The 72089-nt window shown below is 35.9% G+C and overlaps 5 protein-coding genes across 6 annotated transcripts; 2 read left to right on the plus strand and 3 right to left on the minus strand.

Moving 5' to 3' along the window:
* The first annotated feature begins 20487 nt into the window (after window positions 1-20487).
* On the plus strand, window positions 20488-23497 carry LOC113233273 (deoxynucleotidyltransferase terminal-interacting protein 2). The gene is made up of 4 exons (XM_026468331.1): window positions 20488-20667; window positions 21125-21492; window positions 22381-22545; window positions 23246-23497. The coding sequence occupies exons 1-4, from the start codon at window positions 20580-20582 to the stop codon at window positions 23495-23497; spliced, it is 873 nt and encodes a 290-aa protein (XP_026324116.1). The 5' UTR covers window positions 20488-20579.
* Window positions 23498-23556: 59 nt separating this feature from the next.
* LOC113233141 (estradiol 17-beta-dehydrogenase 8) lies at window positions 23557-30195 on the minus strand. The gene is made up of 7 exons (XM_026468148.1): window positions 29793-30195; window positions 29562-29696; window positions 29114-29307; window positions 28455-28560; window positions 28119-28203; window positions 26851-26966; window positions 23557-23856 (listed from the first exon to the last, which is right to left on the minus strand). The coding sequence occupies exons 1-7, from the start codon at window positions 29833-29835 to the stop codon at window positions 23771-23773; spliced, it is 765 nt and encodes a 254-aa protein (XP_026323933.1). The 5' UTR covers window positions 29836-30195; the 3' UTR covers window positions 23557-23770.
* A 479-nt stretch (window positions 30196-30674) lies between these two features.
* On the plus strand, window positions 30675-31462 carry LOC113232970 (mitochondrial cardiolipin hydrolase-like). Its single transcript, XM_026467892.1, has one exon. It carries the CDS (start codon window positions 30740-30742, stop codon window positions 31379-31381), a length of 642 nt encoding a protein of 213 aa, XP_026323677.1. The 5' UTR covers window positions 30675-30739; the 3' UTR covers window positions 31382-31462.
* Window positions 31463-36642: 5180 nt separating this feature from the next.
* On the minus strand, window positions 36643-42445 carry LOC113232969 (homeobox protein orthopedia-like). Its single transcript, XM_026467891.1, has 3 exons — window positions 42313-42445; window positions 39264-39766; window positions 36643-37114 (listed from the first exon to the last, which is right to left on the minus strand). The coding sequence occupies exons 1-3, from the start codon at window positions 42326-42328 to the stop codon at window positions 36653-36655; spliced, it is 981 nt and encodes a 326-aa protein (XP_026323676.1). The 5' UTR covers window positions 42329-42445; the 3' UTR covers window positions 36643-36652.
* A 17360-nt stretch (window positions 42446-59805) lies between these two features.
* LOC113232930 (zinc metalloproteinase nas-4-like) lies at window positions 59806-70926 on the minus strand. 2 transcript variants are annotated; one of them, XM_026467837.1, is made up of 7 exons: window positions 70786-70926; window positions 69608-69817; window positions 65498-65607; window positions 63182-63392; window positions 62647-62783; window positions 60501-60613; window positions 59806-59945 (listed from the first exon to the last, which is right to left on the minus strand). In XM_026467837.1, exons 1-6 carry the CDS (start codon window positions 70901-70903, stop codon window positions 60518-60520), a joined length of 882 nt encoding a protein of 293 aa, XP_026323622.1. In that variant the 5' UTR covers window positions 70904-70926; the 3' UTR covers window positions 59806-59945; window positions 60501-60517. The 2 variants fall into 2 exon arrangements, with proteins under 2 accessions (XP_026323622.1, XP_026323621.1); XM_026467836.1 differs by lacking the exon at window positions 59806-59945 and having other exon boundaries at window positions 60313-60613.
* Between the last annotated feature and the right edge of the window lie 1163 nt (window positions 70927-72089).

Here is a 72089-nt window from a genome sequence, read left to right on the forward strand (position 1 = left end):
TCTTCACGTTTTCTTCAAACAATGTCGCAAACGATCAAATAAACCATCAAACAAGTTTGACGAGCTTGCCTGTAGTTCACACTCGGTCATTACTTTCTACAGTCGTATGTACCGTACTATAGTTAATACAATGCGTCATATCTCTTTGTAATTTGTGGAATGAGTAAAAATAATACATATAGCGTTTCTGACATTAACTGGCACTATAGATTAAGAAAAGAAGAAATATTCGTTGGTATAGAGAATGGTTGAAATTAAGAGACAGGACGAGACGAACATGACGTCCGCCTGATGGTAAGCTACACGCCTGTCTATGACAGTTTCAGTACCACTCAGTGCATTAAATCGCAAAGATCTGAATGGCACTGCCACTGCGCCCGTCACTATGAGACATAAGTTGACAAGTCCCGTGTGCCTGTAATTTCACCAGCACCCTTCAAAACCGGAACACAGTAATGCTGATATTACTGCTTGGCGGCAGAAATAGGTAAGGTGAACTACTTACCTGGACGAACTCTTTCAAAGGGAGCTCTACTAAAATTATTAAAACGAATAGTTAAATTTTGGTTTTTTTTTTGTGAATTTTGATTAGTTAATTTTGTTTACGAAAATATTATTAGGTTGAATCTAGTTTTTCGCAATTTCCTGGTCTCAAACTAAGGAATTCATTATACTATGAGTACCAGAGCAACGGAATTCACTCCGAGGCACTATCTAGAACACCAAATTGATCAAACCGATAATCGAACCCGCGAGCTCCTCATCCAACGCAAAACGTTGAGCCACCGGATAGTATGAATAATACACGGAAGCTGTCATTTGGCGTTTCGGAGTAAAGTATCCGCAACTACTTGTGTCAAATCACGATCTGCGACTCGTCGTTATTTCCGGGTCCGATACGAAGCTAAAACGATGATCGTTGCTTCATATTTCGTATGACGTGTTGAGGTTATAATGGTCCGATACACGTGTCAAAATGTCGAACACCCATATAAATCACGCGTTTCATTCCGCAATTGTTCCTCAATCGGGCTCATAACGCGTTTCATAGTAAGAAATTATTAAAACGAAGGACGTACGCAGCTACGTGTATCGGATTTTACTTTGGGAGTAGACGCTCTGATTTTATTTCCATGTATTGATGAGACTTCCCGTCCTTTACAAATCACCGTCTATATATAGTTCGTAATAAAGAGGAAGCGGAAACATACACATAATTTAATGTGCCTAACGTATATAACGTATTCATTTTTATATTTATTACAACAGATTCGAACTTTTTCTATAAATACAAAATGAGCTTTTTCAAAGTGGATATGAATAGACATTGTCTAGGTAAACTTACTCTATTTCGAGAATAGATCATAGTCGACTACATCACTATTATGTGAAATAGTCTACAAATGATTGCTTACAAATAATGGGTTACCTATCAGTAGTCCGAAAAGACATTTTCCAGAAATAACGTTTGCTCGAATTTTCGTAACCTCGAAAGTCATATTGAGAGGAAAATGTTTCTTCTTTTAAACCTAGCTTAAGTTAACCTAACCGAACCTAATCGTGTCTTTGCGACAAACATCCAACATATCCTGAAAGAACAAATGTTCCGTTATAATTCGATTTTCGGTGTAATGAAAATTCTAACAAACGTTATTTCGGAAAAAAAAATCGAGTTTGTGATCTTACCCAAATAATGAAAAAGAACATAAATTGCTTCTCTAATTTTGTCCAATTTCCGCCACTTTTCAACTTGAAATCCATACATGGATTGTAGTGGTAGCACGCAGAGAGAGACTTGCAAAGAAAATGGTAAAAATACATTGGTACAATATACAGGTGTTATGGTGGCAAATCTTTCCTTGACGTAGTGTGTCGGTGGATAGTTGGTAACGTATTACGTAAAGTGTGAATTACGTATTTAAATTAAAGTGCGGCGCGTGGCTAAAGTATATAGCCGCGTGCACAGAATTGTACCGAAGAATGTATGATCTCATACACATACTAGATATTAATATAAAATTGATTAATCCGAATTTTAGTAATTTGTTTATATATATGAAACTATTTATTACAGATCTAACTAGTCATGAGTCAGGCCGACATGTTGGTTTGCTTAAAAAAAATTTAGATCCGAAAAAAAATTGTTTCCTTACCAATGTGTCACCATCGCAAAAACCTAAGAACTCAAAACTTACGTTTATTTTATGATATTAAGCGACGACGGGACGAACAAGTGGTGCGCCTGGTAGTAAACGTCTCGCCTACCCATAGCAGCTGCAGCTTTAAATCGCAAAGATCTGAGGGGCATTGCCACTGCGCCCGTCACCCTGAGACATAACGCTGCTTTTTAAGAATAGTGACCCAATCCATGATAATTCCTTTCTTGATTTATTACTCAAATTTGTTCAGAAAATGCGAAATATAATTGTGAATAGCTCGAATAGCTTGAAAAGTTCAATGGTTAAAATATTGTCGTGACGACGTTGGGATAGTCTACGGTATGTAAGTTTTGCGCGGCAGAGACGTCGCAGTGTTTTTTTAAACAATGTTCTTGATGAAGTAGCGGCTTTTGAGATAGACAACTATTCTAGAAAGCCATCGACAAGTCGACAAGTCCCAAATGCCTGTAACTTCACTAGCACCCTTACCCCTCAAAACCGGAACGGTGACTTTCACGATGTTGTAGAGTTCGTAGACCATAACCTGCGACCATTCTACGCAATATCTGCAAGCTCAATATTATAATAAACACATCGTTTTCTTAATTTTTTCACAATATCTTTTGTACATTTTTCCGCACTACAGGTGTACACGCAAATAAGAAGTTTGTATCAAAATAGCAGAAATTCTCTACGGATTGACGACACTAATGTGTTGCTTTTACCTGGCAGAGCAGTGGGACTAACACGTTATGGATCGAGCATTTTCTTGCATTACTACAAGTTTCAAGAGGGTATGAGATTCGAGGGTTTCTCGTAAATCGGTCATTATCGAATTAATGTTCACTACCTAATTTCCGTGGCAATTTATATTGTTTAAATATTCACGTATATTATCGTGTAATTACTAAATAATAATTCACGATATAGTACTCGAATATTAAATAATATTGCACGATAGAAAATCGAATACATAAATAATAAAAATTGCCACGGAAATGAACACTAGTCGAAAATAACCAAAGTACTACCCACAAAATTATTTTTAGAACTGCTCTGGACAATTTTACAGCATAATGCTACTTGAGACCCGTTACGTAGTAGTGTGTCTTCATTCATACCTAGAGTTTAAAATCAATGGTTAAAATTTAAAACAACTAACTAGATATAAAAGAATTTTAAAACGATTATTTTAGTTCGAGACATTTCTTTCATAATTTTTATTGGCACAAGTAAATTGAATTTACTCCACCAAAAAACCTGGAGTCATGGTAAGGGTAACTTTTAGTGAGAACAAAGTAAACTTTAGTGTACTCTTCCACTAAGTCGTAAAGAGACTTGTCAACCTTGCATCATATACTTGTCGTCGTTTCCTTTAGTATATCATAATATTATCGCCATACCTAGTTAAGCGTAACAAAGATTTAAAAGCGGAGTGGGCCAAGTTCCCATTTAAACCATTTATTTACCACACACCATAATACGAAACAAAACACATGACAACAGTGCGTGGAAGGAACAGAATTAATATCTTAACTTAATCTTTGTATAATAAAAATAAAATCATAATAATAATAATAAAAATAGTGGAGTAGTTTCATAAAAAGTCTCAATAGTACATGTGATAACAATGTTCATAATGAACCACGTAAGGGGCACATACACCAGTGTCCCAATTCTAATGCTAATTTTCTTAAAACTGAGATTATATTGCAATTATGATAATATAGTCCCGGATACATAATTCGAGTCACCTCGCATTGTTGTCGAAAAGAGCTAGAATACAAAAATAGTGTTATCATTGAAGAAAAACTTTTCCCCCGGTTTTGCAAATCCAAATCCAACAAGGACTTTTAGTATACTAGTTTCAAAATTGCATAATAGTTTCTAATCAATCAAACATTGTTTAAGCTTAGTGCACTTAATACTGAAAATGCGTGGTGGCTCGAATTATGTGTCCGGAAGTGTATTTGTTATTCTGGTAAAATCTAGTTGCAATGGCAGTTGAGTCTCAACAGACAGTGAGTGGAATGGCAGTGATGGCATACATTCATTCAATCATTATCGATCGATGTTATCTTACTAAAACTATTTTTTTATTATTTATACTTGGAATATTGCTCAATAGCATGGAATCCTTTCTATCAAATTTATTCCAATAGGATTGGAAGTGTACGGAAAAGTTACCCTTTCTCATTATGTGGACCAACCATCCAGATATACGATCGTAACTCTGTCCAACCGCATAGTTATGTTACATTTATGCTTCTTACATAAAATTATATTTTCGACAACTTTTGTAAAAACTTAACTTTACAATTCCTAGGCAAAACGGGTATCCCATTAATTGTTCCATTTAAACATAAATTTTTCTAATTTAGGTTTAAGTGGTCCTATAAACAGAGTCATAAAAAAATACAACAATGTGTTTAAAGTCATGAATCTCGACATATTTAATTACTCGCTAGCTATCTTTAATAATAAAATTAATAAATATTTTATTCAAAATTCTGACTGATTTCTTTCGTATTTATATTATCATTCTAATGTAGGGATTATGTCAGCAATTTAGTCTTGATATTAAATATATTTTTAATGTGAAATAATTAAAAGAATTAATTTACTTGCCATTGAAGAGCAGAATACGAAAAAATTGTAATGGTAGTCGAAGAGTAGCTCGATGGGTAGCCACTAATAAGCCAAGTACTCTTCACTTTTTAGCAGAATACCAAACGTTCAAAATCCAGTCCTAGTTCAAGCTATCAAAATATCGTTGAGGTTACGTAGTCGTTCGATCGAAGTCCTATCCAAAATGGGTATTCACGTATCACTTGAACGAACGTTGATATGAGTAGAATCGAAACATAACGACTAATGAACGACATCTGGGATTGTGAAATTTGACATTTAGTCGTCGAAAAGCTATTGAAAGAACTGTCAAAATTTTTGCAGAATTCGCATTGACTTACAAATAAATGGACGACGGGTCTAATACAAAAACCACGAAAAAAAATGTCCCAAGTCAACCTATTTAAACGTAGTGACATGTAAAGGAATATGAAAAAGCTAAAACGTTGAATTTACATTGTAATGTCATCGCAGTACTGTCTAATTTTGCTTGCTTCGCTGTCAGTCGAACAAAAGAAGACTAAAGCGTGAATGACGCTCTGTGTACGATTTTAACGCCCTATAAGTTCGGACACTTTTTAGCGCGGACCCGACGTCCATATAATTGTAAGTCAATGAGAATTCGTATGACTTGTAGTTTAGAGTCGATGTAAGTTCGATTCATATACCAGAGTACGGTATAACGACATTTGGATCGAATGACTTTAAAATCGGACTCGTTGACGTTCACTGTCACACGTAAATAAGGAAAAGCAGTTCAATGACTAAATCGCTACGATATCGTAACGGTTTGATTACGTGAATCCATCGAGTATATAACCGGAAATAGAGACGAAATAAGGGCCATATATTCCAATCCAACCATCCAATCCAATATCAACTCTCGTTTGTACTGAAATATAGACAGGCCAACTACTGACCTGTGTGTACGTCTCCGTATATTCCAAAAAATATTCTGTATTTATTGTAATAAAGATAATATCTCTAACAATGCCGTGCTGTTCTATTCAGTGGTGTGAGAAAAACAGCAAAACATCTAATTACAAAATAAACGGAATCACATTTCATCGGTAATGTAATTTTGCAATTTTCGTCCATTATAGCAAAGCTCAAGTTAACTGGTCGATTTGAAGTGAAACAGTTGACGACACCCATTGACGACATCCGTCAATTGTTTCGAACTCGGGCTAGCCAATCGGAGCGCAGTTGTCACAGTTATGGCAGAACAGTTTTCAAACAAATTAAATGACATTTTGTCTCTATTTCTGGTTATATACTCGATGCTTGAATCACTCCCCAGTTGAGTTACGTGACACTCTATTGACCCACAACTGAGATGAATATATTAAAATATTAATATTTTAGTAGCAGTAGAGCTCCTTCTGAAAGAGTTTTGAAAGAGCAGTAATGTAAGCATTGCTGTGATCCGGTTTTGAAGTGTAAAGGGTGCTTGGTGAGACATGAGACTTGTCAACTTGTATCTCTGGGTGACGGGCGCAGTGGCAGTGTCCCTAAGATCTTTGCGGTTTAAAGCTCTTTGTGGCACTGCAACTGTTATGGACAGGAGTGTTAGTTAAGAGTCTATACTACCTCAAATGGCTTTGGTTGAATCCGCATAACAGTGAAAGTGTTGTGTAAAAAAAGCCAGTGTCCATTCCGCTCGGCCCAAGCAAAATGAACCGTATTATACCGAATAAATTCTTAAAAGAGGCGCACGACTTGTTCGTCTTGTTACATAACATTATTTAAAAAAAATTGATGGGACCCAGAACGTTTAATCGAAATCAAAAGACGATTGAAGTAATTCTTTTTTCAAATTAAATGTTCTGGTATAGGTACGTGACAAGTGGTTCATAAACGAACATTGTTATCGTAATTCAACCTTTTTAGCATTCATATAAATGTCCATTATGTATATAACAAAGAACCTCATTAGAGTTGACCAACTTAATGCTTGGAAGTTTTTGCATGTCGTGCTTTGTTTACCGTTCGTAGTGGCTCCCTGTAGCTCACTAATGCTACGAGTTAGTGACATAGTATATGAGATTAACAGTATACTATCTTAGGCGAAATTAATTATAGAAATGTTTATTTTACTAAATATTCATGATTGTTTTTACTACCATAGTAATTATATATTTTTTGTGAAAATTCTCCACTAGTTTGTTGTTATTATTGATGGAAAGATCGAAAAAAGACAGATAGCTCGGCAGGCTTATTACCGATCTTTTGCGATCAGTAATTGCACAATGGTTGCACAAATAATGCTGTTGAAACATAAATTCGTGTCCGATTTCGATCAGTCGACAACAGGGCCTCTAGCGAGCAATTAATGAACTAAAACTGCATATGAAACGCTTTGAAACAAAGCGATCCCGTAATACTAAGATCGAATAAATATTTCTGTGTGTTTGTTTGATCTCTGTATCAATTATAATTATAGAAATGTTAGGTACGTAACTAAGTTCTGTCTATATTTCCATGGTAAGTAGGTTAGGTATCTACAATTTTTTTAAATATTTATCTTGACCTAAGTAGGTATTGTACTTACATCCAATTAAAAAAGTGCATAGACCCATCCAGCGAATAAGAAACATCTTATTTCTCAGAACATACTCTTAAAAGTCTAGACTACCTCTTATGGCTTTGGTTGATTCCGCATTACTGTGAGTATTGGATAAATCACTTTGGAAAAAAGTATATAAGTATACGGTGTGAAAACACGAGTCCTAAAAATTTTCACGATAAAACAACAAACACAAACTTACTTCGAAATTTTACAAGAAAACCGCTGTATGCAATAAGTACTTTACATATACCAAAGGTATTTTTTATATCAACTGAACTATATACCTAGAACACGATATATATATATATACTCTACGATACATATTTTTCAAATGGCTTTAACTTCGTTTGTAAAAAAAAATAATTCTGAAATAAAGCCAGTGTCCCTGCCACTCGACCTAAGCGAAATTAACCAAATTAAAATTTAAATTCGAGCTGAAATAGTACATTCATGCACATTTGTAGTTTATATTATTATACATTTGTACACAGTTTCTATGATTAATGTCACTTTACGTACACCTGTCTTTTCACGTGTACAAAAAAAAGTACAAAGTAGTTTTAATTAGGTGTACCTAAGTTTCAAAAGCCAAAAACACCCCGTAATATTCATTATCAACCCGCATCTAATAGTTATTAAATCATAGATCAGTTTTATTCATGAACGTGTTTCACGATGCTTATCATAGTTAACTGCATATTGTTTCACTGCTGGCCACAGGCTTCCTCTCGCAACGAGAGAGAGAAGCTACCAGTTCATACGCGGGCATAATGAAAATTAGGCACTTCATTCACATCAGTAAATTGCTTGGCAGATGAATGCAGGTTTAAAAAAAGTAACAGCTCATAGTAAATTTAAATTAGATTTCGGCTCACTTCGCAAAGGGTTCAGAGCCTGGAAATGTTGATCTCGAAAGTACCGGGACTTCCCGGTTCTGTTATTGTAAAGAGAGAACCGGGAATCCAAAATTGTTTCCCGGTTATTTCAGTACTTTTGGAAATCAGCGTCCTTAGTGTAATTTCGGTTTTAATTATGGGCCAAAGGTCTTAAAACTAGAGGAAGTTTAAGTATAATTTTCTATTATTTTGATTGCAAAACTTTTTTTTTATTTTTATTTTACTTTCTTTCCAAGAATAAATAAGCTGAAAATTTAAGTTGACTGAAATCAGTCAACGTAATACAAATGTATTACGTTATTTTCTCCAAAAAAGGTCCAATACTCACCGTTTTTACTTTTGAAACCTATCACTTTCTTAACTCGTCGTATACTACTGCTTACTACTTCACTCATTATTCACAATTGAACAACAAATACCGGACCTAGTACCGGAAGTACCGAAAGAGCCGGGAAATCCCGATTCCGTTGAAGACTTGTACCTAAATTCCCGGTTCTTCAAAATCCCTAGTTTCGTATATAAAGTCCAAAAAACTCAAAAGGTGCAAGCCCGGATTCGAACTCACACACTCAGCTTGAGAGGCGGTAGATCAAACCAGACGTGTGTCGATCGTGTTCGATCAAATCAAAATGATTCGAACAGCACCTGTGACCCGATAACCCGCTTACTAGCCTCTAAATAACCCGATCATTTTAGAATTTCATGGGTCATGCGCGCAATATTCGATTTTGTCGTTATAATTTTAGAGATTATTCAACAATTCATAATATTATTGAGCTCAATCTCAAGCTGAGACACATCCTTTTGCCCTCTGACATGTTTGGCGTACCACTTATTAGTTGTTTATGTTTTGGCTTAACATGTTAATTATAGGAAATGAAACTATTTTTCCGGATTTAAATCGCGTATATTTGTTTTTTCAAACAAACCGACGTTTCGGGCCCTTTACAGGTCTCATGGTCACGGTTGACTGAGGTGGTACAGTCTTCAACCAGTTATGTCTAATATTGATGCAAACCACCCTATTTTTACAATAGTTATTAATTAAATACCTTATTTTTAATTTTACAAAGAAAACATTCCAATTTACGCTATATTAAGTTTTACAAATTATTTTATTGAATGAATTTTTATTAAGTTCAATTTATTATTAATTATTAATAGAAAGTTCGAGACGCCGGTTTGTATGAAAAAACAAATATACGCGATTAAAATCCGGAAAAATAGTTTCATTTCCTATGTGTAACAATCGCGAAAACCTAATAACTCGATATGTTAATTATGTCAAAGTGTCATTGTGGCAATATGTAAAGGATATTTGTATTTGTGTATTTGTATTGTTGTCTCGTTCACTCTCACGTGAAGTCCCCACTCACGACACGGTTCGCCTTCTTACTCTTCGTTTGGATCGAACATTTGTTCGATAGAGCATTCGTTCGATAGAACCTTCGTTCGATAGAACCTTCGTTCGATCGAACCAAAAAGTCAAGCAATCAAACAACGATTCAACGGGTTAACGGATCAATGAATCTATCAATCATTCATCCAAATTGCTCCGTGGCGTAGTGTCCATTACATGGTAGTTTTGTAACTTTAATCTGTTTTTCGGTACGTTGTGTTTATTTAAGAGTGCACTAGCTAATATTACAACATTAATGAATAATACAAAGATCGAACACTCAGAAAAATTCCTTCGATCCGCTACGACTAAAAAGTCGTTGAAAAAATCAAATACGACGCAAGCACATACAAAAATTCGTGAGGTCCGCTGGTTCGTTCCGTGGTTTAGTTGGTATAGCGTCTGACACGGTAAGCTAGAAGACGACGGTACGAGTCCGGCCGGATCCAAGGATTTTTTTCTGAGTGAACGATCTTTGTATTAATAATTATAACAAACTAGTGGAATAATTTCACAAAAAATACTTTAATATCAATTCAATAAAAATTTAAAACATTACTATAGTTATGTTTAACTGCCTCTGTGGCCGAACGGTTACCATGCCGGACTGCCACGCAGAGGTCCCAGGTTCGATTCCCGGGCCGGGAGAAATATTTGTATGGCCTACATTTATTTCTCTCGTGAGTTTGGGTGTAATTTGTGGTTGTCTATGTGTGTCCATGGCACCCGCGACACAGGGTTTCCCTAGTGCGGGGCTATGTTGAGTGTGTGCGTTATTATTATTATTATTATTATTATTATTATGTATTTGAAATTTCGTAGCTACGTATAATAAAAATGAAATTGGGAATACTGTTATTCAATATAGTATGAAACAACAAAGCGCAGCCGGTGGTTGTTCACAAGTAGGTCAATGCCGTGGCCTCGCCTACTGAATATGGTCAAGGGCTACGCAGCGCTTCCGATGCCGATGCTTTCTCTCTCACTCTACTGTACAATGTCAATTTCCGAAACATATTATAAATATCACGTATATAGAACGAGATAACATAAAATACATTGACCTATTGGTAAAATGTATAGTCATTTATAGAATACTTTTTCAATGATTGTAACTTTTTCATTGAAAAATAAAACCGTCCTCAAAACTTTGACTATTGGCTTTTCCATGGCGTCCCCTCATCAGATTCTGACATGTTGATGGCAATGTGACTGTTACGGACTCCTTTGTACATTTCATATTTTCTTTTCTGGTTGTCATACGGTGATTTGTTGATTAAACGTATTGTGTCAAGTGAAAAGTCGACTTTTGTTTGCGGAAAATAATTAGTAATTTGTGATAGCCGGAACGATATTCTCACAGGACATTGGCGAAATCGCCATTTTTTTTTGTATAATTTTTATAATAATATTAAACTACCATACATAGTTATGTTTACTTCACATTGGCAAAATCATTGATTATTTCGATGGAGCCATAACGTATAAAAGAAGAGGAAGATAGCCGAAACGAACCCAGAACAGCACCAGAGTCAAGCTCGAAAGTATACCCTTTCAAACAAAGGAAGAATTTTCAAAATCGGTGCACAATTAATGAGAAATTGGTGAATACACGGACATACCCAGAAAATTTGAGGATTTCCTTCGATTTTCATGGGATCCCCTCATCAGATTGTGACTTGGTAACTATGTACATTGATAGCTATGGCATCACCATGAGAGTGCACCCTTTCAAACAAAAAAATAATTTTCAAAATCGGTCCACAAATAACGGAGATATCTGAAAACATATATAAAACGTACATACAGCCTCCTCCTTTTTTTTGAAGTCGGTTTGTGTAACGTAGACGACACATTTGCTTGACAGAGGGAGACAAAAAATTAGTATAAAAAATATTTCAGGATATTCTATCATGTATACTCTCCCTCCTTGTCATAACTAACATAATCGATATTTTGGCGCAGTGGCAGTGCCCCTCAGATATTTTGCGATTTAAAGCTCTAAGTGGCACTGCAACTGTTATGAACAGGCATGTAGGTTACTATCAGGCGCACGACTCGTTTGTTCCGTCACTTGATATTATAAAAAAAAATGTTGCAGGTCTTTGTTTTTGGTTTTTAACGACTTTATATGTTGCAAAATCAGCGCAACTGGCCTTTTTTCGTAGCTAACAATTAAAATTTAAGTGCCAGTATCTCGAAAGTTACCAATATGAAAATGTGTTAATTATGACAAGAAGGACAGTATATATTCAGATTATAACTAAACTGCCTTGAAAAAGATGACAACAATTTATTGTTTACAGAAAAGTGAATAGATTAGTGAAAGAAGAGTCATATTAAATGTAAAGCTACCAACGCCTTTATAGGCAACATAGTGGCAGATTACCACAGTGGTAAAGGGATAAAACGTTAAGGGTGTGACCCATTTAGACCTAATCGTCAGTCAATTCAGTCGGTGTTTAAAATGTCTAAATTTTATCTAACTACTCGTTACGATACAAGGAATATTCTCATTAAATCTCTATTAACACACAAAGAGGATTTCTTGTTTTTTTTAATATCCATCATGTATCTAAAAAAATAAAATGACGTCAACGGAACTAACCAATCAGGAAGAAGACCTAGAAAGCTACTGAATATAATATCTGTTATATGCCACCATTATTCAATAAATTGAATTAAATTATTCACGAGAATACGCGCCAAATCTATATTTAGAGAAGAAATTATTTTGTATACAGTGAAATTGGTCGTCCTTTGGGACAAGCTAAGACATTCATTTTATAACATTTTTCGCGGGAAATCGCAATAATTATGTCTTTATGGTGGCCATTTCGGAACTTCGAAAGTATTTTGAATACAGAAATTCAATAATCTCAGTAAAAAATACCTACAAAAAAACCGTCCTCACTAGTGCGTGGAATTACTCTATTTGCCAAGTTTTATTGAAATCGGTAACCGGAAAGTGCAGGAAACCGGATTCATCCCCTAGTTTGCCACCCTTAGAGGTGAAATATTTTCTTCAAATACAAATGGGACCACTTCTGAGGTATCCTCTTTATTAAAGAATCATCAAAATTGGTTCACAAAAGATGACCGGAGTTATCGCGTAACATACATACAAAAAAAATATACAGTCGAATTGAGAAACTCCTGTTTTTGTAGTCGGTTAAAAAAGGAAGAAATTATTAATGATAGAGCTTAATAGATCCGGTGCCGTAATAACAATAACAACAAAAAACATTAAAGAAGTCAATCGATAGCACTTGATTGGTGTGACGTAGCTAAATATATAATATAATCTATTGAATAAAGAAATGTATGAACAATGAAAATTTCACATTTGTAATCATTTGTTGTGTTCTATGGAAATTATTATTTAAACTTCACAAAGTTTATTCATCGCACACCACTGCTTACTTTAGCATGTTAGTTGTTTATTTACTCACAAAAGTTGTATTGTTCACACATCACATGGAGATATTTTGTAGATAATTTATTATTTGACCTGTTTCATGTACGTTCTGATGTTATATCAGGTTATTGCGCTTTGTTTATAGCTCTTTGTGCTAACTTTCTGTTGGTCTATAATATTTACACTTTTAATACTTTTAGGGACGTTGATATTAATAGAATTTAGTAGCACCTACCCGTATGATAAATTGTAAATGTATGGTTTATATAACTGCCTCGGTGGCCGAACGGTTACTGCCACGCAGAGGTCCTAGGTTCGATTCCCGGGCCGGGAGAAATGTTTGTATGGCCTACATTTATTTCTCTCGTGAGTTTGAGTGTAATTTGTGGTTGTCTATATGTGTGTCCATGGCACCCGCGACACAGGGTTTCCCTAGTGCGGGCTATGTTGAGTGTGTGCGTTATTTATTTTATGTAGAGAATATTTTTAAAGACATTCTGGGGGTCGTATTCCAGAACTGTACTCAATGCTCAAGTCAGGATTTGAGCAGACTTGGGTATGATTTCAAGCACTGGAAAAAGTCTGCTCAAATCCTGACTTGAGCATTGAGCACAGTTCTGGAATACGACCCTAAGTCTATTTACGTTAGCTTGACTGGTTCCCATCACAGATTATTGGTTGAACCGTCTACAAGTGTTTGTTTTTCTTCGTAAAATTTAGACGAGTCCGAGTTGTTTTAGTGTAAAGATAATCACCACTAGTTCTAAAAACAGATACGGACTAAATATAATATGTAAATGCCCAGGTGAATGGAAATTGGATTAAATTTTACTTACCACTCCTTCTGCTGCTTCAATGATATGTTAATTTCAGGTACCTATGCGTATGCTGATGACAGCACAGTTGTAGATAGATACTTGACCAATGCAAGGGTCAGTGGAGAGGAAATCTGCCGTCCGCTATCTAAAACGCTAAGTGACAAAATATTTTTTTGTGATATAAATAAACCATAACCCAGGTTTGATTATTTAAACTGTTTAATAATATTTCAACTATGCATCGTTCGGTTAAGCTCCGACAAGTCGAACACATTAACTAATTTTAACTGTCTTTTAAAGAGAATTTATTGCTCTATCTTTTTCTATTTAAAATGGATATTTGAGTATTTGTCACTTGGACGCAGTGGACGGCTGAAATCCAATCCTGTCGAGAGTCGATGGTTAGCAGTTTAGGTTTGATACTCAAGACAGTCTCCGATTGGGGCGAAGCCAATCTTTAGAGGATAGAAACAATCTTGTCAAATTTAATGCTACCAAAACGCAGGCGTGTCTATTCTCCATAAAACGGAGTCTCTTTGAGCTGACTCCGACTTTTCGTAATATATCCATACCGATAGCCGACTGTCTCCAGCTACTTGGAATGGACCTGTCGTCCAATCTGATCTTCGGCAGATACATTGAATCCATAGTCAAAAATGCAGCCAGGAAGCTTGGCATCCTTTCCAGTGTGAGACGTTACTTCACACCGGGTCAGTTACTTCATCCGTATCAAGCACAAGTCCGGTCGTGTATAGAATAATGCTGCCACCTTTGGGATGGCTCTGCTACATACCAAATGGCCACCTTGGATTCTAGGTGACTCGGAATTAATAGAGGCGAAGCTAACCTGAAACTAAGCAGAACCTTGAACACCGCCGCTGCTTATCAGTATTTTACAGGATATATCATGGAGAGTGTGCGATGGAATTCCAAGGAAGGAAGGCGGAAATGTGTAATTACACGATATAATTCCGCCTTCCCCTTTCCATCATCGGAGGACTAGGCGTAGGCTTCGATTCCACCCCTATGTTGTAGATATTCCAAAGATTCTCACGAAGCGTTACTCTTCCACATTTATATGGTGAACGGCTATGGAGTGGAATTCCCTGTCTGCAGACTTATTCCCTGAACGTTATAACTTGGACCATTTCAAGGCGAAAGTGAATAGGCATTATTTAGGTGTGCAAGCTCCATCGTCGACCTCATCGTCACTTTCCATCAGGTGAGATGGAGGTCAAATGCACACTTACATTTTAATAAAGTAAAAAATAAATTCCTATTAATTACTTAGGTAGATACTCATTTTATGACTTATTGAATTTTGTTGTGCAAGTAAGGTATATTCCATATATAGGGTATATCTACGGTAATCTGTATAATTCAGGGATTCTATACAATACCTAGGAACTGTAACCTGAGGCGTAGCTTAGGTGGCGTAGCGAGAGGTACTTTATAAATATAAACTGGGATAATCTTCCAAACTTGATATTTGTTGTACTTTTTTACATGTTCACTTACGTAGGCTATTTCTAGATCTGCCAAGATGGTCTTTTTCTATCCTATTTTTTTAAACACATTCTAAATACAAAACTATATTCACTCAGCCAGTAGTTCTACTCATAGAGTAGAGCCTAGACTACAGTACCTATTGCATAGAATGCTGGCCGTGGCTTAGGCAAAGTATTAAACGAAAAACAAAAAATCTAATTAATCATTTACGTATTCATATCCGAGCTGTGGGTTTAGGCTCAACTCACACTGGCGCAGAGTCGAAGCGTCGCGTCGCGTCCTGTTTTTCAACTAGGTACAACGCTTGGCGACGACACTCGCATTAGTGCGCCCGAATCACAGTGTGGTCGGCGTCTGACGCCTCACTGACACGCGAAGCTGCTCGACTGCATCCAAGCGTCGACGCCCGTTTCCATATTTGCATAACGCAAATTTGTACCTTAGTAATGGAAAAATAGAGATATATTTGATTTTTTTTTTTAAACACTCAACATAGCCCCGCACTAGGGAAACCCTGTGTTGCGGGTGCCATGGACACACATATAGACAAGCACAATTTACACCCAAACTCACAAGAGAAACAAATGTAGGTCATACAAATATTTCTCCCGGCCCGGGAATCGAACCTGGGACCTCTGGGTGGCAGCCCGGCATGGTAACCGTTCGGCCACAGAGGCAGTTATATAGGCCACAGATGAATATACTATACGCGAAAAACATGACGCGTCGCGACGCTTCGACTTCGCGCCAGTGTGAGTTGAGCCCTAGGTTAGGTTAATACTTATAGCGTATAGGACTGGATGCGTCATCGATAGGCAGTACCCTCTGTCAAGGTACTAGTAAATAAAAATCCATCGCACAATAAACACTACTTTCGAATCGATGTTTTTTCATTTCCATTATTATATATGTCGTCTTGCGCTGAGCCATACAAAATTGCAAAAAGTAATTCGCTACATCCAGTTTAGCCTAGGGTGGAATTGTGGAATTACATTTCAAGTACGTGATTAACCAGTAGGTACGTAATACATATCGACACCATCACGTCAATAACTTTCCGTCTCTAGCATATTCATGAGAATCATTTTTTATAGGCCTATTGTGTGTACGAACATGAATGAATGAATGAATGTGTGTTTTATGTATGTACTTGTAAAAATAAGCTAATGTTGTCGATTTTTGTCTGTGTGAGACCATAATGACACAACTCATTAATGCATTTGAGTGCACCTGTTTGCTTGTAATAATTACCACCCGCCCCTCTAAAAGCGGCAGAAAGTTTTGTTCGAGAAATAACGCTAATAGCGCCTTACTCCCCGCCCGTCTAAAGGTGGCAGAGAGTTTTGTTCGAGAAATAACGCCAATAGCGCCTCTCGTCCTATACGCTCTAAGGGTTAATATATGAAAAAGCTGCGAATTGGTTTGCGTTTCCGAGTTGGGTCGATAATTATTATGAAAGAAGCTAAAAATATTTAAGGCTGTACTTTAGAGAAACAAGAAAAAACTAATGTACCTAAAAGTTTAATGGGTGCTTGGTTCCATGGAGTTAAAATTTTTATAGTTCTAAAAAGAGAAGTTATTCAGTGACGAAAACAAATTTACAATGAAACGAATACACTTTTGGTAGATGTTGCCAACAATGTTATATTTAAACTCTATGTTAAGTTTTTGCAATGCGCGTCAATAAAATGGTTCTAGAAATTGGAGTTTTTTATCAAAGTTCTTTTTGAAAATTGTGATCTAATAGCATTTATTCACTTTGCGTGTCAATGCTCTAAAACAAAATTTTATTTCATTTAAACATTAAACCGAATCGCAATAATGGGCATGCCCTAATTAGACAAACATGAGTGAAAGCTTGTGCTTTTTTATAGTGACACTATACTCCTTAAAAATTAGCTTGATTAGAATGACAGGTTGGCAAAATTAAGTAGACATATACTGCATACTACAAACTAAAATAATAAATTAAAATTATCACTTTTTTAAACTACATGAAGCAATAACTATTTTACGTAATTATTTTCGTTTACACCGATCAACATACGATAATTGAAATCTACAAGACATTAACACATCACTATCACTAATGGAGTTACTACACTAAAACAGCCCATTCACTACCTGCATGGCAGTCCGCCGCGCAAGAAGGAGACTGATCATGCACTATCCTGCGTATGGCCCACGTAAAGACTCTCGCAGGACTCATTGCACGATGGCTTGCACGCTGCGACTACATTCATAATCCAGCATTATGCGGCGAACGGCAAGGCGGACTGCAAAGCATGATAATGAATAAATATTTTCGTAACTTAATCCAGACAAATTACGTCCAACAAAAAGTTGTATTGGAACACAATGAAAAATATATAGTCATTCAATCCATCCAGCCAAAACATTGTTTGGTGGTAATTTTGAAAATTATATGCTTAATGCTTAAATTGTACTCTTACAACTACGGAAATTTAACTGCATATTAAGAAATTACTGGCACCACGTTATTTCATCATTATTTATGAGGAGGAGCCTATTCATATATTTTATGAGTTGATTATTATTAATTGTTGTTATTAGTATAATATTATAACACCAATTTAACTACATAATAACATAATATAATAGATATATTTAAATTTTAAAGTCCCATTGTTTCATCAATTTTGAAGTAATTAATTATTAATCAAGCTAAATTTTATTCTAAGTTTTGGCAGTATAGCTCAGACACCTTAGCCTGTTCGGAAGAACGTCATTTTTTACGCTACTCAACATTGACTTACAATTATATGGACGTCGGGTCCGCGCTAAAAAGTGTCCGAACTTATAGGGCGTTAAAATCGTATACAGAGCGTCATTCACGCTCTAGTCTTCGTTTGTTCGACTGACAGCGAAGCAAGCAAAATTAGACAGTACTGCGATGACATTACAATTTAAATTCAACGTTTTAGCTTTTTCATATTCCTTGAAATGTCACTACGTTTAAATAGGTTGACTTGGGACATTTTTTTCGTGGTTTTTGTATTAGACCCGTCGTCCATTTATTTGAAGTCAATGCTACTCAAGCTAATTTTAAACGAAATATAGTTTTAATTTTAGGAAGAATTTGGAAATAATAAATGGCAATTATTTTAATGTCATCTGTGATCTGTCATACCAGTGTGGCCAACGTAGGCGATTTACCGCCATTTAGGCTACTCAGGACGAAAATCAGCGACGAAAAATTCAGAAAGGCGACTGGTCGCCTTTTAGGCTACTTTCGGTTTACAATGTTAAGAATAAAAAATGAGCGTATATTAACGAAAAGATAAGCTCCCCACGAAAATATAAAAAGACTGTGACATTAAGAAAGAAAAATTGTTTATGGTTGGTCAGTTTCGGTGGGAATTTCCCGCGAAATCTATTAGATTAAGTTTTATTATTCGTTTCAAAACAAAGTTTCTTGCATCTCTTCTTTAGCAATCAAGTTATATTTAGTTAAAATTTTTTGGGTTATATTTGTGCCCGTTAGATTTTAGGTTTAGATTGTATTCAGGTTATATTGTTTGTTACTTATTGAGATGATAGAGTGTGAGGTTCGTCGAGATGAATTAACCTTTCGCCACTGTAGTTACGTTTTGGAGAAGGATTCACTGAAGTTAAATACTTTTTCCAATTAAGATAAAAACTGTATTTTTATAAAGAACTTCTGTAGAAGTGGTTAGAGTTACCGGGTCTTGGCAATCGAATGATCTGAAGTCGCAGCTCCAGTCCTTATATACTAAGGGGTCGAACGGTGGAATAGTGCGCTAGTTACTTTGTAACACAGTTCTCCATTTTTCGATAACAAGTCGTAAAAATGTTATAAATTGTAACCTTAATGAGTCGTGGTGTGACTTTACGGCCTGTGCAATTCTAAGTAATGTCATGGACGTGATTTTTGCAACATTCCAAATCTGTTATGCTTCATGTTAACTATTTCACCATTTTTCGAATCTCGGATTTTAGGGTACCGTCATCATATAACTATCTATCTGAACGTTGCTTGTTGTGCTAATAATTTTACTGGTTTGACTTTAATAAAGGAAAATATAGAGCGCACAGCAGTTTTCTTCAATACTTTATGTATAGGTTCATCACCTAAAACAGATAAAAATAAATTAATAAATGATAACATATACTAGTATAACAATGCCATATGTATTAACGAGGAATACATTTGTTTTACAAAAGAAGGATGTCGACACCTCAACATGTCAACATGTGTATTTAGTAGCCCAGTGATTCATTATCAAAGCATCAAAAAAGCTAGTTGACTACAGCCTGTAGAAGCTGGGGTTAGAAAGTTGATATAGGTTATGTTTATAACATTCTCCTGTATTTCGCTTCAGAGATATGTTAGTAGTAAAAGAAACAACAAGTTTTACAGTTTATTCCCAAAAATAATAAAGAACTTCCCGAATATTTCCAAATCTACCAAACTATATCCATAAGCGGCTCTTCGTTGTTATTGGGGCAACTTTCGCCATCCTTCTTTCAGCCTAATCTATCTTCAGGTTTAAATTGAGACGCACATGACCTCAACAAATTAATAGCATTAAATTTTTTCCTTCGAATATTTTTTCCCACAGTTTTCTTCTTTTCGGTTCTTTGGAGAATAAATAATGCATTCCCATATTTTTGCAATCAACTGCTGCACAGAGGGTCATTATTAGAGAATTATTTCTTAAAGAAGTTTACAAAAACACTGACAAATTCTAGCTAAAACTGTCAAGACCGAACGCTCTTCAGTGGTGACACCTGGAGGGAGCAATAGGCAGTTATTTATCCCGTTATGTCAATTTATTTACTTTTATTTTCATTCTACTTATGTTTCATTATTCATTTTAATAAATTATTGATTTAAACTACAATTTAATAAATTTATTCCTGTTTATATTTAGTATTTAGGCTACTTAGGCTACCACAGCCCAAATTCTGCTACATTATTAGGCTGCTAAGGTTGTGAAAAATGGCAACATTGGACCCAGCGTTGTTGGTGACACTGCGTCACAATCAATTGTCAAGTGTTCAAACTTTATTGTGGTTGTGTGTTGTTTCTGTTGTTTCAGAGAACCTCGTGTCGTGCGTTATGTTATTTGTTTTTGAGTAACGTGTTGATTGCTATCATAGTTTGTTTAACTTTTCAATTAAGGAAAATTTATAACAACATGGATTTTATCATAGACACAGCGGGAGACGATGAGCTACAGGACAAAACAGAGTTGCTCAGTGGAGACGAGAAACCTTACTCCGTAGGTAAGTTCTAAATTCTTTACCATTATACTAAAGTATATCGGATCGGAGCGTTATAGGAAACTAACTACCGCTCATAGAGTATTATTACTACCGCTTCATCTTGTTATTATGTTATTGCTTCGGGAACTAAAAATAAGCTATATACGATAGGTTAGGTTTAACCCAAATTACAGTATTTAAATATGCAATAAGTAGATATTGTACCTACTCATCTAATCAGTATCCGTTGAAAACCAAAATTGTATAGCAACAGAAAGATACATAATGTCTTTATTCTCAAAAAAATAAAATAAAATTTTAGGTTATGCAGACAGTCCAATGTTACCTCAAAGTTTTTCTTCAGCAACAATAAATTTCATTTTGATGTTGTGCCATAGCCAATTTAGTTAGTATCATCTTTATTGAAGTCACAATATTCATAGAAAATTACTTTTCTTTTTTAAATAATTATTAACAGATAAAGAATATAGAACAGAAACTATATTGAAATTATTCGACAAAAAGAAAGAGGAACTTGACAAACAAGAGATAGCAGAAGAAGAAGTACAAAACAAACTCAAAAACTTGAAAATTGATAACTTGTTTGATGAATTCTTCCACGAGATGAGATGGACTAGCTGTTCTGTAATGATAAAACAGGAAAAGAAAAACAGGCTATTTCATTTTGATCAATTGGATGTTGAAACCGGAAAACTTAAGTCAAAACTTGGAGCTGTTAACATAGAAAAGGAAATGAAGACTTCTGTTTTGCAGCCAGGAATAGAAAAGGAGCATTGCTTGCCCAGTTATAGTGTTAGCAAGAGAAAGCTAAAAGCACAAAGAAGGGTAAGACACTAATTCCACAAATGAAAAAATATGTACAAAGTTTTGTTTGAAATAATGTCAATGAAAGGAGTTGCCACACTTATCAATGCGGTATTGGCTGCCAATCGGAAAAAGTTTGTATAAGAGTAGTCATTCTGCATCAGCAATCAGACTGGAAGCTCATTTGGCTTTTTCGCTTTCAATGCAGCAACATAGTTTGTTTTTTTTACTGCATCAATAACTGTGGTGACTCCCGCATTGACAAGATCTACTAATAGTAATAAGTTCGAATTTGGATGATCCAAATTTTTTACTAAATTCTACTTGTGCCATGGCGGCATACGATACAAATTGAATGAATAGCTGGTTAGTAGATCATATCGTGATTGGGAAACTAATTTGTACTGGTTTGAATGTGAGTTGCTATCTTACACTATTTCATAATTTCTTAACTTGCATCAAGACATGCCTGAACATTGAACTGAAGAAAATTTGATATCAGCATGTAAGGTGACGACTACAACAACTTTAAGGACAAATTTAATCATTATAAAGCTAGCTAAAGAGTTCCTAATGTACTTGTATACATGCCCAATGATTTATAAAACAAAATAATACAAAAATTCTTCATGTTTCAAATAACATTATTTTCAAAACAAGGCAGTATTTTTCAATTGTGTTTGCAGACGCAGATGGCAATTATTGTCATTTCACTGTTGATGAGCATATAACACTTAATTCACAAAAAAATTAAATACTGATTACTAAACAAATGAACCAAAGAATATTGTTTACATTCAAGCTCATTAATGTTGAGTTCAAAGTAGCAGATACAATATTATGGTAGTGTTCATAATCCTCTATAGTCTATATAATAAGGATAATTAAATTCCCTTGTGTTGATTATAGAAAGAAAGAGAGATGACCAAAGGACCAGGTTGGTTCAACATGCCAGCACCAGAAGTAAATGAGGAGCTGAAGAATGACCTTCAGATTCTGAAGATGAGGTCTGTCCTGGACCCGAAGCGGTTTTACAAAAAGAATGATATGGAAGTCTTGCCTAAATACTTCCAGGTATTTCACTATTTTAATAAAATTTTCTTATATAAAATACTCCTACTTTTTGATTAAAATTTAAGTTATAGAATCGTTATTAAAGAAATATTTTAGTATCCTTGAATAAATCAGAAAATTTTCAAAAACATTCCGTTTTTATGATACTAAGTGATGGGACGAACAAGTCGTGTCTGGTAGTCAGAGGAGACATGCCTGTCCATTGCAGTTGCAGTGCCACTAAGAGCTTTAAATCGCAACGATCTGAGGGGCACTGCCACTGCGCCCGTCACCCTGACATAAGTTGACAAGCCCCATATGCCTGTAATTTTACCAAAAAATCCGCAGAACAATACAATTAAGATTCTATTTTGAACCAATTCCAAAAAAGGAGGTTCTGAAATTTGACTGTTTTTTTATATATGTTATGCGATAACTCCAATTTGTGAACCAGTTTTGATGATTCTCCTTTTGTTGGTAAGAGGGTACCTCAGTAGTAGTCCCATTTCAATTTGAAGAAAATATTCAGCTGCTAAGGGTGGCAAACTAGGGGATGAATGACTCTTCAGGTTGGTTTTTTGAGATTATGTAAAGATGTCTCCGACTGGGGTGTTATTAATTGATGTATTGGTGTTGATAATCCTGTAATATCATCAAGAAGTATACAAAGCTAGATGAAATATTATGTCACACCTTTCTAATTGAAATTATGTTGTTTTAGGTTGGTCGCATCATGGACTCTGCACTAGACCATGTAAATGAGCGTCTAACCAAGAAGGAACGTAAGAGAACTATAGTTGATGAACTTCTTGCTGATGCAGAGTTCCAAAAGTACAATAAAAAGAAGTATAAAGCAATAATAGATGAGAAAAGAAAGTCAGAATATAGGACTTTTATGAGAGATAAACGACAAAAGAACAAAGCAGAACTCAAAAAAAATAAGTTGAAAAGTAAAAAACAAGTGCAAAGTTAGTTAATAAACCATTTTTACAATATTTTAGAGTTTTAAAATGAAACCAACTCCTTAGAAAACATTCATAAATATTTTTTATTCAATGTGGGTACAATGATTTCGAGATACAATATGTGATATCAAAAATAGACTTTGTACATGGACAAGAGAAAGATTCCTGTCCCTTATAACCCTGGGGCCAATTTGAAAACCTTGTTCAAATATATTTGACAGACAGCACATACGCTACAATCTTTTTTTATTAAATCGTTGCTGTGTAGCTGTGCAAAGGTTTTATAAACCTCCAGCAATATCTATTACAGCACCATTTACATAAGAACTCTTCTCTGATGCCAGGTACGTAATAAGTTCGCCAACCTCTGAAAAAGGAATAGATAATTACTGTACAATCATTATCCATCATCAACAATCGTTTGTTGGTAATCCTAATAAGCTGCGTACACCGTTAGACGGCGGCACAGTACGATATGGAGTCTTCTTTTTAGCAGTAACTTGGGGGGAGAAAGTAAAACAATCAGAATTCAAAATTACGTTATGTTAAATTAATATCAGATGAGTAAGTTATTTTCACGATTTTGGTGATTACAATATGAATTATTCGCTTATGGTCAGTTTCATTTTTCTCAATGTAAAACATGCATTAAATTATGAATATGAACGAATAAATCAAGACGTCTGCTAATCGCTATACAAGGACGCGTAGCCAGATATTTAGTGTGTGCCTTATTCCAGCGAGACCATAGTCGAGTTTTGGAAATTTGCATAGCCAGAAAAAGTCGCTATTTAGTCGGTTCTAGTCGCAAAAAACTCGATTTAGTCGGTCCGCCGTTCAAATGTTATAAGGGTGTTTTACTGTCCACGCTGAAATAAGCTTATTCCAGCGGCACCATTCCTCAATCTCGAGAACCACAACACCTAGCTCAGATCAGATTACACTAAAAAAGTCGTGATTTAGTCGGTTAGTTTAGTAGTTATTAAGGTGTTTTACTATCCACGCTCAAATAAGCTTATTCTGGCGGCACCATATTTGAATCTCGAGAACCACAGCTCCTAGCTTAGATCTGATTGCATTCACAAAAAGTCGTGAATTAGTCGGTTCTAGTCGCGAAATTTTAGAATTAGGCGCTTCTTTGTTTAGAAGATATTGGATATTCAATTATTTTCATTGAGAGGTACATTTACGTAGAAAAATCGTACACATAATGAAAAATGTATACCGACTAAATAGCGACTTTTTTCTGGCTAGTCAAATTTCGAAAATTCGACCATGGTCACGCTGGAATATGGGACACTAACTTAGTACCTATTGGTACACCAGTGTCGCGACAAGTACCAAATAGCATTTTTGTAACTAATTGGTTTTACTTTGACGATCTGCAATTTATCAAAGCTACTCTACTACTAGTTTCTACTCAACTAGATGGCACGTATTGCATAATATTTTTAAGGATTCTGCCAACTATTCTTTTATTTTGTTTAGGATTAGCGCCATCTACCCATGTTAATTTATAAATTAGTTTGTAACACACAATACCATCTATTAATAAGCATATTTGTTAAACTTCACAAAATAATTTTAGCTCGTGATCAATGTTTGAATAATATTACAAACAGACCACTAAAGAAGGATGGCGACATCCCGTGTATTTTGTGGCCCAGTCTTTTTAAAGACCTAGACCTATCAATACTTGTGACTCATTATCAAAGAATCAAAAAAGCTAATAGAGCTTGGAGAAGCTGGTGTTATCAAGTTGATATAGGTTATGTTTATAATATTGTCCTGTATTTTGCTTCAGATGTATGTTCGTAGTAGTAGAAAACAACAAGTTGTCAGTTTGTTCCCAAAAATAATAAAGTACTTCCCGAATATTCCCAAATCTGCCAAATTCTGTAACATTTAATATAACTTATGATGTTCTGCAGCAATGAAAATGAATAAAAATTAAATCTGCCCATAAGGATCGTATTCCAGAACTCTACTCAATGCTCAAGTCAGGACTTGATTACGAGTACGATTGAATACGACCCTAACATTGGCAAGAGGTCTCTTAGCTTACCGTGGCACACGCTATACCAACTAAACAACGGAACGAACCAGCGGACCTCACGAATTTTTCTATGTACTCGCGTCGTGTCTTTGTATTTGGTTTTTCAACGACTTTTTAGTCGTAGCGCCATCTATGAGAAACCTATGAAAGATTTATCACCCAGTTAGGACCTTTACAGCTACCGGTCCTGGCGAGATGTGGCTATTCGCTGTATTTTAAATTTTCATTGAATTGATATTCAATTTTTTTTTTGTGAAATAACTCCACTACTTTGTTATAATTATTAATACAAAGATCGAACACTCAGAAAAAATTCCTGCGATCCGGCCGGATTCGAACTGACGTCTTCTAGCTTACTGTGCCAGACCCTACACCAACTAAACAACGGAACGAACCAGCGGACCTCACGAATTTTTCTATGTACTTGCGTCGTGTCTTTCTATTTGGTTTTTCAACGACTTTTTAGTCGTAGCGCCATCTATGAGAAATCCGGTTCGGTTCGAATCCGGCCGGATCGAAGGATTTTTTTCTGAGTGTTCTATTTCTTAGTTCTAGTATCTTTGCATTAATAATTATAACAAACTAGTGGAGTAATTTCACCAAAAAAAAAACAATTGAATATCTATTCAATAAAAATTTAAACAAAGAGTCTTGTCAAAACGTTCATTTGCAACTTTCATTGTCTCTCATTTAAATGTTGTCTAAATATTTTTGTCATGTTGTATTTTATTTTTTGCTTTATGTTTGCTTTATGTGATTATTTCATTAAGTAATTCATAGCTTTAATGTTTGTGTGTGTACTATGAAATAACCAATACTTCAGTTAGGTAAACATTCAATCATGCTTAAAATGAAACGTACGTACAAGAACGTTACCTAATCTATGGCCGAACTGAATCTCAATTGCTTTATGTTCTTGCATTTATTCTAAAATACATTGTTTTACGATTTCTTTATTCTCAACTTCTAAAAATATACAAAAATATATTCATAACTAGGCACAGACTAAAACGCCAAATTATTAGTAATAGTTATTCGCTTTCGCCATCCTTCTTTCATATTGAGCAGGAATTATTATAATTGATATCCAAGGCCATTTACATAACAGAAACTACTTCCAGGTTATTGATCAGCGCTATCTGGATATAAAACGTGATTTTGACCTTTTTCAAAGTTAAGATTCGTAGTATATAGATTAGCAGCCCTCTTGACTTATTGGTTACGAAGCATGCTTATTTTTATATATTTAGTGTAATTATAATGGATTTGTCAATAGTATAATTAATTTGATTAGTAATTGCTCACCAACGGGATCAGCCTGTCTTCCTAAAGGAATTCGTGCCAAGAACTCCTTCATGACTTTCTCTGGAACACTCTTAATGATTGGCGTATCAATGAACCCTGGCAGTATCGCATTAACCCTGAAAATGCCTGAACATTTTAGTAATTAAGTACATTCCTAGTATGAAAAGATCTTCTGTCCTAAATTAGTAAATATTAAACTAAAGTTAGTGTCGTAGCACTATCACAGCGACGACAATAAGCTAACTAAATGACGGATTCCATAACAGCACAGCGCACACTCTATCTCATAGCTGACTGTTATTAATTTTATTCATAAAATAACTATTTATTCGTATTATTTATTAACTTATAATGAGGCGTGTTACGTTTACCATTTGTTTTAAGTCTTGTGTTTTAATCATAATTTTTTATTATATTTATTGTCGTTATATGTATAGTGTGCGCACTGTACCGTATTTTTTTATGGAATAAGTGATATTCTATTGTATTCTAAGATGTGGTAAGTACAAAAATAAAGTGTAAATATTCACACATTTTCGAATATAATATAAAAATAAGCTATTTCAAAAACAACATCTCGTCTTCTGTTTAAAAATATGTAATCAAGACACCATTTTAAAAAAAAGGTGATTATGCTTTTATTTTAGAGAAAAGAAACAAACTACATTCAGTGTTAAGTATACACCGCGTTTTTTATTATTTATATTCGAAAATAGGTGAGCATTTACTTCTCATTGCGCCCGACTTCGATTCCCTCCCTTGCAAATTAGAAAAAAAAATTACGTTACTTTATCAATATACTAGTCAAAGTCAAAAGATTACAATAAAACCTTTATACTTCATTTAAAAAACATGTCAATAAAAACTGATTCTTCTTCATTGGGGATGTCCACGCTCTTCTCTGCAGTCGGCGTACAAAAAAAAGGTGAGGAGGAGTGGCATTAAATACTATTGTTCAAGCATAGTAAGAGAATGCTTAACTGTATATTGAGCGAAAAAACTATCATTTTTACTCAAAAAAAACATCAATACTTTATTCTTAGAAAAAGTTTTCAAAATGTTCATAATTGAATATTAACCCACATAAGAAAACAGTCTAAATTTAACTACCAAACTTTATTTAATTAAACTACCAAAAAGTTGCTCAGCCAACTACCAAAATGATATGGTTGAAAAGCACACCACTCGAAGTTGAAAACAAATAAATTTGACTTGTGTTCTTTAGTCTGCTGAACCTAGATTTAGAACTTATGAAAATGAAAGTCTACCTTATATTAGATTTGCCCAACTCCAAAGCTGCTACTCTACTCATACCAACAACACCGGCTTTGCTCCCAACATAATTCACTTGGCCTGTAATAATGAGAAACAAAACATTTTAGAATTTTATTACATAATCATAATCAATAGTAAAGAATATATCTGATTCGTAACGAAGGTTAAATTCATGTCTTTTATCTAAATCTATATAAAAAATATTCAGTACATAAAGCACACAAAATATCTGCTCCTATCTTATCGGCTTATATGATGCCAAATTATTATATTATAAGAAAATAAACACTGCAAACTGTACAAAATATGTAGGTACTAAACTGATTTACCCATATTTCCATATTTGCCAACAATGCTGGAAATGTTTATAATAGAGCCAGGCAAAGATGCTGCTGTTAGTGCCTTGGCAAAAGTTTGCATTACCAAGAATGTGCCCTGTAAAAGAAAAAAGACAAATGATAATTGTTTGAGATATTTAAATATCAATAAAAAGAACCTTTAAAGATGGAGAAGAATAGCAAAAAACTGCAGCGAGTTTAACCTGTGCCAAAGGATAACTTGAAATCATTGACTTACAAATAAATGGACGACGGGTGTAATACAAAAACCACGAAAAAAATGTCCCAAGTCAACCTATTTAAACATAGTGACACGTCAAGGAATATGAAAAAGCTAAAACGTGGAATTTAAATTGTAATGTCATCGCAGTACTGTCTAATTTTGCTTGCTTCGCTGTCAGTCGAGCAAACCAAGACTAGAGCATGAATGACGCTCTGTATATGATTTTAACGCCCTATAAGTTCGGACACTTTTTAGCGTGGACCCGACGTCCATATAATTGTAGGTCAATGCTTGAAATAGAAAAAATTGCAGCAGCAGCAGAGTTAAAATCAGGACTTAAATACTTTACTTCATTTGCATTTAAGAACCATAATATGTACATATGACTGCTAGCCATAGCCTTTTCTAGTGAGTTCTATTATCTTACTTTTAAATTAACTGCTACAACTTTGTCAAAGTCTTCTTCAGACATCTTGAGCAACCAGTTGTCCCTCACAATGCCAGCAGAGTTGACGATTATTGTTGGAGGAGCCTTGTAGTGCTCCATTGCTGTATCTAAGGCTTTTTGCACTGATGCAGATTGCGATACTTCCAGTTCTATTGCACTGTGGTCACCAACAGCTGAAAATAATTAATGAGTTATTAATAAACAAGTAAACATTTAATAATTACCTCTTTGTGATTGATGTGTTGTTGAATGTCAAATAAGGCCGATTTTATTATTTATTTTATTTTAATTTAAAACAAATGTGAGTCCTTAACAAAAAATAGTATATTTAAAAAATTTGGTTTGAATTCAGAGCAAAATGTGGATATTTATCATTATAAACATTGACTTACAAATAAAAAGTCAATGATTATAAATAAAAGTTTACCATTAGCACCACTAGCCAATGGAATGGTCTTAATAGTTTCCATAGCAGAATCATAGTTCAAATCAGCGGCAATGACTGTGGCGCCTTCTCTAGACAGCACCTGACATGCGGCGCGGCCTATACCGGAGCCGGCACCTACAAAAACAAGTGAGCAACACATGTTCGGAATTGAAATCATAAATAAAAACAAAAGAATAACTACTTGAAAAGGTAAACAAAACAAGAGGTTACCTGTGACAAGAGCTAGCCTGCCAGCGACGATTCCTGTTACCATTTTCGGTTCTTTAAGAGTGAATTTGAAATGCGAAAACTTGTTAGCTTCTCCTTCACCTTTGAAGTTTGATCTTAATCTCTTATCGGAGTCTTATCAATAACTCTGCAGCTTCTCAATACACAGCTACTTGTTGCATGAAGCCATGACGTCACCGGAATGCTCATCTCCATTGCATGCTGGCCCGATAGAGGCCTTGTGCAGCTTGCGAATAGCGCTATATAGCCTTATATAGTGCTGATTACGCATTTAATGTGATACGATAGTGCTCTACACAGAACTATATTGTGAAAGACTTATTGGTTTTAAAGCAACTGATGTTTAACATCACTAAACAACAACTCAGCAATCCTATGACATCACGGCACGAAATTTCACGAAAACGTGACAAACCGTGTTTAGTTTTATTATATTTTATTGTAGTATTTATTATTCACCAAACATTTGTATTGTTTCGTTCAAAAATAGCTTATTCTACAATAAGTTTATTTAACCTATAACCAATTCTCGGTTCGTAAAATAATTTACATTTACGTTATCCTTTTTAAAATATAGGAAATTATTACGTGATGTGACCGACAACTTCAACCCCCTCCAGTCCCCCAGTTTATAGTTAATGGTAAAATAGAAAAGTAAAGAGCTTTTATAAAACCGCTCGCTCGACCCATTTTGCTTTATTTTTTTTTGCCCGTTGAACTTGTTTTATCTACGGACCTGTCAAATAAATGTCAAAATCGTCTGCGTGCTGCTATTTGGTTAACACAACCGCGAATTTCACCGGTTTTGTTTGCAATTATTACAAGTAATATTTTATTAATATCTGATTTACGGCCAAAGCTCCGTACATAGAAGACATAGTCCTAGAATTACGCAAAGGGATAACCTTAACAATTCTTTTGCCGGTATTATGAGCGTTAAAAGTTACGCAAAACTTTTGCTTATAAGTGCATCTTTTGCAATATTTACGCATTGGGCGTACGAGGTTTTGACAAGGAAAAAGAAGAAAGACAAACCTATAGAGGTTCACGAAGTAATTATGTTTTCAAGCGACTCCACAGTGCTGAAAAAGAGTAAATATTCTCGATGCGTGATTACAGAAAGTATGGAACGACTTTTGTTCCATTTGAACTCACCGCGGTACTCCTTGGACATCTGCATGTATGTTCTGACTAATATGGATATGGCGAATGCTATCCTGAAATTAAACTATAAAGGTGTGAAGGTAAGGATCATAATTGATGCTGATATGGCGTTTTCAGCCGGCTCTAATGTGAGAAAATTGGAAAAGCAAGGAATTCCTGTAAGATGGATGAAGAGCACCAATTTAATGCACCATAAGTTCTGTATACTTGATGCATCTGTTGATGGTGACAAAGTTACTGAAGTGACACCCCTAGTGATAATGGGGTCATTGAACTGGACTAATCAAGCATTAAATGGTAATTGGGAAGATGTGACAGTTACCTCCCAAGAGAAGCTGGTAAGACAATTCAAGGCAGAGTTTGAGCGACTGTGGGTGTTGTTTAGGCCTATTGTTAACATGTCTTAATATTTACGATTGTTTAATAATTATAGTAAATAAATCTTTAACTGGTCATATGTCATGTAAAGTTGGTTTAATATAAACTGGCATTTTTCCACTTGAGACCATCATTAGTGAAAAGAAATAAATTTTAGGCAGTTGTTTTCAAAACTTCGCAGTGTTTATTTTTATATTAGCATATATTTTATAACTTTATATTAAGTAATGTAACATTTAATTTATGCAGCTTGTAAAATAAGCTTGAAATTTTAAATGATTCTACAAATATTGAAAAGTATTCAAATATTTAGGTTATTACATCATAGTATAAAACAAAATAACACTGACGCGACTATAAAACGCAATAGTTTTTTTAAAGGTAGTTCATTACCCCTGTTGTTTAATTTTAATTGGAAAAATGCCAGATAATGTTGAACTAATTATACAATCATTAGAAACACACAGTAGCGTCTTAAAGCCACACAGTGTCTCTAATAGTCCATAAATCCTATATACCATAAAACAGTTTTAAAAAATCTGACCAACATTGTTACAGATGTGTATGTCAATAGAACATATTGTAACAGGTTAATTAAGTGATTTTGTAAAATACCAGCTTATTTCTATGTAAATAAGTCTAGAAAACTCATACCAACAAATTGGAAATGAAACTATTTTTTCTAAATCTCAATTGTGTATATTTATTTGTTTTTTTCAAACATATCAAGCTTTTGGGGTCTTTATTCATGTCAGCTGTGACCATGGGACCAATATACTGCCCAAATCGTTAATTTGTTTGAAAAAACAAATTTACGCAATTTCAATTTAAAAAAAGTTACGTTTCCAATATGTTGTATTTGTGAAAACCTACGAAATGATTATAACAACAAACTTGTCACAAAAATACTAATAGTTTTGGGTTTAATAACTCAATTAAGAAACTATTTGTTGTTACCTTAGAATGAAAACCTTGCATACGCATTTTACACAGTTTGTTTTTTGTTGAAGAAAAACTTATAAACTTCTTACTGAAATATATTATTAAAGTAATATAGTATCTCAAAGAGGTATAATTAACTAATTAAAATGCCACACATTTTTACCTTTGTCCTGAAAAATTACATAGAAATCACATATGAGATTTTCACTTAGGATGACATTGTATCGTGTGATATAACTGTAATGGAGTTAATCCCTGACTGTGAAGACAAGGTCAGAATACAATATTTCTTATATGTTTCAGAAACCTATCTTCACTATAGAATTGAAACATACAAAAGAAAAAAAATGTATAAATTAAATATTGTGTAAAACATCAGGTTTTGGCCAAGGATTTGACTTCACACACTGGCCTTAAGAATTGCTTTTAACCGTGTTTAACCAGGACCATGTTTTATCAAAACTATACAGTTAATATAAAAGATAATAAAGCTGATCTATTCTCGCTATGTTGCTAAATCTTAAATGGTACAAATAGTGCCACCATCTCCATTCAAAATCAGTTTTTCAATCTTTATGTTATAAGTTATTGTTTTACTGTCTAATTTAAAGTAAAATCACTATATACGTACCTTGCAGAGGCCTGTATTTAATAAGCAGGTCCTAAGTCTGATACTAAGGGTCGTATTCTAGAACTCTACTCAATGCTCAAGTCAGGATTTGAGTATGGTTTAAAGCACTCGAAATCATACTCAAGTCCCTGCCATTAGGGTCGTATTTCCAGTGCTTATGTTTCCAGTGCAATCCTGACTTGAGCATTGAGTAGAGTTATAGAATACGACCCTAAATCCATAACGGCTGTATTTTGCTAATATCTTGAGAAGCATAGATGCGACATATTGCACTCAAGCAATATGTCGCATACGAAATCAAAAACTATCGTAACTCAAAATTGTGGAATTGAGAAAACACGTTTTGAAAATGTAATAAATTTATTCTCGTTTATAAATGAGTATTATTTATAAATAAAAATAATTATATTATGCGCAATAAGATTTTTTGTTTCAGTATTTTTTAATTTTCGAATTATATTTTCTCAATACCACAATTTTGAGTTACGACAATATTTGGTTTCATGTGCGATTGTATCCAATGTATACAGTTTAGGGCCAGTTCACATGACAACTGTTAGACGCGCGTTTTGTTTGCTTTGCTCGCCTACTTAGGAATTAAATTGGTGTATTAGGGCGCTCCCTCACCGCGAACATTCGCCTGTAATGTAACATTCAAGATTCGTTTTCGAGCATTACATTACAAATACCTCCTTCAGAAAGAATCTGAAAGGCACTCCAGACACTCAAACGCACTCAAAGGTACTCAAAGGGACTCAAAGGCACTCAAGGGCACTCAAGGGCACTTAGGCACCTAAATTAAGTAAAGACTTGAAAACATTTCCACTATATCTGGTGGAGTCGCAACCTTACAATCTGAACAGATTGTTACATTACAGGCGAATGTTTCCGGTGAAGGTTCCCGAATGTTACAAGTGTTGCGCAACGAATGCTCGGTTCACCTTCCTCACTGCTGTAATGCTCACTTTTGAACTGTTACATTACAAGAGCATGTTCGCGGTGAAGTGGCGCCCTTACAGTAGTAAGCGCGCATTGGCAACACGCGCGTCTAATGTGTGCCATAGCAGGTAAGAACTTAATATCCATCCTTCACTTGAGTGAGATAGACTTATAAATACAGGCTTTAGAAAACCATTAAGATAATATGAAAATTTATGTTGGTCGTCACATGTGATAATAACAAATTAATATATGAAAGAGTTAATATGATTAGTTTTGTACTGTACGTATTAGGTTGGCCGCAAAGTCCGTACAACATCAAAGTAGAAATGAAAACATTTATAAGTAATAAATATGAATCTAATTTTATTAGACGACCTCGGTGACATAACGGTTTACATTGCGGATGTCCCGAGTTGGAGAATTAACTTCTGTAAAAAATTTTTTTTTTACTTTATTCTGGGTGTTCTGGGAAGTGTCTCAGAATTCCGTTGCTAATAGTACAGGGAATTCGCAAGTTTGACACCAGGCAATCGGGTTGTCTGACACACAATTGTTATTATATTATTAAATTATGTACAATATTTGTTGATAGAGTTACAAGAATCGGAGAGAATGTGGGTTATATTTTTCTGTATCTAATGGAGCGATAAATGTTTTTCACGTAACTGCACTTATGCCATTCTTCCATGACGGGTGCGATGTATTTATGGGCCCTGTTAATATTTTGCTGTCTTTCGGCAAATTTTTAGAATTGCCTTTTCATTGAAATTCATTATAAAAAGTCGTTATCATCCAAAGAATTTTGTAAAGACCGAAATAAGAATACGGTGAATGCGGTAACACACCCTGTGTCGTTAACACACGTTGCACTGGAAGATGTATGTAAATGCAAGTAAGAGATGCAATTTGCATCTCTTTATCTCCTTGCATCGTCCATGCAAGGAGATAAAGAGATGCAAATTGCAATGCAAATGATTGGAGTACTATTAAATAATGTGAATGAAACGACCGTGTCCGAACGAGACAATAATACTCATTTATTGCAAAATATACATCGGTCAGTGTGGTGCTGCTGCAAGCGCAAAACTAATACATATGATTTCCTGCGGGTTTACTTGTGCATATTAAATTAACAAAATTTAAATCATAAAAAATGTACGGTTTCACCCTAACTGGGGGTGTCCCAAACTGCAGTAGTTTTTGACGGCGTAAAGATGTCTTTATTTTTGTCTATATTTTAATTATCATACATATATATGATTTGACATTATCATGACGAAATAAAGACATCTTTACGATTCACCAATTCTGCAGGGCTAGCACGAACAATCGCGAATTGCACGAAAGCGACATAAAGCACGAGATCTCTATGCGAGAATAGCAGTATCTCGCGCTAGTCGCGCCCTGTCCGTACTGGGCGTGTTTCATTAATCATGGACTAAATTGCGCTTAAATTAAATACGCCCTAAAATATAATTTTTAAAATGACCCTTGCTTTAAAGTTAGCTAGTTGCAAAAATAGCGCGGACTCTAGCCAACCCATTACAAGCAGTATAGTGGTATGTAGTTTCTTTAAAATGTGATTTTATTGTATAGTAGTTAAGTTTAAAGATCTTTATATGTTGTAGTTGTAAGCTTAATATTTTCAATTTACTATTGTTCCCTTTTTTTACTACAGTGTACTAATTACAGTGCTAAAGCACATAATTCAACGTATTTTCATTTCTTTGATAGGGTATAAGGCATTAACCCATTAGGCAAGATCGAAATAATGAAGAAAGAACAGAAGTTCGTATTTTGAGATCTAAACTAACACAGAAATATGAATGGTTAAGTCAGTGGTGGCGTGATGCCGCGTCCTTTTTTAGCAAAACGGTAATTTGGCGCCGTTAAGTGGATTCATAATGCACAAATTATAATATAATATATATTGTCGCTATTGCGCTACGCGTTGCGCGATATGATCTTGAGTTGACCAATCAGGAGCTACGACCTTAGCTCCTGATTGGTCAACCCAAGTTCGTATCTCGCACCACGATAAATTGCGGCAATATATTGGCAGAAATTGTTGCATTGTGAATCCACCTTTAAAGTGTGACGTCACAATCAGGTGTTGTCGTGGAAAACTGATTTACTGTGAAAAACAAATTTCGTAACACATCGTATTTTTATTGATTTCCCATTTACCTTTAATTTAAGGCTAACAATAAATGTTTAATTTTTCTCAGCACGCAAGCACGTCAAGCATGACACTTTCTACTTTGGACCGTTCTTATCGTAAGCGACATAGAGTTGGATTTAAAGTCTTAAGTGTCAAGCTTGACGTGATCTTGACCCTGGACAGCCAAGAGCACAGCAAATTTGACACTTTGAACTATTATGGACCGTTCTTGATTTGAATTTTAATCTTTAGTTTCAAGCTGGACGTACTCTTGACCCGTACTTGTTAAATGGCTTATTGCCTTCCGTCCGATTTACTACGCCTGTTTCAAAGTGTTAATATTTTGACTAAATACATTATTTCATGTTTTTTATTACATTTTTTTTACATTTCTGCTAAAACAACCATTGGTTCTCACTGAAATTTTTAAAACCATACATTTAAAAGCCGTTTTGTGGCTTCTAGCGTGTAATCTATATGTCTATCTGCATCATTCGACGAACTTTCCACACATTTTCGCCGTTTCGAACAAAATGTAAGAAATGGAATAAAAACAACTGAGACTTATAACCTACCTATTATAATATTTTATCGTCTCAGTAGTATCTTGAGTATCGTACAATCTCATAAAGTAATATTGTTAAGGCTAAAGTCGTGTGGTCTCAGTCTCAGGTTCAGGTTGTAGGAACTGTGTGCTGGTTGCAAAGAACCACTGTAACTTCCGATGATAGCGCAAGATCCATAGTTATCACCGGTGCCTCCATAGTTCATACTTTGACTCATAAGTGTATTGGAGTTTTGGACATATTGTCGGTTACTGACGTTCTGCATCATTAAAGAGTAATCATTCTGGTACAATCCTGGATTTGTAATGGGAATACCAAGGTTAAAATTCAAATTATTCGTTTGGAAATGATGAAGCCAAGGTTCTTTTGTTCTTGGGTATTCTTGTCGAGGGTCTTGGTGCGGTATCCCGATGGGCACTGGTACTGGTTCTGGGGTACTGTGAGTAGTGGAACCCCGATGATTAGATAGAGCTGATCGCTCGTTTCTTCTGAATTTTGCGCGACGATTTTGGAACCACACCTGTGAAGTAATAGATTGTTTTATTATTACAAAAAGGCAATTGAACCTTATTCTTATTGGCAGTGTCTACTCATTACGATTATTTTAGGCCACATAACATTTTCAAATGTATTAAAAACCAAAAAGCGTGATCCATCTCCATAGGGCGCACTATAAGTTTCCGGAACTGGCACATAAACAATATTTAAAAAGTAATTACAACATTTGAAAATGGAACTCTTTGGCTGTAGAATAAATTTGTTTCGTCTGACTGTCACTTGTTTTTACATTGTGGCGTCATTTTAGAAATTGGTTGTCTACATCACCATGGATTTAATTCGTGAAAACTTTCGTAGTATGATTTTCTACGACTCTAAGTGTAACTTAACAACTCAGCGGAGCTTCGCTCGGCTTCAAACTGCTTTTGGCGATGAAACACCATGCAAGACGACTATTTATAGCTGGTTTGCAGAATTCAAAGCGGTCGTGTGAATCTCAGTGACGAATTTCGTGATGGTCGCCCGTCCACTGCTGTGAACAACAAAAACATCGATGCTGTGCGCCGTATGATCAAAACAGACAGGCATGTGACATACCATGAGATTCGGGCATCGTTAGGCATAGGCATGAGTCAAATACAATCAAAAGTACACAAACATTTGGGTGTGAAAAAACTGTGCTCCCAGTGGATCCCACACAATTTGACTAAGACTCAAAAAACGGATCGCGTCACTTGGTGCAATGCCATGCTTACCAGATTCAACGAAGGGGCGTCATATTTGGTGTGGGACATAGTAATAGGTGACGAAACGTGGATTTATAGTTACGATCCCAAAACAAAGCAGCAATCGAGCGAAAGGGTCTTTCGAGATGAGCCGAAACCAACCAAAGTGGCCCGCGTGCAAAGTGCCTCTAAGCGGATGATTGCTTCTTTTTTTACTAAAACTGGACACGTGGCTACTCTTGCTTTGGAGAATCATTGTACCGGGAATAGTGATTGGTACACGACCATTTGTTTGCCGGAAGTTTTTGACAAACTCCGTAAAAATAACCGTAAACGCTGTATCATCTTGCACCACGATAGTGCCAGTTCTCACACGGCCAGACAAACAAATGAATTTTTGAAGGTGAACAACGTTGACCTTATAAGCCATCCCGCGTACAGTCCCGACCTTGGCACTTGAATTTTTGCAACCAGTTATGCGGTCAACGATTTTCATCACCTGAAAAGGCTGTTGAAGAGTATGAAAAATATGTTTCAAAGATTGTCACGGAGGAGTGGCATAAATGTTTTCAAAATTGGTTCATTCGTATGAAAAAGTCCATTAACGCTAACGGAGAATATTTTGAGAAACAATAAGTAAATTCATAGGAAATGAAACTATTTTTCCGGATTTAAATCGCGTATAAGTATTTGTTTTTTCAAACAAACCGACGTTTCGGGCCCTTTACAGGTCCCATGGTCACGGTTGACTGAGATGGTACAGTCTTCAACCAGTTATGTCTAATATTAATGCAAACCACCCTATTTTTTCACTATAGTTACAATAGTTACTAATTAAATACCTTATATTTAATTTTACAAAGAAAACATTCCAATTTACGCTACATTAAGTTTTACAAATTCTTTTATTGAATGAATTTTTATTAAGTTTAATTTATTATTAATTATTAATAGAAATTACAATAAACTAAAACATATTAATTAGTACTGCAGTCTTATGTCTGTTTGGGATTTTTCATTACAGGAAATACTGGGTCCCAAACTGGTGGTACGGAGAAACCATCTTCCCTGTTGAAATTAGGATGTTTTTTAATTTCAATGGCCTCTCGCAGCATCCTGGGCAGATAACGGACTAATAACTAAGATTACTACTAACTAAGACTAGACAACGGAAACGTCGGTTTGTTTGAAAAAACAAATATACGCGATTTAAATCCGGAAAAATAGTTTCATTTCCTATGTGTAACAAACGCAAAAACCTAAGAACTCGATATAATAAGTAAATCCATTTCTGACCATTTATAGTATTTTTTATTATTCATTCCGGAAACTTATAGTGCGCCACACGTACAAACCAAATCGTCTTATTTTACAACGTAACGTAACGTAACAAAGACAAAATATTTACCAATATTTACTTATTGCAGGAATTATTGATAACGTTACCTGAACTCTAGCCTCTGTCAAGTTGACTCTTGCTGCCAAGTCTTCTCTGACAAAAGCATCAGGATAATGAGTTTTTTCGAATACTTTCTCCAACGCTGCCAACTGTTGACTGGTAAATGTCGTCCGGTTCCTCCTAGGCTTCTTCCTCTCATCTCCTTTCTCTCGTTCTTCTTCAATTTCTTTCGGTATTTCCTTTTCTTTCCCACCTTTGGCTTCTTCGATCTTTCGTCTCATATCTTCATAAGCTAAATAATCCACAGGTTTCATATACTGTCTCTGAAGATCCTTGGAATACCAGCTTAAATCGTTCTGATATGTGGGATCATAAGATCCTGCTTGTCTTCCAGCAGTAAAATGATGAAGTCTTAGAAGACTGTCTTCATGACACTTGATCATTTGAAATAAATTGTGATTCTCTGAATAATTTGAATTGATGTTATAGGTACGTTCAGTTTTGGAATCGTAAATCTTTGGTTGTTCTTGTCGTGTAGTACTTGATGTTTCTGTTAAACAAAGAAAAGAAGAGCAATTAGGTACAAACTGCGTAAAAAATTGGTTAATCATACTTGTGGAGGTCTACGGCAAATGTTTTCGCAGACTAAAGTTCTGTAGTCGCACGTTCCTCTGAAGATTCAACAGTATTTATCTTTCTATATTTTTAATAAGCAGTAGAAGAATTTCCTAAACGATTCTCATTACAAACTCCTGACTCTTGTTTCAGCACATGTCGCGCCGCACACGCACCGGCGGCCGCTCTCTGTGGTTCATTGTTGCGCGGTGCGCGCGCAGTCATATCGGTTACACATAAACACGTGGAAAACGTTTTTATGCTTCTTTGACTGCTTACTGCGAAGGCCAATGCGGTAGGCTGTTTTTTTGGGTCCTATAGCTACTTCAGAACTTTGTCAATTAACCTTTTTTCGTAAGAGTGCAAACTTTGTTCCAGACTGAAGTAGGTAGGTATTCTACCCTATATCGTAGGTAACACATAACACCGCTCAAAAATTGGCGGTTTTTTAACGAATAATACAAATTATATAATCACCATTTTTTCAGAATTTTTGCTGAGCAGTTTCGAACCAGTCTGTGTGGTCCTTAATCATGAGATGCCGCGCTGGTGACTCAACGGAAACTTGGTATTCTATTTAAAATATATAAAATGCATTCTATTCCACGTAGATCCTCGTTCCGAATTCATTGAATTTAGTACACTTGAATTTTTGCTACAGCTTCGGACATTTTTGTTTAATGTAGCAGTTTGAAAAGTCAATTTGCCCTATAAGCTAACATACTGGATATATCCAAACTAATACTATAAATGGGAAAGTAACTCTGTTACGTTTTCGCGCCCAACACGTTGAACTAATTTTGATGAATTTTGGTATAGAAATAAATGGGACCTAGGCGAAGGACATAATACTACTTTTTGTCACAGAAATAAATCTTAAAGAGGGTGAAATAGGGGATGAAAGTTTGTATGGAGAACCATTCATTTCTCAAGTAAGGGATCTGAAAAGTAATATTTATGCCTTTTGTAAGAAATAAACAAAACAAAAGAAATTGTACGATATTCACCAAGTCACCAATGCGTTGTCACGGCGGGAAAATTTATGCAATTCGTAAAAATACACTTTACCCAAGCACATTTCGAAGTGATACAAATAGCTGCAATTAGCATTTACTCGTATTCTTTGCTGCTTTAAAAGGAGCCTTCCCGCAACCCCCCACCATTCCTTTTCTGTAGGTACCTACGCTAACGCACCCTGTGCAACAATCTGCGAATACCTAAGGACCGTTTACACGGGGTCAATCGACGAGCTATTCCAATAAGCCAAGGCATTACTGGTATCGTGTAAATAGAGGTTTATTCCCACTTGTTCCATGTACCTACGCAGTTGCACATGGAACAATTAGAGAGTAAATTAGAACGATTTTTCGGGCCAATAAAGATATTGTAGGTACAGTAGACTGCTCGAAGTACTTAATCTACGCAGAGAAAGTTACACCAAGTTCAGAATAGTTTAAAGATTGATAGTATACCTATTTGCATTCTTTTAGACCTATTGATATGCCAATGAGTCTTACAATAAACTTGTCATGCTCTTAAAGTTCATATTTATGCTGGGTGTAGGATGCATAAAATAGGCTTTTAAGCTCGAGTACCTAAACGAAGTTAAATCTTCGTTTAAGACCAAGGCAATCAGCCGCCAACAGCCACGCATACTAGAACTTTATAAAATAGAATTTTATTTTTATTTGTTTAATCCGTGTTATATTACAAAATAAAAGCTTGTAAAATACATATAACATAATTATGTAGTCCGACCTGAACCAAGTGTCACGTGTAAAAAAAAGAAAAAAATAAACATTTACAAATTGCAATATTGGGAAATGAAACTAATTTTCCGACAGACCACGTGATTTTTCCAGGTTTAAATCGCGTATTTGTTTTTTCAAACAAACTAACGTTTCGGGCCCTTTACAGGTTCCATGGTCACTCACGGTATAGCCACGTATAAAAAAAAAGAAAAAATAAAAATTTGCAATATTGGGAAAAGAAACTGTTATTCCGGATTTAAATCGCGTATATTTGTTTTTTCAAACAAACCAACGTTTCGGACCCTTTACAGGGCCCATGGTCACAGTTGACTGTCAACCGTGACCATGGGACCTGTAATGTGTTACAATCACGAAAACCTAAGAACTCGATTTGCAATATTGCTGCTTTCTTCGTAGTGAAAAACAGAGTGTATATAACTCGTTCATAAAACCCATTTTACCCTTGACTTACACGTCTTATACAGTGGTCTTATTTACTATTATATTATATTATGCACTTGTTGTACAATCTACTATTAATCAACTTAGATTTTCTATTAAGTATTTATTTGTAGTTTAATTCTTGGTAACTTTATTTTCTATTTTCAACATTTAAATTTTCACGACAAGAAAAAAGGCGATTCATGAATTATTAACAAACGGCTAGTTTATGTAAAAATTACAAAGCGTCGGCATTGGTTAGGCGAGTAATATATTGCTGAAAACTCACCTTTACTTTGGTCCATAACACTTCAACGAACTAAAAATTCGCAACACAACATCGGTTTCAATAAAAAATATAATTTATACGCTTTTACTGCAAAACTACGGACAGTTTATGTCACGCTGAGTTACTGGACGGCTAAGCTCATCAAATCCAACAACGATCGAAGTCTGACTAAATAATTGTTATTAATTCACCACCTTATTGAATTACTTTATTTAATTAAATAACTCGACTAACTCGAGTTAATGTGCGAACTAATGGAGTTTGTGCTCCGATCTGGCTGCACCTCGCAGTGCTGAAAACATGTGCCGAAGAAAAAACTATGGCAGAGATCACACCCACAGCAAAGAAGTGAAAATTAACAACGCCCTTATGGTAACTGTTTTTAAGATTTAATTTTTAAACACATTGCTTTGAAGATGAGATTTAGTAGCTGCTGTAGTGAATAGAGCTTTATTTCGAGCATGATTTGGTATAGTTTTCAGAGTGCTCTACCTTTGCATGGGAGGTATCTTAGAAGTATTTTTGAAGTAGCATAGCATCTTGAGGCGGGGCCTACGATTGCCCGCCCGTAGAGTTCGACAAAAAACAGTTTTCGAGCGGAAAAAGATTTGGGTTCAATAATTGACACGTCAACGTTTATTATTTATAATAGCTGGGTAGTAAATGAACATAGAGTTGTTTGGTAATTGGTTGTGAAAAGTTTATGTTGTTGAGACAACGCGGCGCGGAGGAAATTGTGATTTTATGAGGTTTGAAATTAGACTTTGTGATTGTGGCGTGAAATAAAATCAGAAGCCAGCAGTATTAAAGAATTCAATTATACTGTTAAAATTATATAACTGGAAAAGGAAATTGGTAATCTGTATAATTACTATAACAGTTTAAGTAGAGCTATACAAATACAAATACAAATACAAATACAAATACAAAAAGTTTTATTGTCCTATTAAAACATGTTTTGCACATAATTACATGAAACAATAAAAATAATAATAATAATAAGTAGAGACAATTATCGTAATGCACGCCAAACATGTCAACAGGGCAAAAGGAGGTGTCTCAGCTTGTGCTGCCTGCAACCGTTGTTGTCGCAGACAGCGCTGTTTTTCAGCCACCTCCTTGGCCCTAAGATATTGGGCGGGCTTAATTGTATGGAGGGCCTAACAATGAACACGGTATTACTAAATTTTCTAAACAAAAAATATTGCAATAATAATGTGAATACTAATATAACAAAAAATAATACTAATAAAAAATGAACAATTAAAAAAAAAAAATCCAAATAAACTATCAGTAGGTCACTCTACAACTTCGCGTAAGATGAATGTATGTTCGTTATGCACGCGTTTGTGTGTGCATGTGTGTGTGTGTGTGTGTGCGTGCATGTACTTGTGTGTATGAGTGTGTGTGTGAAGAAAAAAGATAGTAAAAATATTAAGATAAATAAATTAGGGCACAAAATAATTCCCCAGCTTTATAGCCTTCCAAAAAGAGTGCTTTAGATCCACCGCCGCAAGTTGCCTTTTTATTAAGGCTGATTTAAATAAGTCTCTGAACCGATGCGTACTGATTTTCTTCCTCATTGGTGGTGGCAGATCATTCCATATTCTTGCAGCACTAAACCTAAAACAACCCCTGTACCGTGATGACTTATGTATTGGAACCCTTAACATGTCGCATATAGTATTACGAAGACTTCTATGCGTAACGTCTCTCTGCCATGTGAGTTTTTCGAAGAGATATTCCGGTTTCCCGTTCCATACCACTCTTTGGACCAAACAAGCATACTGGAGCTCTCTTCTCGCGTTCATGTTGAGGATTCCCTTTTTATTCAAATAGGGAGTAATGTACTCTCGCCTGGGTATATCGAAGGCAAAACGGATGCACGCGTTTTGCACTCTCTGTATAGATCTCTCAGTGCAGGTTTTAATTCTAGGGCCGAAAACAACACTACAGTAGTTAAAGGGTGATAGCACTAAAGCGTCTGTTAGGAGTAACCGTAGCTCTTCCTTTATGTATGGCCTGATTTGGTATAGAGTTTTTAACCTAAAGAAGGCGTTTCTAATTTTCAGATTAACGTGCTCTACGTATTTTTGTTCTTCATCCAAAATAAGTCCCAAATTCCGTGCCGACTTGACCTGTTCCAGAATAACGTCATTAATTTTAATTTTGTTAGCACAATCTAATACCTGTTTTATTTGTGTTTTAGTTCCCAAGATTAACATTTGTGATTTCCCAGGATTTAGAACCAGAGAGTTCCTCTGTGACCAGATGTAAATATTTTGAAGATCGTTATTAATTTTATCCACTGCTAATTGTGAACTTTTTCCGTCAAATGAGTAGTATAATTGTGTATCGTCTGCGTATAAGTGATATTTACAGGATGTTATGCTTATTGGTAGATCTGCGGTAATATCTAAAGGCTATCTAATCTAGAAAAATCTTTAACGTAATTCTAGCAGCATTTTCTCATTTACATGAGTAGTAATGGTAATGTAGGTAAAAATATAGTTAAAAATATAAACTTTATTTTCTGACAAAGTACTTAAGTAATTCAATTCAACAAAGATTTATCCATAATAAGCTAGTCTGTGCCTGAAACATCCGTTCAGTGTCTCGGTTCGAGCCGGGAATAGAAGCCAGGCCCATCGCCGTCGCTTCGAATTAGTGTAAAATGTCGAAAAACGCCTGTAGCCTGCCGCTTCATTGGTTGCCAGACCACTACAGTGTGTGTACAATATTTTTTATAGTTTTCAAGTTCTTTGATGTAAATATCTCAACAACCTACGAGAAAGAGAAAACTTGTGTGATTTATTTTATTTTTATAAGATTTCTCAAATTTCTCCTATTTATTTACGTACACAAGGGTTCTGCCGTATACATCCTCTTCATATAATATTAGTATTTGTGATTTCAATTTACTGAACGGAAATTTAAGGTTTTATTTATTTTTTAATTACATAAGTATGGCTTGTGCAGATTCTATTGATCTCTATAATCATATTATAGCAATTACAATGTTATTATCTTCTTGCAAAGTTGTTTATAAGTAAGTATGCCATACCCTGAAAATAGCTGAATTTTTAGAAACATCAAAGTTCAACTACTAAACCAACCGAAAAGAACAAAAAACAAAAGACCTCTTTTAAATTCAAATTCCTCAAACGTTCTATATTGAAGAGCAAACGCGCAAAAGTGTCATGGCGGCCATAATTGGGGGTGACAGTTGTCTGCCGGCGCGGGCGCAAGACAGCTCGTTTGCGGCTGCGCGTAACGAGAACGCACTAATCTCGTCTTGTTCTCTAAATAATATAAAGTGATCGACATTAAAGCGAACGTAATTTAATTTACGGCTGTAATCTTGCCAATGGAATCATAGTACGTCAGGTATGCGAATGTAAGGTGTCATTTACGTGATCGCATACAGAATGCGGATGTGTCGGTATCAATAAACCATGAAGAATTAGATACTTTAGAGATTGCACCACTGCAGCTTGCATCGCCATCAAGCATCATATTTTGCGAATCCTAAATGAAAAATATATTTGGTATTATTTTTGGTTTGTCATTCTATTACATTATATTGTATCTTTGGTTTATCTTATCATATTCTTGGCTTCCTGACGCATTGACAAAATAAATTTGATAGTGAAATTATCTTAAATTCATGACAGCAAAATTTTATAGTTTAGATAATAAAGCGAATATTTCATTTCTTTTTTTAATATCAAGTGATGGGACGACCAAGTCGCCTGATGGTAAGCTAAACGCCTATCCATAACAGTTGCAGTGCCACTAAGAGCTTTAAATCGCAAAGATTTGAGTTGCACTGCCACTGCGCCCGTCACCCTGTGACGTAAGTTGATTGTAGCCTGCAATTTCACCAGCACCCTTACCCTTCAAAACCGGAACACATTAATGCTGACATTACTGCTTGGTGGCAGAAATAGATAAGGTGGCAGTACTTCCCTGGACGAACCTCTACTGCTACTAAAACGTTACGTACATATCGTTGATAATAGATAAATAATTCCTATTATACCAGATACTTAGACTTATTATTGAGTAGCACTATTGTAGATGCAGCTTCTTTTTATATTTTTGGTACTCATAAAGACATCTTTCCTAGATCAGACCATATCCCGAATTACAAATCGTTGCAACGATAAATTGTTTTTGTTTTATTATGTCTGATGATTGTGGATACAATATTTTCGTATTTAGTGCTTCTCCGTTTCGGTTGTTTTATCTTTAAGCTTCCTGTTTGTAGAACTAACCCCGATCAACAGTGCCCATTGTAGAAAGCGCTTCACGCATGTGCTCTTATAACAAAGCGTATTTAGTGATTCTGTGGTCCCCGCTATAAACTCAAATAGAAAGTGTTTTATGTGCTCGCTAGATTATAGATTTTATTATCCGTCTCTTTTAAAATTAGATACAAATATAGAGTCACTATCAGTTAATCGCTTACTTAATTCGCACACAGTGTGTGCACCGTACTAGAGTAGAGTGCACTCTCCTCGTGTCATAACATTATCGTAATAATACAAACATAATAAATTGAAAAGAAAGAAAAAAGACTACATGACATTTTTAGGACTTTTTCCATTCAAAACCGGCAAACAAAAATATGAATTTTGACATATGATTTGTGTCACAGTGTGGTCCGCTGGCGTATACAAGTTCATCAGGGATGGAAGCCCAATAATGCGTGAACATAACCATTTGTCACCACATCATCCGGTAGAGGGACCATGATTTTGGTAGTGCATTCTATTTCAGCATGCAAACTTGTACAAGTGGCTCAATATGTGCTTCGATTCTCGAACTCGATTTTTTTGGTTCAGTAGAGTAGTAGTAGTAGATTAATTAGTAGTTAATATTAATTTACAGTAATCTCTACATTAAACCACGCGAATTCAGCGTGATTGATGAAAAAATGTAATCATACGTACCCTTTCTATTTTCTCGCTAGCATAAAATAGCTCTTGATTGAAACATTTGTGAAACGAAAGAATGATGAATGAATGAAAAACTTGAGTTACCTTGGTAATTAATACTTAATCTGATGTTCAAACCATTACAAAGGTCTTTTTCTACTTTATTTTTGCATAGAATCTTTATTAATACAGCAAATGAGAAAAGTCCTGTAAAACGAGTCCGTGATGGTCTACCTACTTACGCAGGACAACGACAATTACCTCAACTCAGTGGCGCCATCTATCACGTCGCATCCACGCAACGCTGCACACCAACGATTAATTTGCGGTTAATTTTAGCGCTTGCCCGAAAAACGCCACAATTAACGTGTAGGTAGCAACACAGAAATAGAAACGTAATTGATGATCAATTGCTGCTTTCTTCTGAAAAATATTTTGTAAAATATTTTTTCATTACGTGTAGCTATCAGCGTATAAAATATTAATTAAGTGTCCTTCTAAGTAAATAAAGCATAATAAATATTGACTAATAGACTGCTTGCATCGTAAAATGTGTAAAACTTTAGGGTTATTAACATAATTATGCTCGGGTCCTTCCGAGAGAGAGTAAAGACGTTTTTAAATAGACCAAGTCAATCAATGCAAAATAATTAACAGCAATCACATAAATCATGTTTGTTGTAAAAACATAAACGGATTTTCCAAGTCAATTCGTAAAAAAATAATTAGCGCCGTACGTAAATCATGTTCGGTTCCGTGTCATTGCGAGCCACTCCTGTGTTGACGTTTGTCGCAAATTAATGGGCTCTGTAATAAACGGGTCGTCGTATTCGCGACGCGTGCACTTCCGGATCGAATGCCACCGGCAGGCAGGCCGTAAAAAATCAAGAAGGTACAAAAAAGAATAAAGGAGTTCTATCAAATTTATATCGTAGGTACTGAGTAGGACTTTCATCCCGGGAATCTCGATCTCGAAAGAATCTCGACAGGAGTCTCGACATGTTTTTAGCATTTTCGAGACTTAAGTAATTTAATTAAAAATCTAGTACCTATTAAAAAATGTACCAAACCATCAATTATGTTTTATTTTGACTACATGGACGTGGCAACGCTATAGAGTGCTGCGTAATATAAATTGTGGAGATTGAAGAGCGGTAGTAACAAAATCAGGTCCTCTAATAGAAACCATACTAAATGCCCTTTGTTTATCCACTATAAAAATTACAAATAACTTTCACAAATAATTTTTTATTTTATAATTTGTGAATGAAGAACTTAATTAAAATATGATGTTTTGACTACCTAAACGCGTGGCTATGTCTGTGTCTGTGTATAAAGTCTGGTTTTTCCCGGGATTTTCGAGATCGTACCGAGTCCCGATATCTTCTTCAAATTGACAAACCTAGTACTGAGTTATTTTAAATTGTTGTATTGATAATACGTCAAACTTTATCTACGCATATGGAAATCATATTTCATAACCTCATTTTAAATGTTTAAACTGGATTATAAAAAAAAGTATATGACCATTTGAAAATAAAAAGTCGAGTGGAGAGGATGGGAGATAAAGATCTTTGCTTCATTCATGTTTTTTTGTAAAACAGCGAAAGCGACTTTGGTTTATTTTTAAATTTTATTTGTAAAGACTGTACGCAAATTTAATTAGTTCTTCACAAATCGGATGATATATTTGGAATAAATGTATACAAATGTTTATTTACCAAGAGTTGGTAGGAACTAAGTAGAGCAGCAACTCCTAGAGTTTCTCGCTCATTATTCTCAAGGGAATCTACCTTACAAGTGAGCAGTAGAGTTTTATCAATAACAAGATTTCAAGCGTAATTTGCTTACCTATGAAATAAATTTGAGACTCCAACTACTTATTTCATCATATTTCACCATCTGTAACAAATTTTGCCGACGGCATTGCATATATAATTTTTTAAATGAAAATTAACACCTTATCTGTCTTCAAGAGTTAAAAGGCACAAATAACTACCAAGCTGCAAGATAAAAATAATTGCATAATTCGATATTTCCTGAGGAAATCTGTAATTTGTACAGAACGACTATTTAATTCAAAACAGTTAGCAATAAACTTACCGTTCTTTTTAACTTTTTTTACGACGATAATGTCGTTACGTTTTGACACATATTCTTGACATCTTTTTTAAAAAGTTATCCATGTTTTTAACAGCGCGGTTAAGTGCGGGTAGGTGTTATAGTCGACCCGTGTGTGTTTGTTCTTGCCGCTGACGCCCCCCGAGAGATTTTAAATCCTTCAAGAAGCTGCTGTCATGATCTTTTTGTGTTGTTTTTTACATGTCCTAATAGGTACTTAACGTTCTTGAGTAAATATTCGGTTGAATTTTAAAAAGCTGCAGCGCATGGCGGTATTTTATATTGCTCAAGTTTTTGTGCAAAGTTTGTGGAGAATTTCTTTCTGCCTTCACTAGGTGAAAACTTTTAATGAAAACACATCTTAATTATTTTTAACCGACTTAAGAAAAGAATGAGGTACTCAATTCGACTGTATTTTTTGTGTGTGCATGTCACGCGATTACTCCGGTGAATTATTGAACCGACTTTGATGATCGTTTGATTGCGATTTTGTTGGAAAGAGAGTAAAGTAACCTCAGTATAGGCTCCATTTAAATTTGAAGAAAATATACCACCTAAAGGATAGCAAACCAGGGGGTGAACGATGAAGGAGTTATCGCGTAACATACATACAAAAAACCATACAGTCGAATTGAGAACTCGTCTTTTTTTGAATTCGGTTAAAAAACTATCAAACAAATAAAGGATAGGGCTAGCTACAATCTCCGCTTGTAAACAAAAAGGTTTCGAAACACCGCTCCCTTGGTTTAATAAGGCCATATTCGCGAAGGATAACTTTTCAGGAGAAGTGTCAAAGATTCTCCGAACGAAATTAGGCGGTGGCTTTTTTATGTTTAAATAGAAGATTCGGTAATAAAATTTCCCATATACATTAATTGTTACATGTAGTTTGCATTATTTTTTGTGACTTTAATGTCATAAAAGCTTTTGACGTATGATCACATGTGGCTTTATTATATCAAGGTTACGTTATACAACTATACCTAATATTTAGCCACATAATATAGTCTTCAAAGTAATCCAACACCATCGTTTTCGGGGAAGCTAAGTATCGACCACCCCGCGTACGCGCAGATCAGTTTCATCGCCGGCGCAGCTCCCGGCAGTCTACGTCACGCCTTGTCAGCGCCGACGGCGGTGAGACGGTAGTCGTGACAGTAAAACTGACAGTCGGATCGACGACGAAAATGGGGCTAATAATATACTTGTTGTACTTGGAAATATGAAACATACATTCGAAATGAAACTTTATTGCGTACTTTATTTTTTTTCGTAGGTAAACAAAGTACACTTGAAATTAGTAGCAGAAGAGCTTCTTGTGAAAGACGTCGTCCAGGGAAGTACGGCCATTACCTATTTCTACCGCCAAATAGTAGGTAATGTGAGCATTACTCCGTTTCGGTTTTAAAATGTAAAGGTGTTGTGAAATTACAGGCACGTGGGACTTGTCAACTTATATCTCAGGGTGACCCAAAGATTTAGAGCAATTTAAAGTTGCTGAAGCATGACTTGTTCATTCCGCCACTTGATAACATAAAAAAAATATCGCCGAAAGACTATTATTCGTTCTTAAGGTGAAGTGAGACGCAAAGTAGACGTTTTGACGTATTTCGACCACACGCTTTTTCGACGTTAAAACACTAATACACCTTGTTTTTTTTTAATAATAATGAAAACAGAAGTTACCGGTAGTGAACCATGGAGTCCGGAACACGATTGAGTAAACTCCGCTCTATCAAAAAAATACAAATTTCCACAAAACGTTTATTTTTGCAATGTTTTTCAACGGAAAAATCACTTTCATTCTATTATTATTAGGACATGTTTTAATGAATTTTTAACCGACTTCAAAAAAGGAGGAGGTTCTCAATTCGTCTGTATGTTCATTTTTGTATTTTTTGTATGCATGTTACGCGATAACTCCGCCATTTGTGAATCAATTTTGATGATTCTATTTTTGTTGGAAAGACGGTACCTCAGATGTGGTCCCATTTAAATTTCAAGAAAATATTTCACCTCTAAGGGTGGCAAACTAGGGGATGAATGACTTTTGAGGTCGGTTTTTTAACCGAAGGTTAGGTTATTTTCTCCCGCATTCCGTAATAAGTAGGTACGTCAAGGGACTATGAGCTTATTTTATAATAAGACAGTAATGAAAAGAGTAGATTTGTTTCTTGAAGGCAAATGTTTAAATATTGTGCAATGAACTTCTCCGCGTCTACGTCACAGGCTTCCAAATCTATGCATCCACGATATCTTATGAGCATTTGCGCACTACGTCCGATGCGAATCAGGGTGTCTACACCCGTTCTTCGTTTAAAACAAATATTCTCAAATAAGTAATACACGACCAAATGAAATGTCAAGTATGAAAGCTTCATTCGCATCAAGCGTCTTTTTAACCGACTTGAAAAAAAGGAGGAGGTTCTCAATTCGACTGTATGCTCTTTTTTTTGTATGTATGTTACGCGATAACTCCGGTATTTGTGAACCGATTTTGATGATTCTTTTTATTGGAAAGAGTGTACCTCCATAGTGGTTCCATTTAAGTTTGAAGAAAATCATCCACCTCTAAGGGTGGCTGTTCACGCATGAAGATTCATGTTTATAAATAGCGCCTAAGGAGCAATTACTTTAATGGTTGATTTTGCTATTCTCCTATTCAAGGCGTTTTTCTCTCTATGTATAGTGAGAACCGATTTTTATTGTCTCCTGTGTCAAGTTCCGTATAGTGGCGAACTAGGGGATGTAACCGATTTCAATAAAACTTGGCAAATAGACGTAATTCCACGTACTTTTGAGGTCGGTTCTTTTAGTACTCTGAAGTGAGATTATAATTAGGTCGAGTATTGGTTATTTGACAGCAATTGATTCGGACGGATGTTGGATGGAGAACGGGAATGGGGTCTATTCCAGCTCCGAATGACGGTCCGAAATATCACAGGCATCATTTTATCATAAGGAGTACAAGCGATATTCCTAATTTCTCGGATCCGAATCGGACTTAGGACACAAGCGACACCCAAAATGGGTCCGAGTTTTGTAGATTTGTTTAGTCTCGGATTAGGAACGACAAATCAGTGCAATCATGCAGTTCGTAAATGCGCTAAGGCAGATTACCCGAAAATGAATGAGTAAGAAAATCTAAGAATTGCTCTTTGTAAACAGACATTTGTTAACATTTATCATCGGAAATGCGAATGTTGAGATGGATATGTGGAGTGACGGGAAAGCATAAGATAAGGAATGAGTACATCAGGGGAAGTTTGAAACTGGCGCCAGTGACGGAAAAGATGAGGAGTAATAGGTTAGCGTTGTGACGGTGTGACCTCCTTACACCGTCATCTCAACACTTTGTATCGCCTCTCTCCTCTTGTATCTTATCAATTTTTTTATTTTACTTGTATTTAAATTTTAAATTTGAATTGTTCCATCTTCCTTCACTTTCTCATTTTGTTTTCGTACCACGGTCACTCCCAGCTCGACCGCCACAAGTCAGAGCTGTTAATAAGCTAATCATGTGTAATAATTTATAAGTCTACACCCTTCATGTATCTATTTCTGTAATTCAGTTTCTCGGCCCATTTAGGCGTAAGTGCCTTAATAATAAAGTGTAGGGAGTGTTTTATACTGTTATACCTGTTTTTTTACATTTACCTTTATATTGTTACAGCCTTTCTTTAAACTTTACTTCTTTAATAATTTTTGTGGACCGGAAGTTTCCCATTTCATTGCCGTGAACTTGTTCACGGCTAGTTAGAGTTACAACCCTTTCAACGTGGTATGGACATGTCATACGGAGGGAAGAATGTCAAGTGACAAGAAGAGTGCTAGGTATGAATGTGGAGGGATATAAGGGGTACTTAAGGAAGGCGAAAGAAAAGATGGATGAACTGTGTGAAAGATGACATGGATAAAAAAGGTGTGAGTATAAAAGTGACGGCTGATAGGGGAGAGTGGAAGAAAAATACATGTTGTGCCGAACTCAGCTAGCGTGGGATAAGGACAGGAAGAAGAGAAGATTAACATTTATCATTTACAATGTAATAATGTGCCAGACAAACACACAAATTGTCTGGTCTCAGATCAGGGAATTCCCTGTACTATGAGCATTAGAGCATTGAAATGCACTTTGGGGAAATTCCCAGAACACCCAGAGAAAATTCATTTCCTAAATTGGTTCTACCTGGAATCGAACTGGGTACCTCCTCATCCAGCGCCCACAGTGCAAAGTTTTGTGCCACCCAGTTTGTTAATTATTTTTTCGGATCTTGTCGCGGATTTTTTTGAATTAAAACAACGTTTCATTTAGCCGTGACCATGGAACCTGTAAAGGGTGCGAAACAATTTACTTTAGAAATCCGATTTAAATCAGAAAATTGTTTTTAGTAATTTTCAATTTGTAACAATCGCGAAAACCTATGCAACAAAGTCTATATGAAACATTTGAAAAGAATAAAAGACCATACCATGGTAGGTAATTTTCGGGTTACTTTTCTCTGCCTATTGTCAGTGGCAACTTTTTTTTTTATAATACCAACTTATGGGACAAACAAGTCGTGCGCCTAGTGGTAGACGACACGCCTATCCATAGCAGTTGCAGTGTCACTTAGAGCTTTAAATTACAAAGATCTTAGGGGCACTGCCACTGCGCCCGTCGCTCTGACACATAAGTCGACAAGTCCCATGTGCCTGTAATTTCACCAGCACCCTTACCCTTCACATATTGTAAACCGGAACGCAGTAATGCTCACATTACCGCTTGGCGCAGACATAGATAAGGTGACAGTACTTCCTTAGACGAATTGTTTCACAAGGAGCTCTACTGCTAATATATATTTAAACGTTCTTGTATTTTATCATGAAATATTGTTTAATACATAGGGCGCACTATAAATTTCCGGAACTGGCCACTTACATAAACAATATTGAAAAAGTAATTACAATATTTGAAAATATAACTCTTTGGCTGTAGAATACAGTTTGTTTCATCTGTCTGTCACTTGTTTTCACGTTGTAGCGTCATTTTAGAAATTGGTTGTCTACATCTGAGTGAATTTAACTCGGGAAAATTTTCGTAGTATGATTTTCTACGACTTTAAGTGTAACTAAACAGCTCAGCGGAGCTTCACTCGGCTTCAAACTGCTTTTTGGCGATGAAGCACCATGCAAGACGACCATTTATAGCTGGTTCACAGAATTCAAACGCGGTCGTGCTAATCTCAGTGATGAATTTCGTGATGGTCGCCCGTCCACTGCTGTGAACAACAAAAACATCGATGCTGTGCGCCGTTTGATCAAAACAGACAGGCATGTGATATACCATGCGATTCGGACATCTTTAGGCATAAGCATGAGTCAAATACAATCAATAGTACACAAACATTTGGGTGTGAAAAAGCTGTGCTCTCGGTGGATCCCACACCATTTGACTAAGGCTCAAAAAACGGATCGCGTTACTTGGTGCTATGCCATGCTTACCAGATTCAACGAAGGGGCGTGAAATTTGTTGTGGGACATAGTAACAGGTGACGAAACATGGTTTCATAGTTACGATCCCAAAACAAAGCAGCAATCGAGCTTATGGGTCTTTCGAGATGAGCCGATACTAACCAAAGTGGTGCGCGTGCAAAGTGCCTCTAAGCGGATGATTGCTTATTTTTTTAATAAAACTGGACACGTGGCTTCCGTTGCTTTGGAGAATCGTTGTACCGTGAATAGTGATTGGTACACGACCATTTGTTTTCCGGAAGTTATTGACAAACTACGTAAAAATAACCGTAAACGCCGTATCACCTTGCACCACGATAAAGCCAATTCTCACACGGTCAGACAGACAAATGAATTTTTGAAGGCGAACAACGTTGACCTTAAGAGCCATCCGATCGGGCACATTGTGACTTTATTTATTTCCAAAAATTAAGAACCAGTTACGCGGTCAACGATTTTCGTCACCGGAAGAGCATGTCGAAGAGTACGAAAAATATGTTTCAGAGATTGTCACGGAGCAGTGGCATAAATGTTCTCAAAATTGGTTCAATCGTATGAAAAAGTGCATTAACGCTAACGGAGAATATTTTGAGAAACAATAAATTCATTTCTGACTATTTATAGTATTTTTTCTTATTCATTCCGGAAACTTATAGTGCGCCTTACGTATATCACGACAATATCTATATCACTATCTATCTATATCACTAGAATACCTACTTAAATAATAAAGTGCCACCAAAATTAGAGAAAGATAACCTGAAAATTACCCGGTAATCATTTCTCATTCACTAATTCGTTGTAATTATGTAAATGTTGTGTTAAGATTAAACAACTTTTTGATAAAAATACTACAAAATCTTTTAAATAATTAATTACTTGTCTAACTTTATCTACACGAGAAGCAATTTTTTTGTATTGTATTGTTAATAGTACGGTTAATGAAACTAACAAGCAATAAGTAAATTTGACGACCTCGGCGATCCAACGGTTTGTACTGTAAGCGCTGGATGGGAGGACCCGAGTTCATTTCCCGGTAGGACCAATTTGTCCCAGTGTAACGGCGGGTGTACACGCTAAGAAATTCGACGTGTCTGCTACAGAAACGATGAGAATGGTCTCGTACACGACAAGAACGTTGTCGGATCCTAACCACGAAAACGTATCGTGTCTGTTGCAGACGAGAAAATGATGAGTATGTACACGATATGAATGCTTTCGGACACACGTGTGTAGGGTAAAATGTGTCTGTGCATTACGAGTCTTCCAGGTATCTCTCGTTTTACTACCGACTGTGGGAAGAAATATGTTGTAGTATATGTTAACTACTAAGCAACACCGGCCCACGCGAATAAACGTTCGCTTATGGACAATGCACCTCATGCAATAGTAGATTAGACAAGATTTTTTCTTCTCCGGCGCCGAGGCAGTGTACTGTGTACACTCTTCACTTGTCTACACTATTCGTGTATAGAAACGATACGAATTCTTGCATAGACTCGGTGAATTTCTTAGCGTGGATACTCACCCTTATATGCTAGGCAACCGGGATCGTCAAAAAGTAACTATAATCAGTTTTCACTTAGTAGCAGAATCTTATAGAAAGAAAGAGTCAAGCATGAAATTCATTTATATTAATTAAGTTAACCTATAAAAGCTGAATGTAATAATCCTAATAATATAATAAATGATACAAAAAGCTACAATGTTTATGTCTCACAAAACCGTAGCCATTCAAAACTAAGACTTTACAACTCTGTAACCGCAGTATAACTCATTTAGCCCTTTAAACGTAATAAATTCAATCATACCGGCGCCCGCGCAGTTTTGTCGCAACGATTTCAAAGACTCGAAATTTGTCCCGACAATATTTACTGCCGTAGCATTGGCGGTAGGGTTGCAATTGGTTTGAAAAAGGAGTAAAATTTAACATGAAAGAGAATTTTGTAAAAAAAAGACGTAGAGGCATATTGTTAGGTTGTAACAAATTCTGTTTTGAATGCCATTTCAGTAAATGGAATAAAAAGTTAGCTTAAACTGGAATAACTGATGTACATTTTGGTTAAGGTATGAATAATTTGTATATAAAACACCTAATCTTTGTTTTTTCCAATAAGCTCAGGTCGATCTGATTTTTTTTAATACCTATACTGTCCCATTGATCAAATACAAGTTTTTTTGTTTCACGTATAATAAGCTTGCGCTTAGAATTACATTTTAAAGTTTTTTACACCTTTCATTTTGGCCCTGGTGTGGTGAGGTCGCTGGTTTGAGTCCAGCCGGATTTGATTTTATCTTTGTATCCATAATAACAACAAACTGGTTAAGTATTTCCCCAAAAAATATTTGAATACTATAAGTAAAAACATTTATTTATTTATTTGGTCGTTTTTTGCATAATACAATAATGTACAAATGACGGACTTAATGACATAAGGCATTCTCTACCAGTCAACCATTGGGCCAAAAACAAAAAAAAACAAAAGGTTGGTGCTACATTTAAAACAAAAATAAAAACCATAAGCAAAATTTTAACGGTTAATTAATACGGTATAAAATAAACATAATATAGCAAAATCATACTTAATATACACATAATATAATAAACAATACATACATAATTATATCTATTTTATATACATACATCATATAGCAACATCACGCGGAGTCTTGATCTCGACGATTGTCAAAAAAATTAATAATGAAACATCGTGATCATGATGTTTAATAAAATAAATATTACCTATTATATTTTAAATCTTAGTTTAAATACCTACATCAAAAACGCTCTGCCATTGTTATTTTGTTACAATTTAGGCAACTATAAATGTGCGACAGCCCTTTTACAACATAAGCGCAGGCGCATGATTCGCCGAGATCAAAGCGCGCGCATGTGTCTCGACATGAGGTCACATCGCTCCTCGGGGAGCCCTCCAAAACTTTGTATGTTTTGTAAATAAATATTTTATTTGCGTTCCTTTTGCGGCGAACTGTAAAAGTAGTTATTTTTAATCATGTTTTCAAATTTTTGTTAGAATTTTTTCATGAAAACTATACATGTGGATTGTACCTATATATTATTATTTTAAAGTAGCTTACTCTTTAATATACTAGACCTATGCTCGAGGTCAGTACTAACGAGGTCTTGTACAAGTATATATTTATTTGCAATAATAATTTTAGTGTATTGTATTAGTGAGACTAGACACACGTACCTACACGTCTCGTGTGTCCATGCGTGGGTACATCCAGTCAGTATCACGAGAGCCGTTAGCGTGTATGGACGGGGTGTTACGTCATGCATGACAATGTCGAAGCCACTGTTCTTAGGAAAGGAAGTAAACATAATAATAATAATAACCTGGCGCACGAGATCACCGACATGTGGGATGTAGCCTCCACTGAAACCATCCCAATTGTTTTGTCCGCAAATGGGTTAATTCCAGTGAGGCTTGCTAGCAGTTTGAGGCGGTTGAATTGCTGTGGCGTGTCGCTTCCAGCACAAATGCAGAAGGCGGCCCTGCTCGATACGGCACGTATTGTACGCCGATTCTTGAACCTGAGTCCCTGATCCCGGCCGACTGTGCCATTGCCGGGAAATACCGCCTATCCCATTTGGAAATTCAAAATTAATCTTTTAGGCCTTGGGAGAGGCGAGACAGCCTAAACTAATAATAATAATATACCAGAAAACCACCACTTAGTTTGACACAAGGTACCACCAATTGCCTAGATAGGTCTCAAACTAGGGAATTTCGTGTACTATGAGTAGCAGAACAACATAACTCACAGCGGGGCACTACTCCAAACACCCAAACCAATTCAGAAAGATTCATTTCCTACATTGGTCCTACTGAATCGAACCCAGGAGCTCCTCATCCAGTGCCACAGTGATAAAAAGATTTGGTGACGTTCTTAACTATTGACGACATGCACATGCTTTTAAATGAACACTTATAAAGCCAAATATAGAGAAGTACCGTCATAGTAAAGGGCGACTCTTCCTATGCCTTGAAAGTTTGTGCAACATGCTTGCAAACAAATGATTCTTATTTCTTTCGTATCGTATTATTCTTTTTCTCATACATTATATTATATCATGGTTGAATTAGTTAATTATTTAAGGCAAATTTAAAGGATCATTTAAATTTGCAAAAACAGCAGGCAATAAAATCTAAACGGTTATCTTTTTTAATGATTGATTATTTTTCTCTGAGACATAAAATAAATAAAATCAACCGATATTTTAATCTGTTCTGAACTACCCAAAAAATGATTGATTTCTTTATATTAACTTTCATAATTTTATGTTGGGTCTCAAGACTAAGACAAATGAAAAATGAGCATAAAAACTAAAATAAAGATACTTGTTTTTAAAAGTTGGTAAATGTTTATTATTTGGATACTAATTTTATATTAATTATGATATAATTTGACCTGAAAACGAGAAGCAAATTGGCTTCTGGCTCTACTTTTTCCAACCAAGCAACCAAGATTTATTAGATCAAAATTAAAGAAGATCAAGATCAAATTGAAGTTGGTTATAAATGTCATCAATCGTTATAAGAAAAGAGCAATAATAAAAAAGAGGTTGTAATATTATGTTTGAATACCAAATATTAATTTACACATAATAATAGTGTTACCTGAAGAAAACAGTTCAGAAAGCAGTTCATTTAATTTATCCGTAGATCAACTAATATAGACTGAACAATTAATATTATATCAAACATAAAAAAATATCGTTTATTTAAAAAAGTGCACATTTACAATAGATCAATTATATCTTTGAGGATCAAATAATACTATCTCATTACTTTATCTATGGAAGCCACGTCTTTTAAGAATTTAATTCAGTCTTAAGAGTAACAACTTTAATATTAATTTTAGATTTGAGACATCTCTTACCAACTGAAATGTGCTTTGTGAATAAGTAATCTACCTATTTTTATATTCTGTCCTCTCAATTCAACTTTTTTGCTTTCCTTTGTAACTTATGGTGACGGAATAAAAAATAATCGACATTGATTTGATGAACGAGTATTTTATTAGAGTGCCAAATCATTTATGGTCATCGAGTATGTAACCAGAAATAGAGACGAAATAAGGGCCATATATTTCTGGTAACAAATTAGCAATACAGCTCTTATAAATATCAACACTCGTTTGCACTGAAATATAGGCAGGCCAATTACTGACCTGTGTGTACGTCTCCGTATATTCCAAAAAATATTCTGTATTTATTGTAATAAAGATATTATCTCTAACAATGCCGTGCTGTTCTATTCGGTGATGTGGGAAAAACAACAAGACATCTAATTACAAAACAAACGGAATCACATTTCATCGGTAATTACACATTAAATATATTAATTTTGCAATTTTCGTCTATTATAGCAAAGCTCAAATTAACTAGTCGATTTGAAGTGAAACAGTTGACGACACCCGTCAATTGTTTCGAACTCAGGCTAGCCAATCGGAGCGCAGTTGTCACAGTGATGATATGGCAGAATAGTTTTCAAACAAATTAAATGCCATTTCGTCTCTATTTCTGGTTATATACTCGATGTTTATGGTATAGGGCACATCATGCTTGACAGGCTTGTCAGGCTTGACGTGCTTTCGACCTATATTTATGTAAATATTGGAATTGTTTATTCCCAAGCTCCAGGGCAGTCGTAGTACCGGTTGACGCGAAGCCAATCTTTTTCGGTGATGAATATTCGCTGTCCCATGTCACCCTCATGTTCCTGAAAAATAGGTTTCACATCAAATATATTTTTGGTGAAATTATAGGCACATGGGACTGGTCAACTTATCTCAGGGTGACAGGCGCAGTGGTAGTGTCCCTCAGATATTTGTGATTTAAAACTCTGAGTGGGCAGGCTTGCCGCTTAACACACTAGGCGTACGCCTTAACACACGCACAATAAAAAAATCTTCATGTTACAAGACGTTATACGTAATGAACTTTGAATCACTGCGATCCGCCTTGCGGTATACAAAGTTTTCATAGTTTTTATGTAAGTTTCATGCAATAATTTATAAATACACTATAATCAAGCAGTCCAATTAATGGTAACTCAATATAAAACATAATCAATAATAAAATGTAACAATAATAGATTTAATAAATTTATCTAATAAAAAATTTGAAGGTTGTAGTAGACCTTCGTAGCCAGTGCAATTACACTCTAGATTTTTCCAAAGAATTTAGCACTTTGTTAATTGGTTGCAAGCTCAACGGAAGTGCTTTACAAGAAAGTAATTACAATTATAGGATATACTCTAACGACAGTTGAAAGATAAAACTAAGGGTTCAAGCGAAATTTGGGGACCACATTAGACGGTCATATGTCATGTGATCTTCTTCAACGTTTTCAAATAAGTTTTCAAATTGAAGAAGAATTTCGTACTACTAAAATAGATGCGTTACTATCTTCATGTTTGATCATTACGTTAACTTTATGAAGCCGATTACTTTCCTATATTTATTCTAAGTGCAGTCGACGCTCAAACTGCTGCTGCTATACCTGACCCCCTGACTATTTGGTTCTGAATAGATGCCTAAGTGTCTGTGTAAGATCGTTCTACCAATTCAAACACTTTCTTCCCATCTCAACAAAAATCCTCTTAGTAGAGACCACTCTTTTCCCTATCCTTGATTATGCTGATGTATATTATGCTGATATGACCCAGAAACTTCTCAACAAATTGGATCGCTTGCACATTTGCATTCGTTTATTTATGGTCTTCGAAAAGTTGATCACGTGTCCGCATATCGTAAAGGGCTGAAGTGGCTTACGATTCGCCGGCGCCGTGATTTGAGAATACTTTCCACTCTTTACTCTGTTATTAATGGTCAATGTACACCTGGATTTCTATATTTGAGTGCATCCCATAACCGCAATATTCGCTCAGACAGCGAATTAACTCTTTTTATTCCTTCTCACCGTACTGGTTTTCTTTCTAACCCATTTACTCTTCAGGCAATACGACTCGGAAACGCTCTGCCGCCCCATATTCAAAAACCCCCAATAAGCTAGCTTTCAAACAATTAGTCCGTGATTTCATATTGAAGCCCCAATGTGCATCCCATTAGTCTGACGTTGTTATATATACGTATATGTATCATTAGTGAATGACTTTCTTTAAACTCTTTATTAATTAGGGGCTTTGATAATTATTGAACCAGTCAGCCCGTTATAAAAACAATATACCAAGAAAACATTTAATAAAATCCAGACTTAATCAAAATACTACCTAAGTAAACATGTATACAAAATCTTATCGGCACTACATGTACATTCTCAGGAATTCCACACTCTTGGCAATTTGGTGAGTTCACCTTCCGCATCAAATATAAAAATTCGTGTCTTAGAGATCAAACTATCTTAAAAAAAATTAAGATGTTTCATGTTTAACGTATACAATTAAGTAAGTACCTATAGGTACTTAAATACAGAATACAAATTTCAACCATGACATTGGAATTCCATGATAGATTGCGTATATAACACGGTAGAGTTTAACCATTGTGACGATTTCAAGTGTAATAATGCTTACCTATGAAATAAAGATTATTTTGAGTTTGAGTTTGATAAAGATTCTCAGAATGAAGAGGTCGACTAGTGGGTTAGATATCTTAGGTCACCGACTGTACAGCAGGAAATGAACTATCTATATATAAAAATATACTATACATATTCTTTTTGGTCATACGAAAGTTATCGTAGAACTAAAAAGAATAAACAATCACAAGTTTAAGTACAACGTCACTGACCTGCAGAGCAATAATAGTCTTCTCACCGTTGGCGGAGAAAGCATAGGCACTATAGTGCAAGCAGCTCACGTAATCGTATTCGATTCCCAAGTTGGATACGAGCTCATTGCTATAGATTTGGAAGTTGTTTTCTGTACCTGTTCACAATCATGAAAGAATTTTCAAATAATAGAAGACGTTATACGAAGATCGTACAACAATGAAACTAGACTAGACTCGCCGGGGCCGCTCTTACCAACTGATATGTGCTTGGTTACAGTATTGGGCTTTAAGCGGCTTTTTTGGCCTTAGCTAAGTTTGACGGCAGACAGGAATTTTCCTTTGTTCGATCTTTGTATTAATAATAATAACAAATTAGTGGAGTATTTTCACAAAAATTATATGAATAATTATAGTCGTAAAAACATCATGATATACAATAACTTTGTTTTGAACCTTGAGAAATTTGTTTTTATGAGTACCTTCAGCAGGCTACCACGTAGTTGTGGTATTATGGAGCTGTGTAGACATTTTAAAATAATTAAGCAATACACACCTGCCATAATGTTCTCCTCAACGATCCTCACGTAGTTGTCTCTATCATAAGTGGACTGCATATGAAGAAAGCCGAGGATGTGCAGCCACTCGTGGACAATAGTGGCGTGGCGGAAACACCCGACACCAGGCTCGTTGCGAGCCAAATTCATAGTGTGAATGCCTCGAGGTTCCCAGTAACCAACATTGGCGAAACAGCCGCTTGCAGTGCCCTGGAAATAGATGTTAGATGAGTAAGAAATTTGTTCACTCATACGTGGGGCATACTGATATTTCCTGGAACTGGCCACTTGTAAAAGACACTAAAAAAAAAACAAAAACTAATTTTGAAAAAGGAACTCTTTATGGGTATGCGTTATGACACCGTCGTTTGTTTTTTTCATTGCGGCGTCGTTTTTAAAACTGTAAGTCACCATTACAATGAATTTCAGTCGTGAAAATTTACGGTCCATGATTTTGTAGGATTTTCGATGTGGCTTAAGTCAACAAGAGAGTTGTCAAAGACTATAATTGGCATTTGGTGATGAAGCCATATGTCGTAGCTCCGTATATTCGTGGTTCAGTGACTTTAGATGTGGACGTGATCATCTCCATGACGATGTACGTGAAGGTCGGCCGGCGAGTGCCGTTACCGAATTTAATATTGATACCGTACGACAACTGATTGAAACTGACAAAAAAATACTTGTCACTAAATTCGTACTATATGAGAGACATTGGAATGAGCCAAGGGCAAAAGATATTGCATGTGCATGTGAAGGTTCGGAAACTTTGCCCTCGATGGATACTGCATTAACGGAATACCAGAATACCAGAAACGATTACATAGAGTGGTGCCGCGAAATGATAAAAATGTTAAATGGTGGACAATCATTGGCTGTATATACTATCGTGACAGGTGGCGATACCTGAATGTACTTCTTTGTAACGGAAAGAAAACGCCAGTCCGCAGAATGGGTCTTTCCTATTGAAGATTTGCCGACGAAAGTTAAGAAAAGTAGGAGCATTGGTAAGAAAATGGTTGTCCGAGCGGAAGTGAAACGCGGTACGTCTTTACTGCTCTTAAAGCAGGGAAATAAAGCATTAACTGTGAAAACAGTAACGAAAGGTTTGGAAATTATTTTCTATTTATGAAACAGTTGCAAACAAACCCTTCTATTTCGTATTTTGTTATGCATTGAGTTAGAAGTATCACTTTTTCGTGGAGTAAGCCTTATGAATACCTGTCTGTCGCAAAGGCAGCAGTGAGGTTGTAATAATAATAATTAATCTCTACTGGGATCGGTCCATTATCACAGACAGAACTATTCTTGCGAATAATCCTGATATTGTGATATTGGATCAGTCGCAGTCGAGGGTATTTCTTGTGGACGTTACCACCCAAGTGAAAGCCGAAACCGAAAAACGCCTGAAATATCTCGACTTAGCGCAAGAGATTACCGACGTGTGGGATGTGGCCTCCACTGAAATAATTACAATTCTTTTATCCGCAAACGGACTAATTCCAGTCAGGCTCGCTAGTAGCTTTAGGCGGTTGGATTCCTGTGGCGTGTCGCTTCCAGCACAAATGCAGAAGACGGTCCTGCTCGATACGGCAGGTATTGCACGCCGGTTCTCGAACCTGAGCCCCGGCCGAGTGTGCCATTGCCGGGAAATACCGCCTCTTCCATTTAAAAATTCAAAATGTATCTTTTAGGCCTTGGAAGAGACTAGAGTCTAAAATAGACATCAATAATAATAATAATGCGCACACACTCATAGCCTCGCACTAGGGAAACCCTGTATCGCGGGTGACATGGACACACACTTAGACGACCACAAATTACACGAGAGAAATAAATGTATCCCGATGGGTCCCGGTTCGGGAATCGAACCCGGGCCCTCTGCGTGGCAGTCCAGCATGGTAACCGTTCGGCCACTAAGGCAGTTATAACGGTTAAACGGTTACAAACGGTGGAAAGGTTCCGAATCGACTATGCTCCCCCCAAGCCACCTGGGAGAAGCAACGCCCCTCCTCGGAAGAGACAGGAGTGCCTAACCTGACCTAACTGCGCAAGCAGTACTGAACTATATTGAAAAGTTTTCTTAAAGCGCGCTCCTGAATTTATTAGCTTAGTTGGGAAAAGAAATATCTTTTTAAAAAGAATTACATTTTCATTAGATATGCCTAAAATACAATTGCATATAAATATGCATAATTTAAGCAACGAAAGAATAATTTTAGATTTAGGCCGCATCTTATTTTATTTATATAATAATAAACTAAGCAGTAAATTGACCAAAAACCAATAATACTCGTAGGTCTCAGTATACTCACAGTCACTCGCACATAGACGGTTTCCTCAGGCTCCCGTTTGCGGAACCTAATGCAGGTGTGTTTCTCGATGTCGGCGATGCCTTCCTCGATAGCTGCTTGTTGTAGAGGACCTGAAGCGTATACGATATTTAAAACACTATGCATTACATTCCACTGAAGGGTCACATAAACGACTTTTTTTCACTTATGCGCAACGAAGCTGCCTAACTGATAAGCAGACTGAAGGGAAACTCCAACAGCTTTCTACAAGTTGTCTAGGAAAGCAAAAACTATCCGTTGAACGTTATGTCGATCAAAAATATGTTAACACCATTAACCCATTTATACGTCCCACTGCTCGGTACGGGTTTCCTCTCAGGCGAGGGTTTAGGCCATAGTTCGCCACGCTGGCCCAATGAGGGTTGGGAATATACACGTTTTCCGAGGGTTGTGAACCTTTTTCGACGTGCAGGTTTCATCACGATGATTTCCAATGAATTTGAAATGCTCATGGTTTTCAAATTAAATTTCACACATAAATTCCTAGAACCTGCAAGGTGTAAGCCCGGATTCGATCGGCATCTGCTTGAGAGACTGTAGGTCAAATCATTGGGCTACCACGGCATTCTCAAAATATGTCACTAAATTCTTATGTTGAACGGATTGCTCGTCTGTAGGGGTTATGGACTTGTGTTCAGACATGCGGACTTGTGGACTTTGTAGTCCACCACATTACTGGAGACGATATAGTGAAAAACTAAGAAGCTTCTTCTCCGACAATGGCTTTTTCTGAGTATTTTTCTTCATCGTATTGCTTTAAATGAATAATGTAACCAATTAATCATTCAAAAGAAACCGTCAGCCTCATGTTTAATAAAATACTTAAGCACTATGTAGATCACATAAAACTCCATTTTAGCAGATGATCGTAATGGCAAATCTATATTACATAATTTACAATTATAATTACGCAATATAGACTTTTTTATAAAAAAAACCCAACCTCAAAAGTTCGTACAGTTACATCTATTTGACAAGGTTTATTGAAATCGGTTACCGGAAAGTCCGCGAAACTAGGTTCATCCCCTAGTTTGCCACCCTTAGAGGTGAAATATTTCCTTCAAATTTAAATGGGACTTTGGGACATTTCTTTTTCTCTCTCTTTCCAACAAAAAAAAGAATCATCAAATCGGTGTACAAATTGAGAACCTCCTCCATTTTTTGAAGTCGTTTAAAAATTCATATTGCGTTTATTTACATATCGTTTTTTGGCGCAACCTTCAATTATTTATTTTCAACTAGCGTATAATGACATCCTTGTACACATACTAAATTTTGTTGTCAATGACTTGTAGGTGATTCGTAAAGAAAGCGTAATACTTAATTGTAAATAAATTTTCACTATAGCGTTCATAGATTTTCGCGATTGTTACACATAGGAAATGCAAAATTTCTTTCACATCTAATTCGCGTTTAATTTTCAAACAACTAACGTTTCAGTCGGTAGTCAGTCTTAAGCATGGAACCTGTAAAGAACCCGAAACGTGGAAAACGTTGAAAAAACCAATATACACAATATAGATCAGAAAAAATAGTTTCATTTCCAATATAAGTATTTTGTTTTGTTATTAATACAAAGATCGAACACTCAGAAAAATCTCCTTCGATCCGGCCGGATTCGAATCGACGCTTTCTAGCATACCGTGTCAGACGCTATACCAACTAAGCCACGGAACGAACCAGCGGACCTCACGAATTTTTCTATGTGCTTGCATCGTTTCTTTGTATTTGGTTTTTCAACGACTTTTTAGACGACAAATCTATGATATTTCGTCACCCAGTTAGATACCTTTACAGCTATCAGCTCCGGCTAGAGATGTCGCTATTCGTTGTATTTAAATTTTTATTGAATTGATATTCAATTAATTTTATGTGAAATTACTCCACTAGTTTGTTATAGTTATGTACAAAGATCGAACACTCAGAAAAAATTCCTTCGATCCGGCCGGATTCAAACCGATATCTTCTAGCATACCGTGTCAGACGCTATACCAATTAAGCTATATTTTGTGTTGATTTATCTCCGTTCTATGTATGTATCTTGTTAATTTTATATACCAATATTCATATTATTGACTGAACGAACTAACTTGCAATTAAAGCAACTACCCACTTATTTTAGAATAATTTTAATATCTACTTATCTTTGTCGTTCGATATTACAACCGTACTCATATTATTTTCATATTTTTCTCGTGTTAAGTGAATTCTTAGTGAGAAATAAATTTCTAAACCTAGTTACATACTCTGGTCTATTCCGGCCTCTAATTATCATTGCTGTGACAGTGATAGACAGTAAGTAAGAATAATATAGAATGTAGGTAGGTAACCAAACGAAGTATCATGGCTTGACCTTTAAGTAATTATATTAATTTATTTATTGCGTTATAGGTAGGTATACATATTGAAATGGTTTATGATAAAATAAAGTCAACAATCCACAGATCTGTGTGATCGATGATAATAAGTTTCAACTCACTCTTTGGATTCGGTATTTAACTACGTATTTATCAATAGATATGGAAATATTTTAAATTTGATCGTATCTGAATTAATTATACAGATTAGTGGATAAGTGTGGGTAATAGGATTATGGAGTAGCAGGATTAAGTTCATTTATTTTGAAATGACCAGATTGAATGACGATCTGCGAAATTCTGCTGGCAACAGAAGGCAAGCTGAGGATCGAATGAAATGGCGCGCATTGAGAAATATATATAGCCAGCAGTGGACTGCGATAGGCTGATGATGATGAGTGGCCTCCTTCGAAAAGGTAACTTGCAAAATGAGTCGGCCGAGCGGAAACGCAGTCCGAAGACGCAGTCGTCGCGAACCCGCTTCGACACAGGCGGCGGGGAAGAAGGCGAACGCGGTTCGCTGCTCGCCGAATTCCCTAATGCGGCCAGCGGACAGTCCCATATCAGTCTACATAAGTTTTGTTTATAGTGTCCCTCCCTATCAACCTCTTGGTTATGCGGGAAGGGCACTATGAGCTCGCTCGCACATGGACCATCTAAGTCAGGTCTTAACCCCGGATCAGCACGTTGCACGTACTTCATCCGGTTCTCTGTAAGGCTAGTGCCTTAGGTGAACCGCCCCGGGTGCACGTACAGCACCCTACCTATTTTCCAGATAGGTACCGGAGCTGTAGTCACGCTCACTTCCCGTCGCGCTCCGCACGACTAACGGTTGCCACTGCTGAGCCGCCAACTCTAAGCCAACTACCAAATCTCCTCATTGGTGGCGGAGCTGTAAGCTGTAAGGCGGCCAGCGCACAGGGGACAGCGATCCCCTGTCCGCATTTCACGGTCTCACTTGTCCCTCCCTTCTCTAGCGCAGGAATCCTGGTGAAAACCGGGGCGGCCAAGGGCGTCGTTTTGATGTATCTTCGAGATTTCACGGTGCTCACACCTGACAAAGAGGGTAAGCCGAGGGGTTTTAGTGGATATTCGTCCCACATAACCCCTGAGCGTCCCCGGAGCTTAATGGTATGCATAAAGCATTAATTAATGATGACGATTTTTTGAAATTTACTACTGTTCTTTATTGTTGCGTTGTTTAGTGATCTACCGGAGTAGATGGCGCTGACGTCAAAAACCGTTTAAACCTATTTTAAAGATCTGCAACTACACAGAGAAATTCGTAAGATGTGCCGACTCGGTTTGTAGCTCAGTTGGTAAGTGCCACACCGGGGCTGCCCGGTGTGGCAACAGACGCTGGTTCGAGTCCAGTCAGATCGAATTATTTTTCTTTGTGTTGTTCTATATTTATTTATTTATTTATTTATTAGGTTTACCGACATCTGTGTACAATATTACTTATTATATATCTTATATCTTTACAAGCGATGTAATTGCCCCAAACACTTAGAGGTAAACACAACATGCACTAAAACATAACTATGTTTAACTAAAATTTAAAATAATATTAACACCCGTTAGGGGTCCGTGGACCACTTGTAAGAAACGCTGGAATAGTATATGTATAATCAACTGACTATAAGCATGACCAACTTATTGTGGCTGCTTAATTTTAATTATAATGTTATATATTTCAGCTAATTAAACATACCGAACTCTCCCTCTCCGTATTCCCAAACAACAGTGTTGTTGGGCCACTTGGTATCGGGCCAGATGTAAGCGTTACGGCCCGTGGCGTATTCTTTTAGCATATCCTGGATCATGAAGTCGTCGAGAATAATATCGCCTTCGAATTTGCCGCTGTTCTCCTCAGGGTTCGCCAAGGGAGAGGTCTGCCTCATTTCCAGGTTGGTGCCATCGTCTATAATTACGTAAAATTTTTATTATTCTAATTAGTTTCTTTATTATCATTAAGTTAGCGATTCGGATCTACAATTGTTTATATTACTCATATTTATAGAGATGGGAAAAACTGCTAATTTTAAACGTTAAAACGTTGTGTTCAACGTTTTTGACCTAAACGCTTTTTAGTTTGAAGCTTACAAAATCATTTAAAAAAGCGTTTAAGCGCATAGAAGCGCAACGTTATGTGGATAGCGAAAAGCAAGAGTAGACTATTAAAGATTTTAACATAAGTAAGTTTATTTGTAAAACACGAGTTATATTTTTATTTATAAAATTATTATTCACCTTGACGAATTAAGTTGTTTAGAAAACATAGATGGCGGAACTTGACACATAAGCACGTTGACCAACGCTTACACTTAAATTGAAAAGCGTGCTTATGTGCTTATTTTAAAAAGCAAACTTTTAAGTGCTTTTCGTTTAAAGTCCACCTCATCGTATTAACAAAGTTTTATTGGTTATAGGTTCTTGTATTGATTTAATATATAATAATTGACAAAGAAGATAGTGAAACCGCGGCGAAGAAAACGAATTATAAAACAAAAACGAACAGGTCAACATTAGAATTAGTCTATATATTAGTCTTTTTTAAAAAACCTTATCTATTACAGACATGGTTTACATTAACGCTAACTACGCTATATCTGCTATATATCAGACCGTGTATCTGGGTACCTGTCTCATTTATTTAGTGCTCTGCACTAAATTTTTAACTGTTCTCTTTTGAAACGTTGCTAAAAGGGTGAGACGATTTTTTCGTATATATGAGGTACTAAAATGTAACTCCGACTTAAGGGCCAAAACACAAAACTGCAAATTGGCGCGATATGTATAGCAATAAATAAATAAAATACTATGTATATATATAATACTCTATTATCTCTCGTAAAATTAAACCTAGTATATTATGTAGTAGATACTTACCGATTTGAGTGCTTTCCAAGAAGTGTCTAAAGTATTCAATTTCTTCTCTAGACCTCACCACTGAGGGCGAGCCCACCGCCAAAGCCACCAAAGCCAACACAGCTACCAACCGCAACATCTTGACTAATTTCCTCTCACGTCATCGCCTCACTTATATACGAACAATTATTTGATTATCTTTACAGATTAATAAGAATATTTTCATAAAATATATTTTGTGAGTAATAAAGTTATAACCACCAACCGTGTAACAAAACTTGTTTGAATGTTTGTTTCTCAATAACATTGTAGGTGATACATCGTATAATCTCACTTGAGATTATAATCAGTAATCTATCCTAAGTTTATAAGTCCGCGCCACTTCACCTTTATTACAACTGCGGTATAATGTCTTAAATTGTCTCTCTCCACAATGCTGTATCTATGAGCCTTTCCAAAACAACAGAATGTTGGTCTGAGATTTGAGGGGGCGCCCGCCGAGACGCCTCCAATAAGCCTACGTGTCGCAAGTAAACGGGCTGTGACTTCCCAATTCATTTATAATTGCACCATTTGCACACGAATTTCCGATCACTGGAGAAAACATCATAATCATCCTACTTAAAAGCCAGGTTCTTGTCGTCGATGTAGCATCTGCTACTCCTTACGGGTCATAGCCAGCTCCTTGACCACTTTATAGCTACTCACTTTAATGTTCTTCTTTATTTGATCAACGTACGACATTCTTGGTCTTTCTCTCTTTCTTTTTCCTTCTATTTTTAATTGAAGGGAAAATTAGACCCGCCGCTGTTTCGACCATTTGACGCTAAGTATTCCATATTTAGCGTGCCTACTAGAAGACGCCAGGGTAATGATTTAACCCGGGTGCTAAATGTTCTAGCGTCGGCGCTGTGGTTGGAATACGATCCTCTTTGCGTCTCGGTCTCCTCCGACAAACGTTACGACTACCAAATCTAAATTAACAGTTTAGCAAAACCCGCAGGTGTCTAGTAGTAAAAGATAATTACCTGTTAAAGATAACGTAATTACTTTGATTTGGTTCTGGATTTCCACTTGTTGTTATTATCGATGTCATTTTTGTGATAAATATAATTTCGATCATTTAGCACCAAACAGTGACGCAATTGCACTTCTTGCAAATTTTACAAGAGATGGTTTTGAAATGATTTTTTAATGTTATTTCAAATTCATGACGCGTGAATAAGACGTTATGTATTTACACATTATATAACAGATTAATATACAGCGCCGCCGCCGGCGGCGCCAACCCATGTAGCGCCCTACCCTGGCGCCCTGTATATCAA

This window comes from Hyposmocoma kahamanoa, unplaced genomic scaffold (genome assembly GCF_003589595.1).
Source record: "Hyposmocoma kahamanoa isolate Upper Pololo Valley unplaced genomic scaffold, ASM358959v1 78, whole genome shotgun sequence".
Classification (NCBI taxonomy): domain Eukaryota; kingdom Metazoa; phylum Arthropoda; class Insecta; order Lepidoptera; family Cosmopterigidae; genus Hyposmocoma; species Hyposmocoma kahamanoa.

What these genes read in the sequence shown, in the direction of transcription:
- LOC113233273 (XM_026468331.1), top strand. Translation starts at nt 20,580, where the DNA reads ATGGATTTTATCATAGACACAGCGGGAGACGATGAGCTACAGGACAAA. An exon ending in CGAGAAACCTTACTCCGTAG is followed by an intron (nt 20,668 to 21,124) that starts GTAAGTTCTAAA and finishes AATTATTAACAG; the next exon opens with ATAAAGAATATAGAACAGAA. An exon ending in AGCTAAAAGCACAAAGAAGG is followed by an intron (nt 21,493 to 22,380) that starts GTAAGACACTAA and finishes TGTTGATTATAG; the next exon opens with AAAGAAAGAGAGATGACCAA.
- LOC113233141 (XM_026468148.1), bottom strand. Translation starts at nt 29,835, where the DNA reads ATGGTAACAGGAATCGTCGCTGGCAGGCTAGCTCTTGTCACAG. An exon ending in CAGGCTAGCTCTTGTCACAG is followed by an intron (nt 29,697 to 29,792) that starts GTAACCTCTTGT and finishes TTGTTTTTGTAG; the next exon opens with GTGCCGGCTCCGGTATAGGC. An exon ending in TTGGGCAAATCTAATATAAG is followed by an intron (nt 26,967 to 28,118) that starts GTAGACTTTCAT and finishes AGGCATTTTCAG; the next exon opens with GGTTAATGCGATACTGCCAG.
- LOC113232970 (XM_026467892.1), top strand. Translation starts at nt 30,740, where the DNA reads ATGAGCGTTAAAAGTTACGCAAAACTTTTGCTTATAAGTGCATCTTTT.
- LOC113232969 (XM_026467891.1), bottom strand. An exon ending in TGACAGAGGCTAGAGTTCAG is followed by an intron (nt 37,115 to 39,263) that starts GTAACGTTATCA and finishes ATTACTTCACAG; the next exon opens with GTGTGGTTCCAAAATCGTCG.
- LOC113232930 (XM_026467837.1), bottom strand. Translation starts at nt 70,903, where the DNA reads ATGTTGCGGTTGGTAGCTGTGTTGGCTTTGGTGGCTTTGGCGGTGGGC. An exon ending in ATACGGAGAGGGAGAGTTCG is followed by an intron (nt 65,608 to 69,607) that starts GTATGTTTAATT and finishes TATACGCTTCAG; the next exon opens with GTCCTCTACAACAAGCAGCT. An exon ending in AGACTATTATTGCTCTGCAG is followed by an intron (nt 60,614 to 62,646) that starts GTCAGTGACGTT and finishes CCTATTTTTCAG; the next exon opens with GAACATGAGGGTGACATGGG.